Genomic DNA, 55,325 nt, shown 5'->3' with positions numbered 1-55,325 from the left:
CAGGACCCTCTGTTCCTGAAACTCTGCTGTGAACATTTATAGAAGAGCCCCAAACGGAGAGGAAAGCCTGCCCCTTTGCTGGCATTCCTGCCACCCAGCTGTTCTTCATACTTTATAAGTGGTCACAGAGCTCAGAGGCTGCGCCCACCTCCCCTGAGTGCCGGCTAATTGACCTATTGATCAAACATCCTTCCTCTCAGCAGAGTGACCTTATGGGAAGAACACCCCGATCACTCCGTTTGAGTCCCAGGTCTTCCACTTACTGGCCATGGGGAAGTCACTCAACTTCTCGGATCCTTGGTGTTCTCTTCTGTAAAGTGGAGAGAATGACAGGTATTGCATACGGCTGTCGTGAGGCTGAAATAAGAAAATATCTAAAAATAGCTCAGAATCTGGCACACAGTAGGTACTCAGAGAACATTAGATTTCTTTTTTGTAAGTTGAGGATGCAGAATATGGGGTGGTTCCTCTTCATTATCCCACAAGCACTATGGCTGACACTGTTAGTGTTGCTCAACCAATAGACGAATAGCCATATATCCTTCCTCTTGGTAGAAAACCCTGATTTTATTTGGATGATGTTTGAAGTTGGCTTCTCCTGAAGGCAGAGCCATGTGAACAAGCCCAGGTAAACTTGTTGAAGGATGAGAGACCACATGAAGCAGAGCTGAATTCAGTCTAGCCAGGACCATCCTAGACCAGCACACTGCTGATCCTCAAACCTATGAACAAGCCCAGTCAAAAATCAGAAGAGCTGCCTACAAGTGTACCACAGCTGACTGCAAATATATGAGTGAGTCCAGCCACAACCAGAAAAACCATTCAGATGATTAACAGACCCTCGAGCCATAATAAATGGTCATTGTTTTAACCCACTGAGTTTTGGGATAGTTTGTTATACAGCCATAGCTAATTGATAGAGCCTAAAAAGCCTAAGGTCCTGGGCTGGTATTCAATCAGTTATTATTCTGTGCTTAATAAATGGCAGTCACATATGATTGCTCATTGAGATTCTCATGGTGACCCCAGAGGTTGTTTATTTATTTGTTTGCTTGGTTGTTTTTAAAATGTGGCCCCTCTCTACCTGCGCATCTTAGAGAGGGAAAGCTTCATATGACTATACACTGTCTGAACGGTCACTGGGAAATTTATTTTGTTCCAGAATGTTTGTTTTTTACTGGTGTTAGCCTGGTCCATCACATTGCCCAAATTAGAAGGAGACTTTTTTCACAGAGTTAAAAAACTTTTTTAAGTTTTACTACAAGTTATTGTGCGCTCTGAGCAGGGACTGTTCCTACCATCTCTATCCCCATTTTGCCTCTAGCATGGCGCCTGGCACAAATTGAAATTGAATTTCGAAATCTGCCAGCGCAAACTTGGTGGTTCTAGTCAAAACTGGACTAACCTCAGCTTTGTGGGCCAAACCACAAAACACCCCTAACCAATGTACTCAGAAAGTTTGAGTCAGTTCTATGGCCACTTTCGGAAAATTCTAAAACAGACTAGCCATTTAGACCCAATGTACAACAAGGGGACTTGTTACAAACATCTAGGTTTCAATGAAGCAACTCACTCCACAGTCTGGAAGGAGGGATTCAGGTAGTGGGGATTTGGGTAGTGGGTATGTTCGATTTTCTCAGGCTTCAAAATAAATTTTTGAAAAGCTGTGTTCTAACTTGGTTTGTATAGCACAGCAGTTCCCTTAAATAGATGAAAAGCATAAATATATTTAACATCTCTCTATCATTTTTACTGCACAGTATGTTTTCTAACCAAATGTAATTTTGAAATATCATAGGAATTTTAATTTTTGGTTCCAACAGGATCTAGAAGATGTTTTTGCTGATTTACTCGGCACAGAAAGGTTTCTCCAAAATACAATAAAAATCCAGTTGTAAAACAGGTTTTCCAGTGAACAAACATATTTTGATAGTGGCTCTGGTTATAATGCAAAGCAAGCTCTGGGATTCCTAAGCAATTTATTTCCTCTCTATGGCATACTAACAGAACAAGTCTTCCAAAAGGCACATGGGGAAACAAAAAGTAAAACTGCTTAAGGCTGTCATTTAACGCTGCCAATTTGTTGTTAGAGAAATGCATTACTCTTTGAGATAAATTACTCAAACAGTGTATAATCTCAGAAATTCCTAGGAAACTAAACAGTTCAGTGGTTTTCCACCTTGCTCCATGGTATTTCCAATTTGTCAGACAAAATTCTAACTTATCAATGATTATTTTAAAACGTCCTGTCTCTGAAAGGAGGAAGAAACTGGACATTAAGAAAACAAACTTTATAGAGTAAAATACTATTTGGGCGCATAAGAAGAAATGGGAAATATAATTAGCAATGAACAAATTATCAAAGCAACAGTTCATTTTACTTTGGGGAAGTTGGCGTGTAATAGGGCACTTCCATATTAGCAGGCCTGAATGTTCAGAACCAGTTCACGTTTTTTTGTTCCGTATTGAGCAACAATAAGCAAAACTAAAGGCTTCTCCATGTAGCCTTAAGAAACTCAAATTCCTTAGTCCTTCCAGCAGAGCTCAGCTTTCAAACTAGAATTATTAACAGAGGGGGAGTGGGGGAGCCACATCTCTTCCAAATCCAAATTACAACTTTACTTGATTATCAATCTCAGATTTGAAATGTTAAGGATACAGTTTACTCTCACTTCTTGTAACTGGTTTTGTGCAGCTGTTAAACCTGTGGATGCCAATAGTCCTGGCTCCTGTGATTTTGTATGTTTGTTGTCTTAGTCTGCCTTGTCATAATATTTCATCAGTTTTATCATAACAAGCAGTCCTTGTCTTATTTGTCTTTGGGCTTTTTATCAAGGTTTAATGGGGGAGAAAAAAGAAAATAACCTCCCAGTTCTGTGGAGGAATGAAATTTCTTACAACTATTTCTAAGTGGGTCAAATGCATTTTCGAAACCTCTGTATTTCATCCCCAGGGGCTGTCCTTTCAGAAGACAGAACATAGAAAGAGAGGGCAGGAGAGTATTCTCGGTTCTCCCTCCTTTACAAGCTTCAAGCTCTTGGGACATTTATTTTTATTTAATCCACTTATAGACAAACTTTTATTGTTCAGTACCTATGAATACTGGGGTGGGAGGTGAGCTCCCCAGTGAGGATATTCTCAAAATCCTCAAAGAAATAAATTTAGGTGGGAATAAAAGCCACAAAACAAGAAAAAGTTTGAAACTAGAACATGCTAGCACTAGAATCTACTAGAAATGGTAAAATGAAAAACAGTTATTGAAACAAAAAAATTCTAATAGATGAGCTTCATAGCAGCTTCTTCTTTGCTGCTGAAGATGGGGGAGTAAACCAGAAGGCCCAACAAAATTTATCTACTAGAATGCAGCTCATAGAGATAGAGAGAATAGAAATACTAAAGAATAGGTCAAGGAGGACACATCCAGACCCTTGAATAGATATTTAATAGGGTATCGGAAACAGAGACTCAAAGGACTAGGGAAGAAGCAATATTGAAGGGGTGCTAGCAAGAACTCCCCAAAACTGAAGGGAAAAAAAATGAGTCTTCGAAGGGAAAATTCCATTAAGTATATAGCAGAATAAATTGAGAACACACATTTAGATGTATCATTTAAAATTCCAGAGCATCCAAGATAAAGTGAACATTCTAAAAGCTATCAGGGGGAAAAGATATATCTATAAGGAATGGTAAGGAGATTATCAACAGCATTCAAGGCCAGAAGTCAATGTGCTAAAGAAGTCATTTTGAAAAGTAAATAAATAAAGTCATTTTGGACCCAGATTTCTATATCTAGCCAAATTATCCTCTAAGTGTAAAGGCAAAATAAAGAGATTTTCAAACATACAAATACTTTGAAAGTTTACTATCCAAAGATTCTCTCTGAAAGAACTACCCTAAGGTGCACTCTAGTAAAAGAAAACGTGAATCTAAAGGAAGGATGTGAAAAGTCACAGTGAGCAAATAAACCATTAAAAATATAACAGTAAATCAAAATGAGTAAGTTTTAAAAATTATGTGTTTAAAAACAAGCTGGAACCAAAAATGTCAGAGAGTAGTAACATGGGAGTTGGGAGGAAGAGTGTCGAGAGAAGTATCGTGTCTTGCGTTATTTTGTTTGGAGAACAGAGAGACTGAATTTAGGCTTTCAACAAAGCCTAAATTTAATTATGTGTTTAAATAGTCAAAATAAACCACTTATACACACACGCACATAAAACAGTAGAGAGAAATGTGTGAAAAGAGAAAATGTAGTCAAAACAATCAATACAAGGCAGGGTGAGACAAGGAGAGAGAAAAGAAAGAGCCAAGAGAAAAAAAGACACAGCGCTGGTGACATTGTCTGAGGCCCTGGATTCAGCCTTGCGTCAAGCTGGAGGCCCTTCTGGACTTCTTATTTACTTGAGGCAATAAATCATCCTTTTGTCTAAAGTTAGGTTTGACGGGTTTTTACCACATGCATCCAGTTCGGCTTTCATATTCATCACTTATATTTTTACAGCACTTCTCTTCATTTTCATGCTGAATTAAAGGCTCACACATTTACATAATGTGTTAAAATTTACTTTTGAAAACTGCCAGGATATAAATAATGAAAACAAGAACCAAACAAACAACCATTCATTGCCTTGCTAGATCCCTCCCCTCACTCCCCCGACCTCCCAGCACCCTGACTCTGCCGTTCCCCAGCCCTGCATGGAGATGCTATCTGTTTCCCTCTTCAGTGTCGGGGCCAACAGATACTTATGGGGGGCGGTCCACAAAATAAATCAATCGCTTCCACTACAAAATTTATGCAATTCAACCGTTTCAATCCTATTTCCTACTAGATTCACACATGGCATAAATGTGTGAAGCCTAGTGGCTTAACACCCATGAGCTTTGGTTTCACAAGCTGCTTAACATCTGTGAATCTTAGATTTACATGTGTGATGTGGTTCTTGGCCCCTCCCACTGATGGAGAACCCTCAGGATTCTATAATCCTTTGGGCCTGTCAGGACTTCTTACAGATCCATTCACCTTTTTGCTAGATGTATTCATTATCTGTTCTGTGAAGCACTTGATTCCAAACTTTAGCAACTTAAAACAAAGACCTTTTATTTTCTTATAATTTCTGTGTGTCAGGAATCTGAATGCTTTTGGCTCAGGGTCTCTCACAGGCTATATGCAAGGTGTCTGCGGAGCTGCAGTTATCTTAAGGCTCGACTGGGGGAAGTTCTATTTCTAAGCTCACCCGTGTGCTTTTTGGCAAGCCTCAGGTTCTTACTGGCTGCTGACTGGGGATATTGGTTCTTGCCATGTGGGCCTCTCCACAAGGCTGCACACAATATGGCATTTGGCTTCCCCCAGAGTGAGGAATCAGAGAGAGAGAGAGACTGAAGTCATAGTCTTTTTATAACCTAATCTCAGAAGTGACATCCCATTATTCCTGCCATGTTCTTTTTAGAGGCAGGTCACCAGGCCTAGTGCACACTCAAGGGGAAGTTATTACACAAAGGAGTAAGAACCAGGGGGAGGCTGGGGTGTACTCCAACAAGCCTCTTCGTTACTGAGAGGGACTGAGTAAATGGGTGCCCTCTTAGGGGCTAACAGGCCAGGCCAACCTAAACACGTCTGGGAAAACGGTAGCAGGAAAAAAAGTCAGCAAACAGACTCTTCCCTAAAACCTTGTGTCCCCCTGGAAATAATGACCAGGACATACCAGGCACCAGGCTCTGAATATATGCATGGGTGCTTTAAAAGTTAAGGACTGAAGTTCCAATCTGACCAGGTGAGTCAGGTAAACCACCAGCTGGAAAGGGAAGGTTCATGTGTGCTGTCCCGCAGGCAGAGCCACCCCAAGACTCCTGGATGGACCTAGTGGTGGAACAGAGCTTTGGGGGTGCCAGGAAGACTCCCTGTCCATCCATCCCTTCCCCGAGTCTGGAGAGCATAGTGATGGCCATTACTTTGAACCCTTGGTCAGTGGACGTAGGCAGGCAGACCAAATAGCCATCTCAGGCTGTGGATAAAGAAAAGCTGGATTTATTTAAGGAAAGGGGATGGGGGATAGGCTATCCAAAGGGAAGGGCTGCAGAGCACTGAGCCAAAGGGATATTGGGTCGCTGATGGCAGCCCCCAGGAGCTGGGGTCTCATCCTTAGATGCAATCGCTGGCAGGAAGCTCTTGTCCTCAGAGGGTCTTGGGGCTGGGTGGGTGGGCTTGGGATGCCAATGGGATGTGGAGGTGCTATCCCTGGTGTCTGTCTCCCCAGTTTTTGTTCTGTGGCAGGAAGCTAGCAAATGGCCATTACAGATTATATTGCCCTATAGTCCTAACAATCAGGTAAATTGCTTATTTCTTTATTACTGTTCTTTTTCTGGGATTTTGTCTTGTTCTTTCCTTTGGAGCCTATTCCTCTATTTCCTCATTTTGCTTGTCTCTCTGTGTTTATTTCTTTATATTAGGCCAAATGGCTACCTCTCCCAGCCTTATCAGTCAACCTTGCCCCAGTCCCTCGCTGTTACTGGAACCTTTGTGACTGTCTGAGCAGCCTAATTGAATCCTTGATAGGTCCCAGTTGTTGAGGTTGTGCCAAGCCTGCTTCCATGTTCCAAAGGGTGGGATATGAGTCAGCACCCAGTTTCAAGCAGATTGGGAGCCAGACCCTCGGGCAGCAGCTTTTAAACTATGCAAATATATCCAGTCCTGTGGGATCACAGTCATGACCCCTGCTGGTCTCCAGACCTGGAGACTTGGAGGCATCCCCTTGGTGATGGTTTGAAAACATCGGGGCTCCAGATGAGTGTATAAGCTTCTTTCTGGAGGGAACCAGCAAGCTGTAGTGAGGCCAAGGGAGAGCGCAAAGAGGGTGTGTCCCACCTGCAATCCCGAGAGCTCCTCTGTAGCCTCTAGATGTGAGGTAAACCTGAAACCTGCCCCTCAGGCTGATGTTCCTTGACCGGTAAGTAGGCCTCTTTTAACAGGAAGACGGGTATGTTTTAGTGCCTTGGGCGTGGTAGCCTACCAAGAATCCACTCTCTGATTGTTTCAGTCTCGTGGGGCCCAGCAACAGTGTGTGTGCACGTGTGTGTGTGTGTGTGTGTGTGTGTGTGTGTGTGTGTGTGTGGTGTCTTCCCCTCCCTTTGCCAGACACCAGAGTCAGGCACGCAAGGGGCACCCCCCTGTGGCCTGCACATGTCCAATGGCTTTGGCCGGGCCATGGGGGAGTCTGGGGCCAGGGCAAACCCTCTGGTTTTAGTGGGGCTGAGGGGATAAGCCAGGGCCAGAGCAAGCCCGCCTGCTTCAGTGGGCCTAGGGCCTCCAGCATTCTACAAACTAGTTGACAATACCACATATTCATTCTGATTAGTTCCTTTCTCTAGTGTTGCAGTAAAAATATCCAAACATGTGGAGGATTTTCGTAAGAGTTTATTTGAGCCAAACTGACATGTCAGGAAGCAAGATCACCAATGCCCTGAGAATGACAGTTTTGCAATTCTCTTTACACATTTGGAATTAAGGAAGTTTATAGGAAGGTGGGAGAAAGCAAGGCAGGGAAATCTCTATGCTTGGATTACGGGATGGTTAACAAGGTTATGTGGTTACAGCTCTGAGAAGTCAGGAAAAGAGGTGTGTTAACCTATGTGCACAAGAGCAACGGGCAAGGATTTCTTAAAGCAAAGATAAACTTTTTATAGTCCTGGGACATGACTACCCTCCAGGATATGACCTGCCCAGTGAGGAATTTATGATCAGATCACCCTGTGAGACTACTTCCCATCACTGAACTTGTCAGATTTATCACAGGGCCTTATTTTTGTTTTGTTCACACTATCCTGTGATATTATCACCTTTGTAATTATATGAAGCTGGCATTTCAAGCTGGATTTCATTCTTGGTTATCTGTAGAAAAGACTATGAGATGTAAGATACAGCCTAGAGTTGGATGAAGTTAGTTAAGGGATTCAACTTTTGACTTCAAATACACTTTATTTGTCTGATCATCTAGCATGGGTGGGATTCATGATTTTTAACTGGGTTCCATAAATATTCAGTTGATTTGAATCCTGAAGCATAAAGTTAATGTTATCCGAGGTTATAAAGCAAACTTTTCAGAAAAAATTTACTATAGATCCAGGTTGGTAATGCACTTGACGCTTCAATTATATTGTTTTCTGAGCAGGCACCTCTCCACACATCTCCAGTTAAATTGTAGGAAAGTTCCCTTAATTTCTCATCTCTAAATAACTAATGAGTCTCCAAGAATGAATGTGAGTCCTGTTAGCTGCTCTGTACCAAGCGATTGTGAAATCAGCTGTCTTCTCGTATCTTTCATTGAAATAATGAGAAGAAATTCACTGACATTTTACTTGGAGGATACAAAATTAAAGCAAATATAAAACTTAAGATATGCCATTTATAGTGTTTTCATATACACATTAAATTGAGACAATAGCTTGGAGACAATTTGCCATAAAATAAATCAGCCTCAGAGAACCTATTTTCCAGGTCTAACATCCGTAATGTTTCCAAACAGAGAATTGCCTAATCTGTTTTATTTAGATAGGAAAATATTTCCAGTTACATTTTTTTTTCCTGCTGCACTCACCAGCCAGGATTATCTCCTAAGCATCTGGAGAATGAAAAATAATAAAAAATAATGCCTGCTTTCTCTGTTTATAGAGGACCTAGAGGCTTTTAAACATTCTACCATCAGCATTTATCTCACTGTGGTGAGTCTGCTGGTTTCTCCCTATTAGAATTTGTGGCCCTTTTGGCCAGAGTGTGTATCTTGTTGATGTTTTATCCCAGTGCTGAATTTTTTCCCTTCGTGTTCATGGCTTTGCCCTTTATTCTGACCCATCGTGAGGGCAGGGTGTGCCAGAGGGGAAGAGAGGGAGCAGAGGGAGGTTTAAGCTTCCAGAGCTAGCTAATAACAGGGTATCAAGGCAGGAGATGGTTTTGGTTGTTTTCCCTGGTTTCACTTTCTTCAGCACTAGGGTCAGGAAACAGTGGGCTGCTGACCCAGGTGGGGACGCTCTCACAAAGCCTTTTTATATTCTAACTCAGGGAACAACAGCCTCCATCCCTCTCCCTCAGTTCCAAGTCATTACGAACCTCATATTTCTGTCACTGGACTGTCACTGGCACAAAAGCGAACATTAGCATTTGACCTGGATTGGGGAAAAAGTGGCTGTCGTGACTGAAGAGATACTTGTTTGCTTTGGGAAATGATTTGCCTGCTTTATATCACAAGCAGGAAGATTTCAGCAGAGGATTAGCCAAGAGCAATAATAACCCACTCAAGTGGGTTATGGTCATGAGCTGAGGTGAGGCCAAGTGTTAGAGACAATAAAACGGTGCTCCACCAGAATCTTCCTTTCCGGGCCAGTCCAGGCCATCGGCTGCACCGACACAGGTCCCAAAGTGGCACTGGAGCTACAGTGGAGAGAGAGCTCGGCCTAGGCTTTTCTAAATCATAGTAGGCTTGGTTATTTTGAGCTGTTAATTTAATCCCACTCACCTACCCCCATGATCTTTAAAAATTAAATCAATTTATATTAACATGCTTATATTTTTACTTTGAGATTTTGGAATTCAACTAATTCAATCAGCCAGGATCCTTTGTATTTAAAAACAAAAGATAGAATTCAAAGAGGAAAAAAACCAAACTCCAGACTTCATGATACACGGGTTTTCTTGCTTGTTCTATCACTAACATACTCTCTATGGAACTCTCTTCATTTTCCAGATGAAAATAAAAAGGTGAGATGTGAAGACAGTAAGTCATCCACCTGAAATCACATAGCCAATTAGCTGCAGATGTCACACTAGATCCCAGGTTTGTTTGTTCTCAAACGCAGCACCACCTTCTTTTGTCCATGGATTAGTGTATTAAGCTACACTAAGATGTTAGCATGTCAGAACAGGGGCCTGGATTTCTTTAATTGGCTGAAAGAATGCTATTAGTTTTCTGAAAGTTTCAGGTTTTGTAGCTTTTAAAAACCATCTCTTGCCCGGCCGGGCGTGGCTCAGCAGCTGAACATCGACCTAGGATCCAGGCGATCGGGGTTCGATTCCTGGTCAGGGCACAGGCCCGGGTTGCGGGCTCGATTCCCAGTCGGGGGCGTGCAGGAGGCAGCCGATCAATGACTCTCTCATCATTGATGTTTCTCTCTCTCTCTCCCTTCCTCTCTCTCTCTCCCTTCCTCTCTCTGAAATCAATAAAGATATATTAAAAAAAAATTAAATTAAAATAAAATAAAATAAAAAAATAAAAACCATCTCTTACCCTAGCCGGTCTGGCTAAGTGGTTAGAGTGTCAGCTGGCGGACTGAAGGTTCCCAGGTTTGATTCCGGCCAAAGGCACCTACCTCAGTTGCAGGCTTGATCTCCGGGCCTGGTCAGGGTGCATACAGGATGCAACCAATTAATGTCTTTCTCACATCGATGTTTTTCCCCCCCACCCCTCTCGCTCTCCCTTCCACTCTCTCTGAAAAGCAATGGAAAAAATATCCTTAGATGGGGATTAAAAATAATAATAATAATAACCATCTCTTTAGTTGGTTTAGTTAGTAAATAAAAAGCAACAGGGGTGCACCCTCCTTGGAGCGTGCCCATGCCTTTCTCTTAGGCACATACTTTAAAAAAAAACCTCATTGCCCCATGGGACTTGCATCAGGGAACAGCAAGAAGCAAAACCGCTGAATCTCTCTCCAAGGCCCCTTTTTTCTGACTGTTAGTGAACCAATAGCAGCCCCACCTTGGCTCATTTCTTTCCTATATTTCTAGGGGGCCAAAGCAGCCCTGCCTAGGCTCTTTCCTGTTGCTTCTGTCCTAAGCCCTTCCTTGTTTTACTGTCCCCAGCTTTAATAAATGTACTCTCAAAATCACCTGGACTCATGCTATGAAATCTTCCCAGCATGAAGTCAAAAACCCACATACCACCTGCTGGCCTGAGGCAGACCTGCTCCACCTCGGTCCCACTCCAGTAACAGTTTCACGACCCAGATGGGACCTGGAGTTATCTTCTCTTTACTCTCTAACTCATCTTTCCTGTCATTTGTAACCATCGGAGTGGGGGAAACCTACCTGTCAGCAGTGGAGTAAATCCTTTGTTAAAACACGCCTTGTCTACGCTGAGATGGAAGGTTTCATCTTAAAAAGCCATGGAAACATTCCAAAAATGGGTGGATGGATTTGTCAGTCCTTTCCCAACATTTGGGTGGCAACCCAATTCTTGAGATCATACCTTTAAACTGGATGAAGACATACAGAACTCTAAGGAATAACCGAATTGACACTTCATCCTATGCCTCATATCCTGGTACTGGAGGTCTCATAATGGGTCACCAGCGGTACTGACCAGGTATAACGAGGTAAAATGGGCAGTGCAAAAGCATTTCTCAAGATCCCTCTCTAGGGTGTCTCCTTAACAATTTAAGGGCAAGGATCAAAAGAAAAAAAATGCCTCATTTTTTATTTTTGTTTTTGTAATGTTGCCTGGCCTTAATACAAACTAGGGGACAGGGAAATCTGGCCTATAAATGAATCTCTGAATTATAATACTGTTTCCTAGTTAAAAAAAAAAAAAAAACCAACAGGTATTTTTTTTTGCCAAGTTCTACTTCCTTGATGATGATGTAATTGTTTTTATGATCCAAGAACCGTGCCCTAATGGTCATCTCTTCCTGTTCTGCAACAGGCAACAAAGTGCATATAGAAGGAATGTACCTCGACATAATAAAGGCTATACATGACAAACCCACAGTTAACATCATACTCAATGGTGAAAAGCTGAAAGCATTTCCTCTAAGGTCAGGACCAGACAAGGATGCCCACTCTCACCACTTCTATTCAACATAGTATTGGAAGTCCTAGCCATAGCAATCAGACAAGAAAAAGAAATAAAAGGCATCCAAGTCAAAAAAGGAAGAAGTAAAACTCTCACTACTAGCAGATGACATAATACCATATGTAAAAAACCCTAAAGATTCCACCAAAGAATTGTTAGAACTAATAAATTTGCAGGATACACAGTCAATATACAGAAATCTGTTGTGCTTCTATACACTAATAACAATCAGAAAGAAATATCAAGAAAATAATCCCATTTACAATTGCATCAATAAGAATAGAACCTAATAATAAAATAAATGGGAAGATATTCTGTGCTCATGGATTGGAAGAATCATTATTGTTAAAATGTCCATATTATCCAAGCACCCCACAGATCAAATGCAATCCCTATCAAAATTCCAATGGCATTTTTCATGGAACTAGAATAAGTAACTCTAAAATTTGTATGGGACCACAGAAGACCCCAAATAGTCAAAGCCACCTTCAGAAAGAAGAACAAAGTTGGAAGTATCATGTTCCTTGATTTCTAACTACCTTACTAAGCTATAGCAATCAAAACAGAATGGTACAAAAACAGACACATAGGAAATCCACAGATATATGGCTAATTAATTTATAACAAAAGAGCCAAGAATATACAATGGGGAAAGGACAGTCTCTTCAATAAATGGTGGTGGGAAAACTGAACAGCCACATGTAAGAGTATAAAACTAGACTTCTTTCTTACATTATACACAAAAATTAACTCAAAATGGATTAATGATTCAAGTGTTAGACCTGATACCATAAAATTCCTGGAAAAAACATAAGTGGTAACCTCCTTGACATTGGTCTTGGCATTGAATTTTTGGATATGACTCCAAAAGCAAAGGCAACAAAGGCAAAAATAAACAAGTGGGACCATATAAAAGTAAAAAGATTCTGCACAGCAAAGGAAACCATCAACCCAATGAAAGGCAATCTACTGAATGGGAGAAAATATTTGCAAATCATGTATCTGATAAGGGATTAATATACAAAATATATAAAAGCTCAAACCACCGAACGGCAGAAAAATAATCTGATTTTAAAATGGGCAGAGGATATAAATAGTCATTTTTCCAAAGAAGACACAGATGGCCAAGAGGCACATGAATAGATGTTGAACATCACTAATTATCAGGGAAATGCAAATAAAAACCACAGTATGAGATATTACCTCACATCTGTTAAATCCCTATTATCAAAAGGATAAGAAGACACAAAGTTTGGCAAGATGTGGAGAAAGGTAACATTTGCACACTGCTGGTGGGAATATAAATTGGTGCAGTCACTACGGAAAACAGTATGGAGGTTCCTTGAAAAATTAAAACTAGAACTACCAATGAACCAGCTATTCTACTTCTGGGTATTTATCTGAAGGAAATAAAAACATTAATTGGAAAAGGTATATGCACCCCTGTGTTCATTGCTGCATTATTTACAATAGCCAAGATATGCAAACAACTTAAGTGTCCATCAATAGATGAATGAATAAATAAGATGTATGTATACACAATGGAATATTACTTAGCCATAAAAAGAAGGAAATCCTGCCACTTGCAAAACATGGATGGACCTTGAGGGTAATATGCTAACTGAAATCAGACAGAGAAAAATAAATATGGTATGATTTTACTTATATGTGGAATCTAAAAAACAAAACAAAACTCATAGATAAAGAGAATAGATTGGTGGTTATCAGAGGGGAAGGGGCTATAGTGAGAGAAATAGCTAAAGGGAGTTAACCGCATGGTGATGGATAGTAACTAGACTTACTGTGGCGATCATTTTACAGGTGATGGATAGTAACTAAACATTGCGGTGATCATTTCCCAACACCATTTATTGAAGAGACTGTTCTTTGTATACATTGTATACAAAGATTGAATTATTGTTATATACCAGAAACTAATATAACATTATATCAATTTTATCTCAAAACAAACCCCCCCAAAACTAAAAAGGAGCCAAACAAACCACTGTGTGGTCATGTGGTGTTTGCTGTAACACACAGTTATTGCAATGAGAGTCAAAGTGGCACACTCAATTTATAGATGGAGGGGGCAGAGGTCATTGATATGGTGTGCCATATGCAACTTGCAGCAAATCTTGCCTTTGCACCCCTTAGAATTCTGCATCATTATATGGTGAAGAATCTGCCAGCTGTGTGCTCAATGAGCCTGGCTTTATGGACTCGACAGGATGAGGCTATGCGGGATCCGACTCTAAAAGCAAACTCAACAAAGGCAAAAATAAAGACGTTGGACCGTATCAAACTAAAAAGTAGCTGCCTCACTGAATGAAGCAATAGATGGGAAAATAAGTACACAGTATACCTGTATTTCCCATTATTCTGGAATTCAAACAATCTAGAATCTCCAACAAGGTCTGAATTGTGCTTTGCTTTGAAATACAAATACAATTCTAAGAAATGGTTTATAATACAATAATCAGCTAACCTGCCCCACCCTCCTGGTTAACTCAGAAAGCCTTCTACAATAGGTGCATGGTGCAGTCAGCTGAGCCTGGGGAGATGGAAGACATTGATTTGTCTTGGAAAACATCATACACGAGACTGGTTACTTTAGTCTCCTTTCCATTTCCTGCTGAGTATGCAACTTTTTGGCCTCAGCAATTACAGCCAACGGCTACAGAGGACAAAAGGTGTCAGCACATTCAAAAGCATTTTAATTGCAGTAGTGAGCAGAATAAAGAGATTTAAGTTGTTTACAATCAGTGGGTATTACTCAGTCTATACACCAGAGTACTCCAGATGACCTAGGTCCAAATTCCACTTTTATCGCTGACAAACTTGAATAGAGTTTAAAGTATTAAAAAATAGCATTTATTCTCAACCTCAACTTCCTCATCTGCAAAATGGGTTGTATATCAACTTCATAGTCTATAATGAAGAAAAATTAAGTGGAATGACAGGTAAAGTACCATCTATAGTACTTGACAGTTTATATTTCCCTTATCCAAAGGCAACTATTACTTCACACATGATTTATTTTATAGGTAACCTAGTTAACATCAGGTACATTGCTGAGTATTAAGAACTGTAAAGTACCTGTTACATTATGGCTCTGTAACATGAGATGATCTTTCTCTTAAGAGCAGACTTCGCCAGGGCCGGGTGTGGCTCAGCGGTTGAGCGTCAACCCAGGTTCCAGGAGATCGGGGTTCGATTCCCGGTCAGGGCACATGCCCGGTTGCGGGCTTGATCAATGACTCTCTTATCATTGATGTTTCTATTTCTCTCTCTCCCTCTCCTTTCCTCTCTCTGAAATCAATAGAGATATATTTAAAAAAAAAAGAGTAGACTTCACACATCTGTGTTGGGCAAATACTAACAAATACATGTACCCATATCTACAATACTACTTATAAAATGCTTAGCAAACAAAGAGTTTTTAGATCTGTTAAAGAAAGTTCTTTGATGCTCCTGGGTTGGAGTCTTCCAACCATGCTTCTGTTTTTTAAAGAGCTAGGCTGATAGGAGCTAGACTTGAAAAGCAAGTACAGTAGGCCCCCTTATCCATAGTTTCACATTCCATGGTTTCAGTTACCCACTGTTAACCGAGGTCCAAAAATATTAAACAGAATATTTCAGAAATAAAAATTCATGTTTGAAATTGCGTGCCATTCTGAGTAGCCTGATGAAATCTCACGCCATCCTATTCTGTCCCACTTGGATGGGAATTGTGTTTTTGTCCAGTGTATCCACATTGTATATGCTCCCTGCCTGTTAGTCACTTAATACCCATCTTCAGTTAACAGATCACTGTTGTAGCATCACAGTGCTGTGTTCAAGTAACCCTTATTTTACTTAATAATGGCCTCAAAGTACAAGAATAGGGATGCTGGCAACTTAGATATGCCAAAGAGAAGCCATAAAGTGCTTCCTTTAAGTGAAAAGGTATATGTATGGGAAAAACATAGTATGTATAGAAAGACCTGCAGCTTGCAACCAGACTAAAGTGGATGTAAAACCCCAGTTACTTCTTTTTTAAAAAGTATTTTACTTTATTGATTTTAGAGAGAAACACTGAATGGTTGCCTTCCATACACTACCCGACCGGGAATCAAACCCACCACCTGCGTATGTGCCCTGACCAGGAATCAAACCTGCAACCTTTCAGTTTACAGGGCAATACTCCAACCAACTAAACCACACCGGCCTGGGCCCAGCTACTTCTGAGTCCCTATCTACATCTGCGAGTTTCATGTTTTAGCTCTCAGCAAGGAAAAGGCAAGTGATTGTTTCTATCTCACTTCAATCTTCTGTCCCCCAAGTCTCGGTATCTTCCCTCAGACTCTTTTTAGTCACCTAGTATAAAGTAGCAAGAAGAGCTGTGAAACTCAGTTATGTCTTTCCCACCGTGGATAGCCTCTGTAGCACTCCTTAAGGAGACTACGAAACTGTTATCTAAAATAGTCAAATTAGAAAACCAGGCTCTCAACCTCATCTCCACATTGCAGAGTGACAAAGTTTCAGGGAGCAAGCCTGCAGACAGAAGAAAAAAAGCACTGCCTTTTCTCGCCAAGACTAGTCTTCCTACTTTCTCAGGAAGGAAAGGAAAAGAAAAACTGTAAGGAAAAGAAACTAATGCTCTCTCAAAGAGCAACCGTGGCTGGAGCAGAATCAGTGTCCTTACTATCTCCAATTAAGAATGTTTCTATTAAATAAAAATTTCTCATCGTATGTATCCAAAGACACATTTCACCAGTAGACTTTTATATAATTTACATCAAAACTGGATATTTTTTTCCAGAATGAGAATATTTGTTGAAAAGGTTTCCAAAAGCACCCAAATTGTTAATGGATCAGAATCAAGGCCGGGAGAATAATGAAAAAAGCGGAGAGATTATCTAGAGTGTCATCCCAACTTAATTTTTCATTTTAGCCAGTTCAGAAATAATGTAAAATAAATATTCTAATAAAACTTTCTCGTTATACTAGTTCTATTTCATTTAACATTTTAATGAACAAATACTGCTCTCCCAGTACAACAAACAAAAGTGTGAACGTGAACTGCTTGGGTCTAAATAATGGTTTAAAATCTGGGAATAGTACAGAGGAGATATTGAATTATGAATTAGTTTTAGAAATAAAAATTAAGAATCCTACCTTAAAATGTATTACTTAATAATAGTGAAACAAAGTTTCAAAAGTTAACCTCCTCCTAAATTGTCGGGTATTAAGCTCAAATTACAAATCTTTTAACTAGAAGAATAACCTTTTTTTTTCTTGCTGTGAAGTTTTCTCAAAAATACTATTACACATAAACACACCAATTAAAAATAGCTTAATAGATTAATGTGAAGGTGCTTAAAAGTGAACTGAGCTGCCTAAAATGATTAAGAGAAAAAGACTGATGAGGAGAGAATGAAGTGATCTGTGAAGTTCAGAAGAGTTAGATATAGGCAAATTATATGACAAAGCAAATATTTATTTTCAGCTTACATTTTGGCAGAAGACAGTCCAAATTCCAAAGATAATTAATGAACCACATGAAATGCCATCTTAGAGAAATATAATCCAAAAATTTATACTTTGATATATCCTGGTTTGGTTGCTTGTAACTTTTAAAAATTTAAGGGCCTGCATCGGTTCTACAGTTTACAAAAGGAAAGCACTCAAGTAAAGATATAAAAGTTGATTATGCCTGGGAAAAAACCAAGCTCTTTTTTCTTTACAAATTGAGTCTTGTTTTCAGTGTTAAAATTAAGATCAAGATTATATAGAAAAACAGTATCAAGTGAATGATTATGTGCTGGAGAGCAGAAACTTCAAAATGATGATTATAAAAACCAGTAAGTACAATACACTGCACACATCAAATTGTAGATTAGACAGAAAAATGGCTAATGTCTACAGGCTATTTATTAATCAATTAAAATATCTGGCTGAAGTGATTAAACTTTGGCTTAAATGAATAACTTGGTCACCAATTGTGAATGAACTCTTATTAAAGATTACTTTTTGATGTTCAACTTTTTATATATCCTGTCCTAGCTAAGATCTTTAGTTTTCATCGTGACATTCCTGTTTTAGGCATTTCCAAAATGGGAATAATAGCACCAGAGTAACATCACTACCTCTGCAATATTAGCAAAAATGGACCACACTTAACCCTCCACCCTGAAATATTTTACATACCAATGACTACAAAGATGACAACATGGTTGCATTTAACAATGAAATTAAACAACTGTAACTTTAATATTCTATAAAAAAATTACGAATCAAAATTATTTATTGTGTCAGACACCAAGTAAATTTAAGAGAACCCTCTTGAAAGAACGAGGTTCATTCAACTTTATATGCCCACAGACTGAGTCTAGTGTTTGTACATAAAAAGTACTCAACAGGTACTGGTGAATTGATGGCATTAATTTGTGACAAATGACAGGGATCAAGAAGTCTTAAAAAACTAATACAGCAGCTAAAATACGTCACTCATTCAAGAATGATATGCACAGTATGCCCTTTTATAGAATATTCTAAAACTCCCACAATAATACTAGACGTTCCCAGGGTGAAGCATGCAGTGGAATGGTGATTACTGGATTTTATGCTGGTGGTTACCTCCAGTCAGGGAGAAAGGGCAATAGCATCAGGGAGGCATATAAAAGTCCTCAGTTGTTCTTATTTAGATCTAAATCAAATATTGTTAATATTAATTTTGGTAAAACAGGGCAATTGCCATAAATGTTCATTATATTATTCTCTTGTCTACCTGTTTACAAGTTTTTTAAAAAAGTAACCACCAGACCTTTTTGCAGGAACAATCAGAAGTATATTGATCAACCAACAGGATTTACCACCTGATCATCTCCTTTAAGAACATTACTCATTTGAAGATTAATGATCTACACATCTTCTTTTATAATTTCAATATATACTTCTTAGATACTTGTGATACTTCTTAGATTTTTAATAAAATGGATTTCCATTTTTTAAGAAGTTAAAATTTATTTGAAAATATTGCAATGAGAATTGCTTTATATTGCCTGACTTAGTCAAAGCTGCTTAAAATTCCAATCTTTTACCATCAATTACTGATTGTTTATCAACACAAAGAGTAGAAAAGACCAAGAATTCTGTTTATTACTATAGCAAATACTTTCATGGTATTTGACAGAACTCAGAACTATTTTTTTAAATGGGTTCATGTCTGTGCAACTAAGCCAACCAGGATAAAGTCTTTATTTAAAAAACAAAAAAGAATGAAAAAGAAATTAAACCAAAAGATATATCACATAATAGCAAAATATAAACACAGAAGCAAAGTGAGAGAATGCTAAAAACTGCTAAGCAATGGATTGAAGAAAGTCTGATTCTACCCATCTGACATTGTTAATGGTCCTCTTTGTCCTTCCACTGTTATTTATATAAAACAAGTATGATAATAATTAAAGAAGGGCCTTGCAGGACACTTAGCAGGACTCTAAAAGGAATTATTGAAAAAGTGTTGAAATACTTTATAAATACTACTAACAAAAATATTTATTACATTTTTTTTGTCTTCACTGAAAGTGTCCTTTTAAATCAGACTGTTTCTTAATATTGTTTCAAATTTTCAGAGAGATGTTAGCTTTTTTCCAAAATGATACTCCCAATGTATCACAATATTTCTGATTAAGGAAGATAATACTAGAACTGTGCTACTTGAGAAAAAAAAGAGAGAATTGCAGCGCAACTGGTAAAGTTCCTAGACTTAGTTCAGTCAAGTTATGGATCACCCAACTGGCATATTTTGTTATTCCAGCATTTTCAAGCATTATTTTGAAAACATATTCTCAGTGTGAGATTTCTTATATAAATAGGAAGAATTTAACTTCTGTAAACATTTGCAGTGCCAGCTATTTATCTGAATAGATTTTTTTCCCCCTTAAGAGAGCTGCTCCAGTGAAGAACTGTTTCTTATACATTTATGTCCAGGCTCAAAAAGAAACTCAATGTTTTTCTATGAAAAGACAGAAATAACCAAGTAATGTGAAAGCTTTCTGAAACCAGGGATTGCCCATCTAATCCAAGCGTGTGATCACTCCCTATAGGTTCCTGATGCATTAAAAATGTCCTCATTACTCATAGCTCATCAGATGTGTTGTTCACCTTTGGTAACTGACATTCTTCACTGGTATGGCAATTCTGAAGGATGTCCTTGTAGTGGTTCTTCAGATCATCGTACAAAGAAACAGTTTCTTGTGAGTGAGCCAACGGTAACACCTTTTCATTCAATAATATCTGCACTCGGAATTCTTCTTTTGGAGTCTTAGCATTTTTACAATGGTAAAGCACAAATATTAGGTTTGAGGCATATGGAACAATGTGACCACTTCGGAACTTCCGATGCATTTGTTCCTTGTAATTGTAAGCTGTTAGGGGCTCTTTGTCTTTGAAGTAGCCCATGAGAGAAAGCAGTGGAAGAAGGGTCTCTGCATGTCCAAACTGAAGGATGACTGGAGAGGAAACTGGCTGAGACCTTAAATGAGAAATCGAGAAAAAATATGTATATGTATTCATGTCATAGAACATAATATCTACATTTAGAGGAAGTATACAACTTTCTCATCAACAGGTGTTTGTAAGCCTCTCTTCTTAACTGGTATACATTAATTAGGTAATCTAAAGCACCTAAAATCTTATATTTATTTCCAAGAAGCATCCCCTTAGGTCTGAAGTTACAAAGCAGTACCATTCAGACCACAGCTATATTTGCTTTGACCTGCATATATGTTTTTCAATTTTGCATTATTTATCAGTATTTAAAAACTGGGAGATTTCAGATTCTTAAAAGCCCAGATTTTTGGCTCCTCTTGAAAAACTGAGAGATCTGGCAATATATATTCCAGTAAGGCAATAATCAGCAAAACAGGAATGAGGGTTACCCTCCAGAGAGGGCATAAACCTGTTACAAAGGACATATGTCACCGCACGTTGTCTAACAGGATGTTTCATTACTTGCAGAACCCCTTTATACATTTGAGTATACGCAAGTCAAAGCTAATACTACTGCCATGATATAAATATAATGCAATTTAATAGTGATACAAGTTAAAGAAAAACAAGTAGTAAAAATACTGGTTTACAGTTTAAGCCCTCTAGCCATGAGGCAGTAACTTCAAAGCCAGGAATCACCCTAAAAATCAATGTTTTATACAATTTAAAATTTCTTTCTTTTTGATTTTTGCATTTCAAGAAAAAAATTTAGCGCTCACTGAATGTCTAGGTTGGGTTTTAAGGGTAAGAAGCAGAATTTAACATACTTTTAAATAAATTACAAGACCTAAAAGAAGGTTAAGTACTTTTTGCATTAACGCAAATGTACTGCCATTAAACAATAGCTCAGACTATAAATCACCTGTCTCAAACATAGCTGTTTTTCTTCACTATTTTATTTTATTTTATTTTATTTTTTATTGTTGACAGTATTACAGATGTCCCCCAATTTCCCCCCTTAATCCCCTTCACTATTCTATTTTACAAATTGAAATTCAACTTAGTAATCCTTAGTGGTTCAAGTGTTAAAACTAAAATATACATGATAAGGCAATCTTCTTCAAGGCTCCTTAAGAAAGTAGGAGTAAAACATCTAACTCATAATTATGGCAAAGGAACAAGGACAATACAGGAGCAATGGAGCGAAGATAGTCTTTTCAACAAGTGGTGCCAGAACACTAAACTACACATGCAAAAACAATGAATTTAGACGCAGACCTAAAAAGGATCATAGGCCTAAATGTAAAACTCAATACAATAAATCTCCTAGAAGATAAAGGAGAAAACCTAGATAACCCTGGGGTGCGGCAATGACTTTTAGACATAACACCAAAGGCACGATTCATGAAAGAAGTAATTGATAAGCTTATCTTCATTAAAATTAAAACCTCTCTTCTGCTAAGGTCAATGTCAAGAGAATGAGAAGACAAGTCACAAGCTGTGAGAAAGTATTTGCAAAAGACACATATGACAAAGGACTGTTATCTAAAATATACAAAGAACTCTTAAGACTCAACAATAAGAAACAATTAAAAAATGGCCAAAAGACTTGGAAAGCTCACCAAAGATACACAGATGGCAAGTAATTAAATGAAAAGGTCTCCACATCATATGTCATTAGAGAACTGCAAATTAAAACAAGATACCACTACATATCAAAAGCCAGAAAACTGACAACACCGAGTGCTGACAAGAGGATTTCACTCAGTCACTGCTGGTATGAATACAAAATGATACAGCCACTGTGCAAGTCCGTTTGGTGGTTTCTTACAAACTAAACATACTCACTACACGATCCAGCAATTGCACTCCTTGGTATTTATGCAAATGAATTAAACTTATGTCTACATAAAAACCTAAACATGGATGTTTATAAAAGCTTTTTTCATAATTGTCAAAACTTAGAAGCAACCAAGATGTCCTTCAGTAGGTGAATGGGTAAATAAATGTTGGTACACCCAGACAATGAAATAATATCAGTGCTAAAAAGAAATGAGCTATCGAGCCATGGAAAGACATGGAGGAAACTTAAATGCATATTACTAAGTGAAAAAAGCCAATCTGAAAAGGCCACACATTGTATGATTCCAACTATATGACATCCTGAAAAAGGCAAAACTATGAAGACAGTAAAAAGATCAGTGGTTGCCATGGGTTGGGGGGAGGAAAGGATGACTAGGCAAAGATCAGAGGATTTTTAGGGCAGTGAAACTATTCTGTGATACTACATACATGTCGTTATACATTTGTCCAAACCCAGAGAATGAACACCACCAAGATGAATGAACCCTAATGGACTCTGGTGATAGTGATGTTTCGATGTAGGGTTATCAGTTATAACAAATGTACCACGTGGTGTAGAATGTCAATAGTGGGGGAGGGGGGGCAAAGGAGTTTATGGGAACTCTCTCTACTTTCTGCTCAGTTTTGCTATAAACCTAAAACTGATCTAAAGAAGAATTAAAAAAAAAACAAAACAAAAACCACACATACTACTGCCATGGGAATATATGTGACAAAAAAGAGGGTATTTTTATTCCAAAGAATCAATATAATCCCTCTTAGATACCTGCTCATGCTCATAACTATTTGTCCTTTTAGATGACTTACTCACATTTCAATTTTTCTTTACAAAGTAGCATTAAGTGTTAAATGGAAAAGATATTTCTATTCTAAATTATATCCAAACACCAAAAATGGGACTTGTATACCTTCAATTAGTGGGGGCTAAAGAGTTGTAGAGTTTGTGCATGGCTGCAAATACAGTAGGGTTTGTTTGTTTTTATAACTCTAAAGATGTCAAAACAAATACACAAGAGTATTTATTTCTGGTCCAATTTTCATCAGAGGCCATTAAAAGTATGTGCCAGGTTTCTGTAAAGTAAATCAGCATTTTCTGTTAAGTGAGTTGGTTCCATTGCAGGAACACACTATTCTTTGCTTTGTCTCACAAAAGAGAGTAAATCTTAGAAGTGTTACACAACTGTCAGGCTCTGATTTACTCCAATTAGTACAAGCCAAATTACTATTTGAAAGAACCTAATCCCCAGCTTGTTCTTGAATACTACACTCAATCCCCAAGGATGGCATGAGTACTATTCTGAGTTTCATTCCTAAGCTTCTTTAAAGCAAAGCTGTTCTGCCCTGGCTGGTGTGGCTCAATTGGTTGAGCAACGATCCATACACCAAAGGTCACCAGTTCGATTCCTCGTCAGGGCACATGCCCAGATTGCAGGTTCAATCCCCGGTCAGAGTGCTTTTGGGAGGCAGCCAATCAATGTTTCGCTCTCTCTCCCTAAAATCAATTAAAAAAAAAAAAAAAGCAAAGCTGTTTTATGATTAAGCCCAAAATACTGGTCACAGCTAAGAGGTAAGAGTGTGCATACGTCTGAATGAGGAAGTAAGGGAGCATGTGCGAGTGGGAAGGGGGTGGAGATGAGATGAGAGAGAAGAGAATATATGAGAGGGCAAAAAGGGAAAGAACGTAAAAAAGGCCAGTTTATTTCATTCCTAACATAAGGTCACTGCACATAATTTTGTCAGAAGGTTGCCAAGAGCATTAGATTGCTACATTCCATTCTATCTATGGCCCCAAGTGGCGTTGTCACGACCAGTCAGTAAACAGAGTTATGAGGTTCAGGATGCCGTAAGAGAAAGGCCTGAGTTTTTTTATCTTTAATAAAAGAATGCAGTCTACTGGCAGAAAGATGCAAATATATTTCAAGGAGGAGCTGCCAAGTCAATCAATAATGAGGCATAGTCAATACCCACTGCAAATGTAGTTTTTAACATTGGGGGACATAAAACCATTTGAGAATTCAACTAAAGGAATGTGACTTCATCCCAGAGAAAAACATACCCATAAAAACTTGAATATAGTTTTGGGAATTCAGAGTCTCTACATCCTGTGCTATACATTATATTACAATCTGGCACCCTGAGGAACAGTACACCTACAACTATGTCCCACATTGGTTGTGGCTGATATCTCCTGCATCACATGTATTTCAGATAATTCTAATAATTTTATCCTAATGAGTCCTATATTTAAAAAGTCTAAATAGATTAATTAAATTTACATTAACATCAAATTAAGAATAAATCAGATATTCTATAACTTACTTTGAACTTTCCTATTTTCTTGAATCTTTGTTTCTTCTGTATTCTGACTCCATATTTTGATCCATCAATAAATATGGACTTCTACTGGTTACATTTCTCAAATTAACCAATATCCCCCACTTGTAATGATTATTTTTTCTTTAAAACTCTTAGCAGAATAATCTCTCAAAGAACAAGGAATACAAAGGCAAGAAACAGGACACCTTTAACTCTGCTCTCCCTCTGATAAAAATGCATTAGTGTCACATTTTCTGAGAAGTGACCAAACCACTTTAAAAGAGGTGTATTTTAGCTTTAAAAAACAAAAGAACCTCAAAAATGTAAAGTCTTAACACAAATATAAGAAAACAAATGAATAATCTATATGAATGTATATAAAGAAACACACAGTTGGAACCAATGTTTTAGGGTTGAGATCTCGTCAAACCCTCTCATTTTAGAAACAAGGGAAAAAGACAAGTGAATTGTCTAATGTTATCTAGCAAGATAAGAATGCAGTTCTCCAAATTACAGCCTTCTTTTACTTATGTAAGTTGGTAAGGAGATTTTATTAAATCTTCAATTAAAAATAAATTTTAATTTGAAGTCTAAAATTCTGTTGTTAAATAATGGCTATATATGTGTATGCTCAAAGCAGATAAAATACCCTCCCCAAAGTACTTCAAGTCATTCACAAAGCTCTCCCAGAAAAACAAACAATAACTGCATGCTTTCCCCTAAATGTACTCAGCTTAGATCTTTCTAAGCTCTTAATTCTTGTTTCATATTCAACTAATGTTAAGCAAACTGTGTTTTTAAACATGATCCATATAATCTCCATACTTATGTAAGTGCACAAATAAGCAACATGAACTGCCAGAGATATGAGAGGCTTTGGGAAGAAAATTACCAGGAAAAAAATTTTTTTTATCTTCTTATATATCTGATTGAAATATCAGCTCCAATGAGGCATCAGGAGAAGCATCTGTTTGACAGCTTAACACAAGTGTAGAACTAAAATGACTCCAACATACATTTTTCTCTCTCAAGCAAACACAGAGAAAAATAATTTCTGCTTCAATTCAAGATGAAATAACAGGGACCAGATTTACCTCCTTGCTTTGAACTACTATAAAGCCAGACAAAATATATGAAACAGCAGATTTCAGACATTCAACAATAGTCAGAGTGAAGGAAGGCAAATGAGGTGAACCCCAATAACTGTCTCAAATTACTGCCTGGAGTTTCCAGGCTGCAGCACAAGGAAGGGGAGCCCAAACAGAGCAAGGCGATTTTCCTAAGTAGAAGAGATAGGACTGAGGATTTAGGGAGGCGAGGCCAGACTGGCTGGAATTCACAAAATAGAGTACCAGAGAAGAAAGACCTCTAGGGACTCCCCTCAAGTTTTTAGCTAGAACTGATTAGCACATGCATGTGCAAAAACTATCCCTACCCAGGGAAAAAAAAAACATTAAAAAAGAACAGCTGAAAAAATTCCCAAAGCTAACATAGGGCCAGGAACAGTTTGTGTCCCCACAAGCCAAACTAGGAAAACCTCAAAATATATCAAGTACCAAATAGATGCTCAGGAGGAATTGTCTCAAAATCAGCCCATAAAAGACATTATTACAAAAACAAAATAGCAAACCACAAACTAGAATATATTTGTAAAGTGTAAATATTACAAAGGACTTGTACCTAGAATAATATAAAGGACTTTTACAACAAGATTATAAACCACCCAATTAAAAAATGGCAAAAGATTTGAACAAAAACTTCACCAACGTAAACACACACATGGTAAATAAACTTATGAAAAGATGCTCAGTATGACTAGTTTTTAGGGAAATGCAAACTAAAACCAAATGACTTACCATTAAACACCCATTATAATGGTTAAAATAAAAAAGACGTGCTATACCAAGTGTTGGCAAGGATGAAGAGTATCGGAACTCTCATACACCGGTGGGAAGAGTTTGGCAGTTTCTTAAAAAGTTAAACATATACTAACCTACATATGGCTCAGCTATTCCAGCTCTCTAGGTTATTATCCAAGACTCATGATATGCATATGTCCATAAAAAGACCACAAATGTCCACAGCAGCTTTATTTGTAATAGCCTCACACTGGAAACAACCCAAATGTCCATCATAAGGAGAGTGGAGAAACAAACTGTGGCGTATCCATAGAAGGAATACTACTCAGCCTTAAAAAGGAATGAATGACTGATAGCCACAACAACATGGATAAATCTCATAACATCAAGCTAAGTGAAAGAAACCAAACCAAAAAGACGTACATATTACATCATCCCATTATATAAAATTGTAGAAAATATAAATTATAGTGTCAGAAAGCAGATCAGTGGTTGCGCAGGGTTGGAATGGGGGTTGGAGAATAGATTACAAAGAAATTTTTGCATGTGATAGATACTTCTTTATCTTAATTGTGGTTACAATTTCATGGATATATACATATATAAAAGCTCATCAAATTGTATACTTTAAATATGTGCTGTTTAAATCAACTATACCCAATAAAGCTGTTTTTAAAAAAAATTAAAACAAGTATTAAGAGTTGATATGCTGAGGTTAGTGAAAGAAGTCTTCAGTAACCAATCTCAAAGGCTCCTCCCTCCCATAAAGCCTTTACCAAACTCCACAGTTCCAACTCATTCTCCTTCAGCACTTTTTTAAGTGCTGTTTTCCAAATATCCTCCAAACTAGACATGAGTTCCCTGAGACAACAATTCAAACATATTCATCTTTTGTATACCCTTTATTGCCTGCATAAGCTGTGTTGGAGTGAAATGGAAGTAGCACTGAAATCAGGAAAACACTTAGGAGGCAGGTGCTAAAATCTAGGAGAAAGAAGATATTAGCTTGTATAAATTGAGGTGGTAGTGATACTGTTGTAACTAGCTAGTTATTAATAACAGGAAAGGAGCAAAGGGAGGCCAGACATTATAACAATAGCCATTTGGGCAGCTTCACCAGGAAGCTTCAACTTTGGACTCCTCAGGGAACCATCAGCCCATTCCCTGAAGATCACTGGGGGAAGAGGTCTATGAAAGGGGAGACAGATGCATGCACAGTGAAGTTGGGGTAACTAGGGAAGGTACCTGCCTGTCAGTCAAGCCTGGGGAATCATGGATTTGCCAAAATGGGTGGAGCCAATGCAAGCCCATGAAAATTGGGAAGACATAATCCCCTAAACAAAGGAATTCTCTCTCTTGTTGCTCTTGGTTCTCAGCTCATGGGGCTCTCTAGTACCTGCTTCCTTGCATTGGCTCATGGGGCTCTCGTTTACCTGCTTCCTTGCATCCACCTGTATGGCCCATGGCCATGTGGACCCTACACACAATGGACTAATGGACTGCAGTTGGGAGCACAAGCTAAGCTAGCCTGATGCTGGACTGAAGTATGTAAAAAGGGAACAGAAATTCTGGACACTGGCTTTGATTTTAGCCCTGCTCAAGGCAAAATGGGATTTCTTCCTTGATGGGACTGAGGGAAATAAAACCTTGGAAAGTCAGGTTTTATTCCACAGATATAGAGCTTTCTACAATATCTCATCCTCCCGTGTGAGTCTCAGAAAATTCCTTCGTTTTGGGGATACTGCAAAGAAACCTGTTCCCACTAGCAACAGATGGAGATGTGGACCCTCCCACTTCTACCAATAACAATATTAGTGGGGGGGGGGAGTGAAGAGAGTGGAAGGAATTGATATAAAACTGGAAGCCAAACAAAAAAATCACAATATTATGAGTAGATGTAGAAGATGAGGGGGAGAGAGTAAAAAACAATGCAGAGGTTTGTGGCTTGGATGCCTGGGAGGAGGATGGTGGCACTAACTAAAACAGGGAATACTGAAGAAAAAGGATTGTGGGTATTCCTTCAATACACACTGAGCACCAACTCTATCACACATCTGTTCTTAGGCACTGAAATAAGCAAGGGCCAGGTATCATATAGACCTACGGTCCACTGAGAGTCAAAAAGTATCTTTTCAGAAGGCAGCTGGACATTTGAATCTGCATTACATTACTTTTATACTGATATTACTTTTTACCTGATTTAGCTAGTATCTTTCAATAACTAGCACTAAAAGAGACTCCTGGTACACTGAGTTAAATCTCCATGGGACACTGACTGCAGAAAGCTAGCAAAAAGACAAGCAAGAATAGGTTCTGAGGGCTTAGAATCTGCATGCGTTTCTAAGAACTTTAAAAGACAAAGCTCTCCCTTTATAATGGGCTAATTAACCAAAATAGCTATTCTATAATTTATTTCAATGCTGCCATCTTATGTTAAAATATGGAACTACACAACCTTAAAAAGTGAAAACCTTTATTCAGTGAAATCTAAAAATACCAGAGATTTGAGAGTCAATGAAAAGGTAGAAAAAGGATAATGAAAGTTACTTAATGACAATAACAAATATTTATAGCAATTAGTTTTGGTGTCTGAGACTATCCCTCACAAAACAGAAGATCTCATGAGGCAAGCAATTATATTCCAGAATATACAACTTACTTTGAAAAAGCAGGATAAAAAAATATTGACAGAGATAATGAGGAAGGAAACAGAAAAATAAAATCCAGATATATCTCATTTCTTTATTAAATTCATTCTGCTTTTCTAATTATAACTGCTTAAATAATAGTAGCTGGTTAAATAGCAAATATACTGGTTTCAACTTTAATTCCATCACTGTAATGATGGTTTAAGAAGGAAAACAAAAGTCAAGAACCTAGTAAGAGTCAAGTTATATTGAACAAAAATGCTGATACTTGTTAATTAACACTATTTGCAATCTTCAATTTTTCTGTGAAGTAAAATCATGTTGTTAAAATTCTGTTGAAAAATATTCAGAAATACTGAAGAATAATCTCTGATTTAATGTTAATATAAAAAGATAACCTGTGTATTTGTATAATCTCAATGTAGGGTGGAGATAGAGAAAAGTAGCCTGGGGACTCTAGAATTAAGTGAAAAATATTTCCTCAGACAACATTAATGACAAAATATTGCTGATATATACACATATATAAACATACTCACTTATAAACTCTAAATCTAAACACAAAAAAAGATTTTAAGAGTGATGAAGAAAAAGGTTAATGTTCTGATAGACCTGAAAAAATACTCTATTAAAATATTATTCTAGTCCTGACCCATGTGGCTAAGTTGGTTGAGCGCTGTCCCATGCACCAAAAGGTCAAGGGTCATTTTCTAACATATAGATATCCAATTGTTTCGGCACCATTTGCTGAAAAGAATATCCTTTTCTCCAATGCACTTACATTGATATCTTTGTCAAAAATTGCCTTACGAGTTTATTTCTTGACTTTATTCTAGTTCACTGATCTATTTGTCTATGGCTACAGTTTTATAATAAGTTTTGAAGTCAGATATTTATAAGTCCTTTTGTTCTTCTTTTTCAAAATTGCTTTAGCTCTTCTAGGTCGTTGGCATTTCTGTATCAATTTTAGAATAAGCTTCTCAAGTTCTACAGAGACATACTGGAAGGAGACAGACATTGTACTTGGTCAAAAGATGATCAATCTGAGTTGTCCAATCCATGATGACAGTATATCTCTGCATTTATTTGGGTCATCTTTAATTTCTCTGTGTTATGTCTTGTAGTTTTCAGCGTACACAAATACACTTATTTTAAAGCACCAGTAATAAACTTCTTACTTAAGCTTTAAGTCTGGTATCAAATTTTAAGTGCAAACCTTGCAGAAGTTAATTAAGAACCTTTCTGACACAATTTTAAATTTGCCACATTTCACATCCAGCAATGGGACAAAGACCTGTTATCTCATTAAGTCTAAGAGTTTTAAACCATTCATAAAACTAAACTGAAAAGAAGTTAATGACTATCTCAAAAACAGAACTTACCTTGACTATTTCCCCCCCAAAAGTGGTAGCAGAAAACTAAATAATTTGGTTCTCTTCCCTAACTCCCATCAAACCCAAGAAAATTCCATAAACTAGTCATATCGACACACAAAAAAGTCCTCTCTCTTTACACACACACACACACACGTATATAAAACTCAATACTGCAAACACAAATCAAGTACACCATCTTCAGTCTTTCTGGTTCAAGCTTTACAGCTTGACTTTTGTCTCCAACTGTAAATGTATATAAGCTTTCATGGAATCACATTTGTCAAAATGGGGTTTAGATTCTATCAAATGTTCAAAATATTAAAAGTTTTTTTTAAAAACCTTGGGAAGTATGAATGTTAAAAAAGGCTTTTCATTAAGAAACTGTCATTTAGCCTGGCCGGGTGTGGCTCAGGGGTTGAGTGTCGACCTAGGATACAGGCGATCAGGGCTCGATTCCCGGTCAGGGCACATGCCCAGTTGCGGGCTTGATCAATGACTCTCTCATCATTGATGTTTCTATCTCTCTCCCTCTCTCTCCTTTCCTCTCTCTGAAATCAATAAAGATATATTTTAAAAAAACAAAAAAACACACAACCTGTCATTTAAAAGTAAAACATTTTGTAATTTATACCAGAAGCCATGTATAATTACACAATTTGTAATAGTAAAAACCAGAAACTACCCAAATGCCCACTGACATGAGAAGATGGTATAAACTGTAGTATTTATTTACTAAATATTGCATATTACTGAGTACTGTACACTAGTATATGCAACAACATGATGAATATTATAAATGTAATGTTGAGGAGAGAAAAATATGAGCCCCAGAAGACAATAAGCATATGACTCTAAGCAAAACTAAACTTATTGTTTGGGCACACATACATTCATAAGAAAAACTATTTTTAAAGAGGCAAAGAGCTTGGCCAGTGTGGTTTAGTGGGTGAGCATCAACCCATCACCAGTTCAATTCCAGGTCAGGGCACATGACTGGGTTGTGGGCTCCATGCCCAGTAGGGGGCATGCAGGAGGCAGCCGATTGATGGTGGTTCTCTCTCACTGATGTTTCTCTCTCTCTCCCTTCCTCTCTCTCTAAAATCAATTAAAAAATATTAGAAAAAAATTAAAGAGGCAAAAAAATGATACACACTAAATCAGAACAGTAATTACAGGGGATAGGAATAAATAACTAAAAAGTGCAAATTATTAATATTGTTGTAGTTCTTGGGTTCAACAGGGGGTTTATACGCTTTATTACTTATATAAGCCATCAAATACTTTTGTAAGTATAATTATTATATTAAAATATTTTTAAATAAACAAGCAAAATCTATTTTATAAAAACACCCATAAAAAAACATTTTTCAGAAGCTTACCTGGGCACTCAGAATATACATCATGCCCTGACCAGTGTGGCTCAGCTGGCTGGACACAGAAAGGTGACAGGTTCGGTACAACAGGGGCGCATGCAAGAGGCAACCAATGTTTCTCTCTCTTTCCCTCTCTCTAAAATCAATAAACATGTCCTAGGGTAAGGATTAAAAAAAATTTTTTTTTAAGTTTTTACCTCTTTGTCTGATCAACTGCTTTGTCCAACTGCTGAAAGATATCCTGAAACAGGATGCAGCTGGAACGACTATTAATGGTATACCCATATCCTCTTTTCCAGTATTGTTTCAGATCATTTAAATATTCTAATACCTAAAAATAAAAATTTCAAAAATCATTGTTATTACATTTTTATTCATGTAACAGATTCCCTAATTTCCATTTGCCATTTCAAGTACTTACTAATTGGACCCAAAGATCCATGACTACAGATATATATGCTGATACACAAATTTAAATTGTGGAAATGTAGAGGACAGCATGCAAAAGCAAGTTAGTACAGCCAGAATTCCAGCATCCATAACAGTTCAGTACAGTACGTTATTCAAGACATGTATGTGCTCATATCCCCTTTCTTCTAAAAGTATATTAAGACAATAGCAAAGACATACAAAAAAAGAAAAGATATACATGGAAGAATATTCATTACAGTACACAAAGATGCCAACAGTAGATCAGGAATTTTTAAGAATTTTAGGAAGGTAGAAACCAGACAGAAAATGAGTTACTTTGGTTCATGTATCAGTTTGGCAAAAACAAAAGGAATAAAAGTAGACCAAGGATATGGAAAATTGGTGCTGCTGAAAGGAATGGGTATTGTTGTAGATATTCAAAGGGCAAATTGGCAAAATCCATAAAAACATATATCTCTAAGGCCCATTTAATTCCATTTCTAATAAAGTAATATTCAGAGAGGAACACAAGGGAGAACATACAATGTCTTACAGCAGTCAAAACTATTCCTGAAAATACCTAAATATCATTAATAGGTAGAGAGTTAACTAAACCATAGTATACACATACTATGGAATACTATGCAATTCAAAATTATACATTGTAGCCCTGGCCAGTGTGGCTCAGTTGTTGGGCGTCATCCGGTGCACCAAAAGGTTGAAGCTACTTCAAGTAACAACAACAATAACAAATCATGCAAAAAAAGCAAAGACACTGCAAAATTAATACTAACCTTTGCATCATCTGTGTCAAAAACATCACACCAAGGCGATTTAACACCTTTAATTGCCAGGTCAAATGAACAGGTGAAAAAAGCTACCTGAATCAAATCTGGGGGGGGAAAAAGGTAAAATTTGTGGGTTACTACTTTCAACAATTTTCCAAAGGCTAAATATCTATAGAATGCCATGTGCAGCACAGCTGAAAAAACTGGATAACGTTAGTGTGGAGAGGAGACTATTCAGTTTCTTCCTGGCTTAAGACTTACTCTGTAGAATCCAAAGGGGTGGAACTGAACTGTCAGGAGAAACCATGAGGAGGTATAAATTTTAGCCAAATGAAATTAAAAAGAATTTGGACTAGAATAGTTCCAGCCCCTCCCACCAATAAAAATTGAGGATGGGTTAAGTATTTTATTCAAGTTTTTAATTAGCATTGACCTTGAAATTAAAGCATACATACTATGAAACAACATAGAACTTAAAAGAATGAGACCTATTGCTAAGTAAAAATAAGTTACAGAAAATACATACGGTATTACCTCTCTGTAAAAAAAAAAGTATTTAAATAACTAAAATATATTTGAGCAGTTACTGTGTGCCAGGTACTATGCTAATGCTTTGCATAAATTAATCTTATATAATCCTTGCAATAATCCTACAAGGCACCTATACTTATTTTACAGAGAAAGAAACTTTGAGAGAGATGTTAAGAAACTTGCCAATGAACACAGAATTAATCAAGAGTAAAGGTTCAAATACAAACAGTCTGATTCCAGAACCCATAATTTTAACCACTATGGTTATATTGCCTTCAAAAAGAAGTTGCTCTCAATTACTCCATCATTAAAACACAAATAATCATTATTCATTTAGAGACTGAAAATAGTTTTTAAAACAGCCTTCTTCAACAATCTAAATGCCCACTAACAGAATAATGAGTAGATACTGGTATAGTTATCAAATCTGTACATAAATTTAAAATCAATACTAAAATTACACACATTGAACAAAAAAATACATAGTTGAATTCAAATAAAACCTCAGACTGGTATCACTGATACCATTTTTACATGTTTAAAAATATGCAAAATATCACATTTCTGTATAGAAATATAAACATAAATATAAAAACTGGCATGGCACCCTGGCTGGCGTCACTCAGTTGGGTGTTGTCCTGCGCATCAAAAGCTTGACGGTTCCATTCTGAGTCAGGGTTGCTGACTTGATCCCCAGTAGGGGGCACACAGCAGGAAGCCAATTGATGTCTCTCTCTCCCCCTCTCCCTCTTCCTTCCACTCTCTCTTAAAAGTCAATTTAAAAATCTTTAAAAGAAAAAAAAATGGCATAGAATGATTTAAATACTCAATTCATAACAAATGGCTACCTCTGGGGAGAAAAGGAGAGCAATGAGATCCTGCAGAGGGACCAAACGATCTCAATATATTTAAAGCAACTAACTGAAACACAATGTTAAAATTTGATAAAAATAAGCTGTGGGTATACCAATATTCATTATATTAGCCTTTATTTTTATTTATATGCTTGAGTTATTTCCTAATAAAATAATTTTTAAAGCTTGGCAAGGTGACTCCAATGTACAACCAGTTTGGGGAAAGCGAAAAAATTCAATTTTAAATGCTAGTCTAGTCTAGGCATTTTCACTTTTTTGATCCTTTAAAACAGGGGTGGAGAACATCTGTATACCGCCTTAGAAATCATTTGGTCTGGCACTGCCAAGGCAACTGCATGCAGGACTTGAAATTCAGTTAAGTCTAGGAGCTTTTTTCATTGCCAATTTTTAAGTTGATAATTTTGTATGGCCTGCGAATGATAAATATCCAAATGGCCCTTGGCAGAGAAAAGGTTTCCCACCCCTGATTTAAAGCTTTCAGGCTCCATGACTGACAGATTCCAGTCTACATTTCCCCCTCAACATCTCCTATTTCTATTCTTTGGAAATTTATTCACAATATAATGAAATACACAATCTTTGCATGCATATTTGTCAACACTTGCTCTATGCGTTATAAATTCCCAGAAAACAAAAAAATCTTATTATTATTATTTTTTTAAATTTAAATATATCTTTATTGACTTCAGAGAGAGGAAAGGAGAGGGAGAGAGAGATAGAAACATCAACGATGAGAGTCATTGATCTGCTGCAGCCCACAACCTGGGCATGTGCCCTGACCGGGAATCGAACCCTGATCGCCTGGATCCTAGGTCAACGCTCAACCGCTGAGCCATGCCCATCTGGGCTTATTATTTTTCTTAACTTCCCATTTCTAGGTGACCATATGCCTTGGTTTTCCACCTGCTTTCCCAGCATAATTATTAATAATGTCGCTTTCACCCTCAAAAGTGTCCTAAGTTGCATGATAAATTGCAGTCAACCCATCTCCACTGCAATACCTTATGACAGACATGACTGCTCATTTTCTCAGGATATCTAAGTTTAAAGCCTCAAAAAAAAAAAAAACCAAAAAAAAAAAATCACACTACTTTGCCTTTCACTTTCTAAAATATATCCCTTTCAAAACATTAACATGTACTTCTGAACTGCTTCCAAAGCAAAATTTGTGATTCTCCATTTGTGTCACTTTATGAGAAGATAACACAGAAAAGATAATTTTTGTTTTATACATAATGCTGAGATTTGAAGCTTTATATACCTCTGCCCTCAAAAAAGTTCCAGAATAGAGCAAGAATCTTATACACCGATTTACATAAAACTCAAAGAATTTGAATCTAAAAGTAGAAAGCATAAGGTGTACAATTTTCTTGACCTAGAACATATTATTTTCTTTCTGTAAAATCAACTGTGAGCCTTTAAAAGGAATAGTTTTATGCTTCCATATTTTTTTCATTTTCAGAGTTCAAAACCATTTAAACTATTTCAGAATTCAAATGAAAGATAACAGGCACATTACCTGCATTTAAATTGTTGACTGGCACTTGCAAAGTAGCTGCAACTTTTTTTAAAATGTTCTGCATTTCTGGTCCAGTTTTGAAGGCTTCTACATGATAAAGAGCCGTATCATTCCTTTCCACTTCAGTTAAAAACTTGTCACAATGATCAAAGAACCTCATTAGTTTATCATTAATTCTTGGAAGTCCAAACTCCATGTCTGAAAAGACATAAGTGACAATTTCAAATTATTAAAAATTTTGTTTCAAATGTGAAAAGGAACACTAAAAACCTGTTTAATCATGTTTGAAATAGGCACACATTACTTAAGACACAGGGCAAAACTATTCCCCATTTGTAATAGTTGTTCATGAGAGTACATACTAGAAAAGATTAAAGAGGCAGAGAATATCAAAGATAAAATAAAATCTGTTATAGCAATACTACACAATAAAACAAAGATAATTGAAATGAATGCTTTCTTAAAGAAAGCAAAAATAATTAGCCACAAAAGTCATAAAACATACAAAAATGTGTTAAGTACTGTTTCTGTCAGGCACAGAAAACTTGAAAAACAAACTAAAATTTAGCAAAATTTCTCATTACAAGGTTAGAAATAATTCAACAAATAGAATCTGTTTTTCTACTCTAAGAAAAAGTCTAAATAGAGTACTTTATTTTCTCAATTAACTTTCTCAACTCAGTTTACTTTACAAAAGACTCTGGAGCAAAAACTAACAACAGCACAAAATACATTAATGCTCTCATTTTTCACTATGCTAAGTGTTTCTGATTTGGTTTGTTTTTGGACTGAAGCTCCCAGAGAATTTACCATTTAGAATTTAATAAGTTGTATTATTTCCCCAATTTGGCAACAAATATGTATTAGGAAAGCATTCATAATCATGCTTCAACCACTGGGGTACCTTTTAAGTTTTTTCAGAGTCATATTCAAAACACATAAATTTCAATCATCATTTCTCCAATAACTTATCATGAAAAGAACACCAAGTATACTATTTCCGTATATAAAATGAGAAAATTAAATCTAGTTATACTGTTTTGCTTTAGATGTGCATGTGGGGGGGAAAAATTATATATATACACACACACACACACACACATATGTATGTATCCATTTCAGGAGATCCTGAAATGAATAATTCTGCCCACTTTAATTGCAAATTGGATTATAGTTCTTAAGAAAGCATTTTAACTAAGAAAATAAGTGATCTCTGTCATCTTTTTGTGGCCTCAAAATACAATTTCCCAAACGGGTCTGGATACTTCATCCTTGCTATTATATAATTACTGCTGCTCTTTAAACAGAAACAAAGGCATTGTTGTTTCTGTAAGAATATGAAATCTAATTGTGTTCTCCCTCAAAAGCCCAGATGTACACAACAGGCAAAACATTGTCTCTAGATAATAGCGAAGAAGCTAGGCAAAGGTGTTCCATCTGAGACTGAATATGGTGCGGGGTGGGCTTATTTTTAACTATTCTGACCACTGGCTTTGTACTTCAAGGCCAATGCCAATCCCCACAATGCCACCTAGGAGGTCCAATGGTCCCTTTTTGGTATACACTATATAAGGCGGGGCAAAAGAGGTTTACAGTTGTGAGTACACAAAAGAGTTTATTCTTGTATTATTTATTAACTATTGTATTATTTTCCATACGAACAACTGTAAACCTACTCTTGCCCCACCTTGTATATACTGCGCTGTACTAAAGTATATTCCAGTTTCATCATTCAGTTAATTTAACAGATTTGTGGGGAATTTCCACTCGTATTAATAGGAAAAACCCAGCTATAACTCAAAAGCACAATTCAACAAGTGACTAATTCCAAGTCAGCCAACTGAATTACCCACAGAGCAATAACATGACACACAATCCATGGAAGAAGCCTCGCAGATAGTTGAACTGCTTAAGAAAGGATGCTAGTGGAAAAATGAGAAACTAGTCTACTTCATTTTTCACTTGGGCATTGAAACTAAATGATGCCTCACTTCAACTCTGACCTTAAAACTGATCAAGAAAGTATTAACGCTCGATCATCTCTCTGGCACCAAAGTGTTTTTTATTCTTACCCTTAAGTTAAAGACAAAAAGAAGCTGTATAGTGTAATGGTTAAGAGACAAGCTCTAAATCAGATTTCCTGGGTCCATACTTAGCTATATGAAATCAGACAAATTACTTAGTGTTTGTTTCTCAATTTCCTCTTCTGTTAGATAGGGGAAAATACTATCAACCTCAGAGAGCTGTTGTAAGAATTTAGTGAAATAAATGTAAAGCATGTCTGGCACATAGCAGGCATTAAGTGTTTGCTATTAGTATTAACTATGTCTATTAAACATTTTCTGAGGGGAAAAAAGCACCATTCCTCGGAAACAGAGGACCTGGGATTCTGAACCTGGTTCTGGTCCACAAGGCATATTCTTGGGCTCAGCTACCCCACCTTTAAATTAAAGGGCCCCAATACACGATATCTCAAATTCTGCAAAAGAATAAGTGTTGGAATAAATTAGTACACCACTGCGCGTGGCCATGGACCGCAGCTACAGAACATATAAAAACAAAACAGAAAAAAGCAGAGCAGTAAATTTGAGAGTACCTAAAACAGGGGGTAGGTCTAGAATCAACATTTGAAAAAATGGTAAGTTAAAAAAAAAAAAAAAATCCAAATAGTATGGGAAGCAAAGCGTGAGGAAGAAAGACCTAGATTATTATTGTATTGTATTTAAAGTGTGCCCCACCGTCGAAGCAGCAGTCAGGGAGGGAGGAAAGGGAGGCTGTGTAGCTCGGGGCAATTCGGTTTGGGAGTGGATGATCAAAAACAGCCCTTGTCTGCCTCTTTTGCTATTGAATCCCCAACGTCTACTACAAAGCCCTGCACGCTGAAGGCACCATATCATACCTGGTGAACAAATAAATGTATGCATGAGAAGGGAGACTGCCAAGTCCAGACCACGCTAAGGGACGGGGGTTCGAGAGACGGGGACGAGAGGGAAGCGAGAGGCTCGGACTGGGGAAGTCCGGGGTCTGGGGGAGGATTTGGGGCGGGGGTGGGAAGAGGAGCGAGGCAGGGGGTGGCCCGGCGGCCCGGGCGGTCACCTGCAACTTCGGGCGGCGGCACCCCCGGGTGGTAGTGCTGCCACAGCCCCTTCAGGAAGGCGGCGCCGCTCTCCACGCAGCGGTGCTTGGAGCTGGTGACGAGCTGCAGGCGCCCGTAGTTCTCGCGGCTGAAGAGCGCCGGGAAAAGGGAGGCCAGGCGCAGCGCCAGCTGTCGCATGTCCTGCCGCCCCTTCTCTACCAGCTGCCCGTCCATCCAGTCCGCGTACCACAGCGGCCAGGCGGCCAGCGCGGCCCCGAGGCGTCGGCCGCCGGCGGCGTCGGACCGGTCAGCCCCGGGCCCGTGGGCCTCCAGCAGCCCGTGCAGCTGCCGCAACTTGCGGATCTGCTTGGCTGTAGGGTAGCGGGTGCCGTGGCGGATGAGGGCGACCAGCTGCACCGGGGTGCAGGTCTCCTCCAGCAGCTCCGGGTCCCGCTGCGGCGCCTCGGGGTCCCGCAGCAGCCCGGGGTTGGCATCCTCGTAGCGAGTTTTGGTGCCGAAGTAGGGGCTGAGCGCCGAGACCACAACGTCCTGCGGCTCCGGGAGGGAGCAGCGCGAGAGCGACGAGAGCAGAGCCACCGCCAGGACCGCGGAGGGTGCTGCGGGCACCCCGAGCAGGCAGCGGGCGCCGCGGAGCATGGTGCGGGGCGGCCCGCGGACGGACAATCCTAGCGGGAGCCGCTAACTTCCGGCTCCGGCGGCGGAGGCGGGCCCGGGGGTCGCTTCCGGTCTGGGCCCGGGGATCGCCTGGAAGGAGGCCGCTGCGGCGGGCGGCGGGCCGTGGGCGCCGGCGGGATGCTGCGAGGAGCCGCGGAGGCCTGTAGCAAAGACGAAGCCGGCAGGAAACCCCGAGGAGCTTCGGAGGCCTGTGGTTGAGGTGGAGCCGGCGTCGGCTGGCCCGGAGCGTGGGCGAGCGTCCTCGGAGCAGGTGCCTCAGGGCCTGACGCAACGACTCCCCCGCTTTTGAAAATGATCTGAGGTGCGCATAAGCCCGGACTAAGCCTTAGCCTTCAAGGTGGTCAAAACAGGACACCTTTTAACAGCTAACTCTTGTTATCACCATCCTTACTGTTCGACTCTGTTTTTCAAAATACAGTCTCTGAACCGTGCGCATCAAAGCCGCCAACCCGAGAACGCGGACGCCGGGCCCCGCCGCAGCGAGCCCCTGCCGCCCGCGGGGGTCGCCCACTGGCTTAGAAAATAAACAGTATTCAAGAAGGCCGAGGAGAACCTGGAAAGAGGCTGTTTCCCAGGAAGTGTGATGCCTGAGCCTTTGGGTGGTCTCCTGACCCGGGCTGGGAAGGCCGACCGCAGTGAGACCGCACCCCGGGAGGACTGTGTTGGTTGAAACCGAAGGCTTCGAGAGGGAGGCAGAGCAATCCTGGTAACTTGGGCGCGTTGAGTCATGGCCCGGCAGACTTACTCCGTTATTAAGTATGAGTTAATCTGCTACGCTCACTCCAAGCCCAAACTCCACACCCATGTAATTACATACTCAGATCAGCAGCTAGGTTTCTTGTAGGCTATTGCTCAGAATAACCCCCGCCCCCGATCATAACTCTGAACGATATCGTGGTTTCTCCAGGTTATAGGTAGTTGGGAAAATAATGTAAGTATTAAGGAAATCATAGGGTGATCCAAATTTAAAGAAGCTTGGATCACGTCTTTGTCAGCGTAGCTTTTCCTTCAAAAACACTATTAAATTGCTCTTGGTAAGTCATCTCCATCCTTAGTCTTTTTCTCCTTACCTGCCTCTCTGATCCAGAGAGGTGTACATCTAAATGTTAACCAATGAAGAAGCTACCAAGTCTTCCTAAAGGCATCACTGCTTCCTAGTGAAGCGGTCTTTACAGACCCCGTCTACTTACAAAACCTATGGTGTCATTTTTATACCCTAAATTTGCCCCTGGCTTGGTTTTCTTCCCCTTTCATCACTCATCTGTTAATTTTATGCTGTTTGTATACTTATGTAAACTAACTCCAGTCATTTTGATGTCAAGCCAAGATGACAAATGATAAAATTAAGCAATGTCTTCATGTTTTTGGTTAGGAAAAAGATATCATATAAAGAAGACAAAGACTACATAAGCTTTTGATCCAGACTCCAAGCTCAGCTACAGGTTAAACTGAGTGACCTTAGAAAATTACCCAAGTCCTAGCCTTAGTTTCTTTATCTGAAAATTAGGGATATTGGAACCTACATTGCAGGATTATTGTGAGAATCAGATTGTTATCAGAGAAAAACGTGGGTGGTCTTTCTCTGTTGCTAGTGGGCATGGGGGTTCTTGGGGTACTGCTGGAATAAACACTTCTGGAGGCCCCCACAGGAGGATGAGATGTGGTAGAAAGCTCTATTTTTGTGGAATTAAGTTTCTGTGTTTCCAAAGTCCCATTTCTCTTAGTCCAGTCATAAAAGTGTAGCTGGGGTTTCAGTAGAGCTAGAAGCAGAGCCAGTGTCCAGAGTTTCCTTTCCATGTTGGAGATGGGTCCAGGTCAGCATCAGGCTGGTTGCAGTCCATGAATCCATTGTGTGTGGGGTCCCTATGGCTGTGAGCCATGTGGGCAGGAGCCCCACAAACCCAGAGTCTCACGAGTCCCAAAGGCAGTAAGAGAGCCAAGAGCCCAAGAGAGCAAATTCCTTTGTTTAGGGAATTAAATATCCCAAATTTTGCGCCCTTGCAGTGGCCATGCCCATTCTGGCCAATGACCTTTGTCCTCAGGTGTGACTGACAGTAAGTACCTTGCCTATGTCACTCCAGCTTTACTGGGCATCCCTCTACTGCCCCTTTGTTGGACCCCTGTGGAATGTAAAATTGTAGCTTCCTGGTGAAGCTGCCCGAATGACATGCCTATGATGTCTGGCCTTCCCTTTGCTCCTTTCCTGTTATTAACAGCTAGTTAATTATAATGGAATCAAGATGATGCATTTAAAACCCATATAATAGGCTGCTATGAGTGGCATTGTTATCAATAATGTTCAACATTATTATTCCTATATTAACATGCTTAGCACTCTAGCAACTATACAGTATAAACTTCCACATTAAAGTGAATGACATTCACAGGCAAGACATGTATTAAAGATCATTTCAAAACTTTTCTAATAAAAATTTACTCATCTCACTTAAAGATGGGTCTCATGCTTAAAGCAGTGAGCACTTTTGAAAAGTTTTAAGAAGGTGACAGACCCTGCTTATCATTTCATGCCAGGACCATGTCTTAATTCTTTCGCCAGCCTGTAAATTGGCTGCCCTTTGAAACAGGTGCCCACATTGTCCAATCAGTTAGTACTCAGGAATTTACATGGTATAAAACATGGCTGCCCCTTTGCAAAGACAATGGGTGGATTGCCTTCCCTCATAAGAAGGTCTGGGCATGGTAGCAATGTATTTGGCAACTCTACAACAGTTCAAAAGATATGATGGAAAATTAATGATTCAAGTTCCTTAAATAGGTGGGAGGGGATGGAACCAAGAGCACGGACAGAGTATTTGATTTGAACCAGGAGAGGAGACCTTATCTTCTGAGGGGAGATTGGAAAGATGCATATGTGGGTAAATTTGTTAGTCTAGCAGGAGAGAATTCCTGGATTTCAAGCCTGGTAGCCTCAGTTTCCTCAGTGACACAGTAGGCAAAAATTGTCTGAAGAGATGGGGGAATGAGAGTTAAATCTTATAGAATTTGAAAGTGGCTTATATTTGCAAGTGAGAGAACTGGGAAAGTAATGGGAAAGGATTTGAGAGGTATAGGAAACAAGCGAAAAGTTGGATGGTCAGTTCTGAGGATCTGAGAATGTAGGACTTGAATCTGTTGTGTCTTTCAGAGTGGAAAAGGAAAAGTTGAACTCTTGTCGTTAATATGTTTTAATTTGTCTCAAGTAGAATTCTTTTTTATTCAACTCATTACATTAAAGAATAGGGTAGATGTTGTGTGTTTTTTTTACCAGATTATTCATAGGACTTCTAAATAGTCATTTCATCTTAAGATTGCATGATGTCATATAAAGTATTTTAAGTTACAGCCACCTACTGTACTTTTAAAGAAGTTACTTAAAAAGAAGGTTTTTTGGTGAAGAAACAAAGGACAAAGCTAAATTCTGTGGGGAAAAGGGTAGGCTGTCTATGTAAACACAGAAAATATTAAGAACTTCGTTTCTGCAGTTAGGCTTTCTGGTATCTGAATTCCAGCTTCATCACTTAGTATCTGTGAGATCTTGAGCAAGTTAAACTTTTTGCCTCAATTTGTTTTCTTCTGTAGAATGGGGATAACACCTTTGTTATGGGATTGTTGAGAGGATTAAATTAGACAGTTTACATATAGACTATATAGTTCCTAGCCCCAAATTAGTATCAGTTACTGTTAAGCAGCATTAGACTGTTTATTATCACCTCTCTTTTAATCAGGCAAACTGACAAATGGCCAGTTTTTCATAGATATCTGTTATCTCACAACTACATTAAGTAACTGTGTGCCTACGCCAAGAAAGTTTTAACTCTTTACTGCCCTAAGTTTCATCTTTCCTTTACCAGTTATCGATTTAATACTTTTTATTATTGCAGTAGAAGAAGCCAACAGAAAAGTGGTTCATGTGCATGGACAGGGCTGGAGGGATCCATGTTTCCACAGCAGTCCCTTCAACCTTGCTTGAATGTGGAGGCTGCATAGATCACAGCTCTGCAGACTACAAGATCCATTTGCTCAAAAGGAACCACAGCATCATGGACAGCTAACCGCTACACTGTTCCCCGCCATGTTAAAGCTAAGCTGAGTTTTTAAACTGTGTTTTAACTTGTGAGTAGAACTTCACTGAACCACACAACAGCAATGGAGGCAGCCTGCTGTGCTGCCTTCTCTATTATGCTCTGCTAAGGGAGTTACTTTGTAGTGCCAAAACTTCTCTTCTGGTGGCATGACATATCCTAGGACTTTGATGTTGGGAATTCTTCCTTTCCATCAAATGTTGGTTCTAAATCCACAGAACCAGATACAAAATTATGGTACGTTTAATTACCAATATTTTTCTATGCTTTGCTATTTCAATTTAATAGGGGTAAACTGTAGCTATTTACTTTCTAATCCTGTTTTATAATGATTTCCTACACAAGCCAGCATTGTTGCTCCGAAACACAATTTCCTCCAGAAGATTCTCCATCCAAAATATATTGTTATCCCATCACAAAGAAATAATAGGTTCTAAGTCCTAGTAAAAATTCCTCTTCTACCCTGTATTTTTAAAGAATAAGCATAGAAAAAGCAATTGTGTTTTAACATCTTATTTTTTTCTGAAATGTGGGTATTCCAAAATTGAAAAATCTCTTTGAGGTACTGGATCCTTAAGACAACTGGTTAGCTAAGTTTAAACTTATTAATGTTTCCTTGCCATTCCAAAGAATGGAGAGCTTTCAGAACAAAAGTTCGTTCTTTATTAGTTCTTCATCAGGAAAGCTGTTTTTTCCTGTCCATTAATGCCAATTTCATGTCGTCTCACTAGCCCATGCATAAGCCAGTCTTCTTTCAGTTTTTGTTCCCTAATTTATTGTAGCATAAACCCATATCGTTGCTTTGCCTTTGTTACTTACCAGTAAATATTAAAACCAAACAATACCTAAGGTAGAAAAGCAGTGTAGGCACCTGTGGACTCACAACACTGGGCTGTAGGCACTTTCATAAATAGGACAGGTCGCATTCCAGTTGGAGCAACCATTGTGGTTCCACAGACAACACTCCTCATTACCCCACTTTATCTTTTCTTATATTACATTCAACACTGCCTTCCTGATTATGTACTCCAGGAGATAAAACAGTTGCTGCTAAGTCATTCTTTGGTTAATACTTCAGATGCAGGAGCCATGATGAAAACTTTTTGATTCCAAAATATTCATCCACTATCTTACCTTAAGTAGATTGTCAGCAACTATTTGTTGAAAAGATGTATGAATGGATGAATGCATTAAAATAGAACAAACAGGCAGTGTTGGTAGCTAAAATGTGGAAATGATATTGCTTTGCATTTATGTAGTGCAATTATCTTTCCAGCTATCCCAAGACAGAACAATATTTATATCATGTTGTGGATGTGGAAATCGAGACAGACAGAGGTTAGATGCCTTAAAGTCATCCAACAAGCATTTAGTAGAACCAGTTCTAGAATGTGATTGATAAAAACATAGCTATTTTTGTGTTTCTTTTCCTGATACCTACTCTATTCTTGACAATTAAAAATTACTTCAAAAACTATCCCTTGTTGCTAGGGCTAAAAAGATAAATTTTATACATGATACTATGGCAGTTACTATTGGTCAACCATCCAACACTTATTCTTCCCTTTTCCATTCACCTCTGAGGAATATCTCTCTATCCCCACCTCAGGAAAAAAATTCTGATTGTTTTAAATGAATCCTGGTAACTATATTTTTCGTATCAGTTTTGGTTTAGAAAGAGCATGTGACTCAGTTCAGGCCACTGAGATATTAGGGTCAGTTTACTGGGCAGTTGGGAAGTTTTTTGGTTGTAAGAAAGAGACAAATGATGGGGTGATGGACAGGTAAGACTTTATAGGGTCAATGAATTGGAGATCCTGTTGAGTCAAAGGAATATGCAGTTTGTACAGTAAAATATGCAAATATGCTGGAAGGAAAGGAGACTGTATTCAGTGAATGAAATGCTTAAAATGGATATTGTGAAGGTGGTGCAGTAGTTGTTGTTGATTAAACAGGATTATGAGATTAGGAAAGTTTTGCCAAGGCAAGTTATAGAATACAGATCATTTAGAAGTAAGGAGGTTAAAAAAAGAAGAGAAGAGAGGGGAGGGGAGGGGAGGGGAGGGGAGGGGAGGGGAGGGGAGGGGAGGGGAGGGGAGGGGAGGGGAGGGGAGGGGAGGGGAGGGGAGGGAAAAGAAAGGAAAAAGAAAAGAAAAGAGAAGAGAAGAGAAGAGAAAGAAAAGAAAAAAAAAGAAAAGAAAAGAAAAAAAGAAAAGAAAAGAAAAGAAAAAAGAAAAGAAAAAAATTACGAGGCCAAGGAGTCCTAGTTCAAAACTTTTGCTCTTGGTTCTAAAGTGTTACTAATGGACTTAAGCCCACTAGCTTCTCACCTTCCGATTGTCTATACACCCTTCTCCCCACCCCAACCCTAAAAATCCCTAGCTCACTCAGCAACTATTCCATGAATTTTACTAAAATAAATTATTTTACACAGACATTTTATTTTTAATAGATACTATTGATGATTTGAAAAGATGAAAGGGATTGACAACACAGAGATGTGAATAATTTTAAATATAATCTTAAAAAAACTTCGTTCTTAAAATGTGAGAGGAAGATAGACACAAGGAAGAGGGAACTGCCCTGGACATTAGCATGTCCGAATGTAGTGACTAGACCTGCTGCAGCCATCTTGCAACCAGAAAGGAAACACCTTAAAAACAAAGCCAACGCAATGAGATGACACAGCAGAAAGTGGAAAGACAAGCCCTTGATGAGGCTATTGAGCTGATGAATTAAACCTGGAGTATACCTATTATGGATTTCCTTTCATCTAAGGTAATACTGTGAATGTCTTTATTGTTAAACCAGTGTTTCATTATTTTCTGTAGAAAGCCTCCCAATTGGAGTAAGTACCCATTAACCTCCCCACCCTTAACCCATAGGATGTTTTTTCATGCTTTTCTGATTTTTGCTGAAGTTATCTGTTGAGAATAACAGAAAATCCCATCTCCTTAAGTATGATCATAGGTCTCTAACTCAGAAAATTCATGATTTATGAAGCAAAGGAAGCACCGGATAGGTGGGTAAGGTGAGATATCTGGTGATGGAGGGAATCCTGGGTCAGGTAAGTTGAAGTGTGAAAGCTAAGCAAGAGATGCAAATGAAAATCAGAGAGAAAGCTCTTCTGAGCAGATCTTTAGAAAGCCAGTCATAAGGACCTATAAGCTACATCTTTGGGGAGACTTGCGGAACCCACATTATAGTAATGGTGCCAATTAGATCCATGTTCTTTTCTCAAGGGGGGGAAATCAATGTTGATGGGATAACAGATGGTTCTTGTCATGCTTGCTTTCTTCAGAAACAGACCAAATTCTGACGTGTCTCATGATGACATGATGATCTAGAAATGAGAGTCTTCGTTTCATTTTTCCTGCAGATACCCAAGAGGCCCATGGTATTGTTCTCTTTCAGTTTGGCACAAGTCTCACAAAATAGAAGAAGGCCTTAACATTCACTGTAGAGTAATTCTCCCCCATGACCTCTTGCCTTTTCCAAACATCTTCATAAAGATTTAGTAATATTCTACTGTGAATTATATGAGGGCTGTTTATAGGGATTTAAACAGTAAATCTAACTAATATGCTGCTCTTGGCCTCAAGTCTCAGAAGTACTTACTTATTTTTATATTTTAGGCATTTGAGGAAAATTTAATTCTTCAATATATTGTATTCAGTTGAGTTTGAAGCCATAAAGAGGAAGGAAATAATGATTAGAGCAGAAAAAAAAATAGAAAATAGAAAAAAATAGAATCAATGCAACCAAAAGTTGGTTCTTTGAAAAGATCAATGAATTAACAAATCTTTAGCTATATTAACTAAGGCAAAAAGGGTATACTCAAATTACTAAAATCAAAAATTTATTAATAAGGGGACATTGATAAAAATAGTAATGTACATAATACTACCATTTACAGTGCATTTGCCAAATACAAAGGATTGTATGAAAACCTTTATATACTTTATTTCAAAAACCCTTACAACCTTTTAATGTAGGTACAATTACCCCCTTTTACAGATGAGAAAACAGGCTCTTTGAGGTTAAATAATATATTTAAGGTCATGCAGTGGTGGTATAAATGTGCATGTGCTGAAAGAGAATGGAAAAGTGAGGAGTTATTTTTATATTCCCGTGATAGATTAAGGGTAGTTGTTATCAGTAAGAGAACGAAAGTCTGAGAGAAAAGAAGGAAGGTAGAAAGAGACATTGAGTTAGTCAATTCCTTTATTCAGGATAGCTAGACAGGAACAGACATTTCTCTGTTGGGTATTTGAAAGTCAAACATTTATAAACCTCAGATGTTCTTAAAAGAAGAATCTATTTTTTTAATTTTCTGGAAAAAAAGAATGTTCTCTTCTGTATTAAAACTTCTTTGTAAGAACATTGCTACATTGTACATTTGGCACAAATTTTATTTATTGAAGTTTTTGTAATTATTATTCATGAAACTGGAATTTTAATGCATATTTTACATATATATCTTGCAAATAATAGCAAATCTACAGGACATTCTTTGAAGCAAGAAGCAGTGGTGCTTAATACTGGGCTACTTTTATTTATCATCGCCGTTTTACATAGAAACACAATAAAACATTTTTTTATAAATTCAAAATTTTAAAGGAGAGTGGAGAAAAATATTTGATGATTTAGGATGTAGACGAGGGGTAGCTGTTATTTCTTTTTTAAAAAGGTCTTTCTTGGTTCTTAATATTTGGACTGATGGCTGCAGTGGAGTTTCTGCTCTCTTAGATCAAATCCCAGTGATAAGGTATCTGTTCTAGACACCAGCAATAACTGGAGTACTTAGGATTAAACAACATACTAAATGTTACAGCATAGAGGGGGTGAGGAAAGTATAAAGTGATAAGGGGCTCATCAGCTTAGAGTGGTTGTTTTACTGTGATACAGCAGAGTAGAAACTTGTCAGAAAGGAAAGGTGACAGGCAGGAGATAAACATGTGCCCACATTATCCAACATCAAGAGCTGAATACACTATTTTGAATTTTTATCCTCAAGTTGCAAATAACAACCTTCTGAGAAATGAAACATTAAATAGGCATGTATTAAACCGATTTTGCTTATTGACATGTATGTTCATTTATTTATTTGACAGTTACTGAGTGGCTACTTGGTAGTTTTTAGGCCTCAGAATTAACCCAAGACAAAATTATAAAATAGAAAGTTTCAGTTCAGTCATTTTACCTCTTCCTACTGTTCTCTTTCTTGACCCTTCTTTCCCCCCTGCAGGCTTTGGAACTTAAAAACTAATAACATTAAGGGTCCAGTAACAGGGAGTAACAAGATGTTTAAGATGAAAGATGGTTGTGTTCAGAGGAAAAGAAAGGGATGTGTTTAGGAAAGAACAGAACCAGCATGTTAAGTTTTATTATCTGTGGATAGGCAGAATTATGGTACCCTTTATATTCTTTTTGCTTTTCTGTTGTAATTATATGCATAAAAGAAACAACAAAAAGAATATGTCAAACTTTTTTTCTACCATTAAATAATTTTTCTCTCTAATTCATTTTTCAGTCCATCAGGCCTGCTTTGCTTATTTGGCAATAATAACTTGTTAAAAACTTTTCCAGATTGGTCAAAACTTAATGTTTCCAGTTACTACAGACTTTTATAACTTTTATGCATCATGCAAACATCATGACGTGTGGATAAGGCAATGAACATTTTAAGTTGCTTCAAACTTTAAGCATTGGACATTTAGGGTACTCTCAACTTTATACAGCTACCAGTGGAGTAGAACAAATATAACTAGTTAATATTTTTAACTAAATATTTTGATTAAATTATTGCATTGCCTTGGGGTCTTGAAGGATATAATATACCATGAAGGAAAAGCAGAAGGGGATTACCATAGTATGGATTAGGAGCACCTGTTTGATCTTGGAAACATTAGAGCAGCCCCTTTGAAGTGTCATTTGTCCTTGCCCAATCAGTCTACATGCACAAGGGACCAACGTATATCTGACAAAATCAGAAACTCAAACCCCTCTTCTGAACCCCCAGGTCCATATATTTAGTGAACTCGTACCATCCTGTTTTGAATGTCGCACAAATTTAAGAACTTTAAGCTGTAACTCTTACTCCTTCCCATCAATCCTGCCTTGCCTCCAGCCTCCCACACCTTAGTTAATGACACCACACCCTCTACTTGGATATTCAAGCCAGAAACTGAAATTTTGCCCTAACTCTTCTCTCTTCCCCATTGTATATTTTCAAATTCTAAAATGTTTTTATTCCAAAATCTTGAATCTGTTCATTTCTGTCCTTTACTGGTGTCACCCTAATAAAAACCACCATTTTCTTTTGCAATGAGTCCATTTTTCACTATTGCCCCAACAATGCATTGTCCATCTTAGTACATCAAGTCTGGGAAATTCCTCTGATTACAACCCTTTAGTAACTTCTCTTTGCTCTTTTGATAAAATGTAAAATCCTTAATAAGACTAACAGCTTTCTGTAAAATCTGACCCCTGCCTATCTCTCCCATCTCATTTCAAAATCGTTTGCTGTCTATATTACTGTTCTGTTAGCTTTTAAGTTCTTGAATGTGTCAAGATCTTTTCAAGTTCACAACCTTCACATTTGCTTTTTTCTGCCTGGGAAGTTCTTTTCCACTCTCTTGGCTGGTTATCTCTTTTAAGCTAAGCATTAGCTGGGACTTAGAAAGTAAAAGTCTGCTCCATCACTCATACTGGAATAATAAACATGGCTAAAGTCAGATGCAAAGTTTATAGGAAACTATTTCTTCCAAGAACATGCTATGAAGAGTCATAACTCCTTTCAGTAATTGCTATCTTCTTACTTGCTGAGGAACTTTTTCTCTAAAACCACAGACTATCAGAAGCTTTGTTGTTTGAAACTATATTATTAAGAATAGAACAGCCCACTCTTGTCTGGAAATTCTAAGACACTTTGACATAGAGAATTAGCCTCAATTTCCAACCGTGTAAAGAGCTTAAGATAAGGGGCCTCTGGATACAACAGTCCACATCTTTTGTAACTTTATGCAGTTTCCAAGAAAACAACCCTGGATCCTTCCCAGACCTGATGCTGACAACTGATTTACTTTGAGTCTATCCAAACACTGTTTCATTTAAATGTCATCCAAACTCTACTCTTACCCAAAGTCCCTTTTAGTTATTTAGTCAATTTCCTTCTTCAAACTATATGTGTTCTTAAACAGGAATATGTTCCTTTAATACCAGAGCACTCAATTGGCAACCAATGAGGGATAGGAGTCTGTGGGAAAATGTCCCAGCCCTCCAGCCACTGAGTCAAGAAATTCTGGAGCTGGCCTTGTACTATCAATCCCAGCATCAACTTCTTTGGGTGATGACATCAACCCTCCTGCATCTGCTGCTCACCAACATCAACTGCAAAGGAAAGACCTCAAAATTAATCTTCTAAGAGGAGGAAATACAGTGCTGAAGGACAAGCTGCAGAAGTTGATGTCAGCCACTGAGCCAAGAAATTCTGGAGCTTGCCTTGAACCTTCAACCCCAGTATCAACTCCTGCTTCTGCTGCTGACCATATCTTTTTCACTCATGTTTGGAATTTAATGAACAGACCGAACTAACAAGCAAAATAGAGATACTCTTATGGATAGAGAGCAGGCAGATATCTCTGTTGTGGGGTCAGGGAGTTGTTTTGGGGGGATGGAGGGATTGAGCAAAAAAGAAAAAAATGAAAGAACTCATGAACACAGACAACAGTGTGGTAATTGCAGGAGTGGGGAGAGGTGGGTGGTGGGAGGGGGTGTTAGGGGATAAATGGTGATGGGGAAAAATAAATTCAAGGGAAAATAAAATTAATTGCCAAAAGAATTATTAATTTATTATGAGCACTTAGTAGGAACACTAGAGCAGTTCTAGGTACCTATGACTACTTGAGAATGCCTCCTCTTGAAAGAATAAAAGACTATAATGTGAAAAATAAAATATGCTTTCATTCTAAAATTGGTAATGAGAAGTGATATGGAAAGATGTGTACTTGGCATCTAACACCTCCTAGAGGAATTTAAAGACATCAGGAAGGAAAATTATAGGCTGCAGAGGATGACTCTGGGAAAAGGAGTTTAATACTGAAAAGAAACATGAATTGTTTTGGAGATACCATGACTTGGAAACATAGGAATCATCTCAAACAGAAGATAAGGAAAGACATGAGTAAAGTACCTTGCTTTCAGTATGACTGATATCCAAGACAATATCTCCATCCAGTACAAGGAAGCTACCCAATCTGGAGTAAGGAAGCTAACTCTGGAGTCATTTAATCATGGAACCAAGCGAATGACTTGAGATCTAGTGTCTTTTATCTCAAAGGAGCTGGGAGAAATAGCTCTAGAATTAGATTAAATGTAGACTTAAGGGTGAATCAGATAGACAAACTAAAACTGAGAGTCCTACCTATAAAATACCTGAATACATATTAATCTTCAAATTAAAGTGAAAAACGAGATGTTTGTAATGATCAGCGCTATATTTGTGTGTATGGAATGTGGACTGTTGTAGCTTCTGAGCTGGACCCTCAAGGCTATGAGGCTGCCAGTATGAGAAGAAGGGGAGGTTGGAGATAAATGGATGTGGGTATCTTAAAGGTTGGGGATCTTTGATTACTTGCTGGGATTTGCATTAAGTAATGACTACTGGCGTTAAGAGCACAGAGCCTTAGGGAGTTACTTGGACTGGGAACCAGATAGATGCCCATAGTAAGAGCTCACTGAGGGTTTCCAGTAAGACAATTGTGGGACAATAATTTTCATGCTCAAAATAGCTTTCCTTTTGCACTTGAAGGGATCTTTTATGGAAGAAGATTCTGAAAGATAGGTGAAAGAAAAAAGATTATGTTCCTAAGGTTTGAAAGAGGAACTCCAAGCCAACATCTCACCAAGCCCTGTACCATCTCAATACTACCACCACCCCATTCCAATGGGTAGAGAGTTACTTAAGGGGTGGGAGCAACATGAGTGACTATAATTAGGGAATTATTATCACTGTGTTTACTTAATCATATCCCCAAGCATTCTGAGAAGGACATAATGGCCACCATCCTTCAACCAAGCAAACTGATGAAGGCAGTAGGAACTTGCTTTGGGGGCAGCCTGACATTGGGACTCACTGGCATGAAAGGTAGAGATCTGAGGGTGTGATCTAAATCTAGAGAGTCTTGAGAGGTGGTAGACAAGATGACATACATTCTGATTACCAAATCCTGAAATAAGATGAAGGGGCATCCCTAGAGGTTTGAAATTTTTTTTGAATAAATAAAATGAGAGCAGTAAATTTAAGATACCCCTTACTTCAAGTAGTAGTGTAGGCTGGAAGTATATTTTTATTTAGTGCAGACTATGTGATAAACATGGGGGAGAAAATCCGTCCCTGCTTTCAGGAGGCTCATGGTCTAACTGGGAAGGTTGATGTGAAATAATCCCACAAGTAATTAGTTCAGTTGTGGAAAATCAGAAAAAAAAAAAAAATTAAAAAGTCATAGTGATATGAAAGAAAAGTCTTTATAAAATAGAACATCCTAAATATATTGCCATTGATTTCCTTATTAAAAGGTTTTATGCCTCTGGTTTTCTTTACAGTAGATGTGAACTTTTCAGATTAAAAAGATTTATCACTTTTTCTGACCTCTTCTTCCTTCAAAAGATTGATTATCAGGCAGGGAATTTAGGAGAAAGGAGCTGAAAAATATTTATGAGACTCAGGAACAAAGCTATTATTCCATTGCAAGGTTTTATTATAAGCAGTTAAATAGTTAAAGACAAGGTACCAACATCTGTAAAACCAACGATGCTGCTTACTTGGCTGGACCCAATAAGTATTTGTTTACCGTTATTTTAGTTTTTTTCTTTATATAGACAGGCACTTTATTTCTTAAAAGAAAGAAATGTCCATAACCAAAAAATAATTTATGAAATTATTTTATTCAGTGTTTCCTGGTTATTGAACATTTTATATGAATAAGTTAATCTTTACGAACATGATGGCTTATCTGAAATAGCTTCCCAATCCTTAAAAATGTCAAGGCATCTTTTCCTAGCATAAAAACACTAAAGGCATTTTGCTATCACATGGTTTATTAGCAGAATAGGAAGATTAATCTTATCCTAAGCAAAAGCAGAAATATAATTAGCTGAATTGAGAAAAGTGTGTCATTTGCCCATGAACTCTTCCTTTCCATAATACATCTATTTTGGGAAATCATAAGACCAGACTAAGATAAAAATACCAGAAGATAATTAGGCTGCTCTAACTAGTTATTGTTGAGTATTAGGAAATGAATGTAGCTCTATCTGTGACTTTTTCAAAATCTATATGGAAGTGAAGTAATGTATAAAGTTAAAAGCTATGTCAGTTAGTAATAGCAAGTGTCTGTTTTACAGAGTGTCATGCATTGTAGTTCGTGGTAGGTGAAAGGCTGAATTTGTCTGGCTTCCTTCATTCTCCCTTCTACCTCTGAGCTGCACGTAGTATGGAATTTTCCGTACTGCACACGCCCCTAGAGATTCTGTTTCACTGCACTTGGAGCCTAGAAACCATTTGCTTTAAATTTTTAAAAATTTAAGAGCTGGTATCCTCAACCTACTCCTCAACCTTGAACTTGCTGAGCCTGTAGCTCTAGGATAAATTTGTTAAAAATTATTGTGCATAAATATTCATTTGGGTCTAAATTTTCTAGGACAGAAGATGTTTCATTTTTATTTTCTCACACTGAGAATATTTATGAAGTTTATTAAGTCGGAGAGCCTTCCCCTATATCCATATTACCTTTTTTTTTTTTTTTTTTTTTGCAACTTAAAGACATTTTCACTGTAGAGGGAGCTATTGTGCAAGATTTCATAATGGGGGGGCAATTTGTTTCTGAAATTTGTTTCACATATGTGTTCAGCTTTGTATGTATGTGTCTGTGAGCACATAGAAAATATCTAGATTCAAAGAAAGTGCACTGACAATGTTTAAAGTGCTTACTCCTGAGGGCTGGGATTAGAGATGAGTATTTTCTTCAGTATGTTCCTGTTTCGTTTCTGATTTTTTTTGCAATGAACATAATAATTACTTTACTTTATAATAATACATTTAAAAATCCTGTTACTTCCCCCAAAATGATTGAGCACTTTGTATGAGCAAAGTACTGCACTACATAATTTGAGGGATAAAATGAACAGACTTCCTTTTCTTTTGGAGCTTTCAATAAGGTACAAATAATTGATATACTATGTGGTAATCTTTTTATTACCTGTTATGTGTCAAGTAACTCATTTCACATCACATATTTTATCTCCTTTAACCCCAACATACATAAAATTATAAGCAAATTATCATTTGGAAAACTACAGTGGTACTTCTGGAGGCAATTTAGAATAGAGAGTGATCAAGTGAACTCAGGAAGAGCAAACTAACTGCACACAAATGTAACCGCCTATGGTTTCCTGGTGGCAGCAACTTAAAATTTCAGTTCGTTCATTCATTCATTCAGTAAATATTCATTATGTTGAACCATTTGAAACTGCCATTTTTGTGGGTCAAACATCACCATCAATTCTAAATGATTCAGCTTAATATAAAGCACCTTCTGTGC

The 55,325-nt window shown here is 38.1% G+C and overlaps 1 protein-coding gene and 1 long non-coding RNA gene across 4 annotated transcripts; one reads left to right on the top strand and one right to left on the bottom strand.

The window, feature by feature from the left end:
- Window positions 1-18,062: 18,062 nt before the first annotated feature.
- Window positions 18,063-39,658, bottom strand: MINPP1 (multiple inositol-polyphosphate phosphatase 1). Of its 2 annotated transcripts, XM_081157611.1 has the most exons (5): window positions 38,965-39,658; window positions 35,869-36,066; window positions 32,950-33,047; window positions 31,942-32,075; window positions 18,063-20,352 (listed from the first exon to the last, which is right to left on the bottom strand). In XM_081157611.1, the coding sequence occupies exons 1-5, from the start codon at window positions 39,599-39,601 to the stop codon at window positions 19,956-19,958; spliced, it is 1,464 nt and encodes a 487-aa protein (XP_081013737.1). In that variant the 5' UTR covers window positions 39,602-39,658; the 3' UTR covers window positions 18,063-19,955. The 2 variants fall into 2 exon arrangements, with proteins under 2 accessions (XP_081013737.1, XP_081013738.1); XM_081157612.1 differs by lacking the exons at window positions 31,942-32,075; window positions 32,950-33,047 and having other exon boundaries at window positions 38,965-39,632.
- Window positions 39,659-39,670: 12 nt separating this feature from the next.
- On the top strand, window positions 39,671-53,197 carry LOC308566804. Of its 2 annotated transcripts, XR_014000233.1 has the most exons (5): window positions 39,671-39,941; window positions 40,059-40,396; window positions 43,522-43,959; window positions 46,175-47,119; window positions 50,947-53,197. It is a non-coding gene; the product is annotated as an uncharacterized lncRNA (long non-coding RNA). The 2 variants fall into 2 exon arrangements; XR_014000234.1 differs by lacking the exon at window positions 50,947-53,197 and having other exon boundaries at window positions 46,175-50,742.
- Window positions 53,198-55,325: the final 2,128 nt, after the last annotated feature.

This window comes from Miniopterus schreibersii (genome assembly GCF_964146895.1).
Source record: "Miniopterus schreibersii genome assembly, chromosome: 14".
NCBI classification, from domain to species: domain Eukaryota; kingdom Metazoa; phylum Chordata; class Mammalia; order Chiroptera; family Miniopteridae; genus Miniopterus; species Miniopterus schreibersii.
This window is presented reverse-complemented; position numbering and strand designations above follow the sequence as displayed.

Bases quoted from the DNA above. Each gene is read 5' to 3' on its own strand.
- MINPP1 (XM_081157611.1), bottom strand. From the start codon at position 39,601: ATGCTCCGCGGCGCCCGCTGCCTGCTCGGGGTGCCCGCAGCACCCTCC. The intron at 36,067-38,964 runs GTGACCGCCCGG...ATGTCTTTTCAG, and splicing joins GCCGCCGCCCGAAGTTGCAG to ACATGGAGTTTGGACTTCCA. The intron at 20,353-31,941 runs GTAAAAACTTAA...TTCTCATTTAAG, and splicing joins GCAGTTGATCAGACAAAGAG to GTCTCAGCCAGTTTCCTCTC.